Raw genomic sequence first — 72,089 nt, forward strand, 5'->3', positions numbered from 1 at the left:
CTTCTTAGGCACCGTCAGCTGGGACATATGAGAAGATGGCGGAATCCTCCGGTGTACCGACCACTGGTGGACCTGTTGACAATGGAAGAGAGACATTTAATCGTCACCTACAGGTTTGACCGTGCCACAATCCAGGAACTATGTAGCCAGTTGGAGCCAGACCTGATGTCACCAATCCGCCATCCGACTGGAATCCCCCCTCAAGTGCAGGTGCTGTCAGTGCTCCATTTCCTTGCAAGTGGGTCATTCCAGACAACAGTGGCCATGGCATCCGGGATGTCCCAGCCTATGTTTTCCAACGTGTTGTCCAGAGTGTTGGCTGCCCTGCTGAAACACGTAAGGAGATACATCATTTTCCCTGAGGTGGAGGATTTGCCTACAGTGAAAGGTGACTTTTATGCCCTTGGACATATCCCCAATGTCATAGATGCCATTGATGGGACCCATGTAGCTCTGGTCCCCCCCGCAGGAGTGAACAGGTGTACAGGAACCGGAAGAGTTATCATTCGATGGATGTCCAGATGGTCTGTTTGGCAGACCAGTACATCTCCCAGGTAAACGCTATGTTCCCTGGCTCAGTGCATGACGCCTACATCCTGCGGAATAGCAGCATCCCTGATATGATGGGTCAACTCCAGAGGCACCGTGTATGGCTATTGTGGGACTCTGGTTACCCCAACCTTTCCTGGCTATTGACCCCAGTGAGGAATCCCACGACCAGGGCAGAGGAACGCTACAATGATGCCCATGGGCGGACTAGGAGGGTTATCGAACGCACCTTCGGCCTTCTTAAGGCCAGGTTCAGGTGCCTCCATATGACAGGTGGGTCCCTAGTCTGCTGACCGAAGAAGGTGTGCAACATCATCATTGCCTGCTCCATGCTCAATAATTTAGCATTGCGACGCCAGGTGCCTTTTCTGCAGGAGGATGGTCCATATGACTGTGTTGTAGCAGCTGTGGAGTCTTTGGAGCCTGTGGACAGTGATGAGGATGAAGCTGAGGAAGACGAAAACGACAACAGGGAGTCAGTCATACAGCAATATTTCCAGTGAAACTCAGGTGAGTACATTTTCAGGTTTAACATTACATTAACTTTCACACGTCTACCTCTATCCTGTACCGACATTTCACTCACTATTTGTTAACTGAGTTGTCCCCTTCCATTTTAGTTTCACAAATGTGGTAACCTACGTGTGAACTGTTTGCATCCTTGAAGGGCTTGTGAAGCGTGACATTGGTATGTTAGCCTTCCAATGGGTAACCCATTATGACACTGTCATTGATAATACAAAATTACAAATCATAGACTGACTCCAGTTTTATTAGTGTTTCAAGGGTGTTTATTTAAGTGCTAAAAATGAAGGGGGGTTGTAAAATGGTGACGGGTGATGGTGGAGGGATGTCCATGGCAGAGTCCAGTCTATTAGTCTCACAGGTACATTGTACATCTGCCCATTGGAATTGGAGCTGGGGCATTTCCGATTTGGACAGGGTAACAAAGTGGGACAGTGGGGGGACAATCAGGGTGGTCTCATTTCTTGGCGGGGGTCTTGCCATCTTGCTCTGTCCTGTTCCTGGATCTCAGGGCCTGCTTGCGTGGTGGTTGTCCGTCTGCAGGGGATGGGATGCTGGTGTGGTGGTCCTGTGGCGGGGCATCCTGTCCACTAGCGCCGGCGGAGGTGGTAGGCGGTTCATCGTCGTGGCTAGTGTCAGGCGCCCCTTGGAGTGCCACGGTGTCCCTCAAGGTCTTTTGAATGTCCGTCAGCACCCCTACGATGGTGCCCAGGGAGGAGCTGATGGTCCTGAGCTCCTCCCTGAACCCCAAATACTGCTCCTCCTGCAGACGCAGGGTCTCCTGCAACTTGTCCAGGACCATGGCCTTCGTCTCCTGGGAGTGGTGGTATGCTCCCATGATGGAGGAGAGGGCCTTGTGGAGAGTTGGTTCCCTTGGCCTGTCCTCCCTCTGTCGCACAGCAGCCCTCCCAGTTCCCCTGTGTTCCTGTGCCTCCGTCCCCTGGACCGTGTGCCCACTACCACTGCCCCCAGGTCCCTGTTGTTGTTGGGGTGGTGGGTTACCCTGGGTGCCCTGTAGTGGTGGACACACCGCTGATTGACCTGTCCTGGATAGGGAGGTTGGGCCCGCTGGGTGGGTGCTGTGCTGGTGTTACCAGAGGGTGGAAGTTCGGTGTTGGGCTGTGGCTGGGCAAGGGGAACCGACTGTCCTGAGGCCCACGATGGTCCGGGCTGGTCATCAAGATCCAGTAGGGCAGAGCTGCTGTCGTCACTGTGGGCCTCTTCTGGGGGTGGAGTGGTGTTGTCTGGACCCTCTGGTGTGGTGACGTTCCTTCGGGTTCCTGCGGGGGTATAAGTACATGATTATTGCATGTGTGTGTGTAATGGTGTGCAATGGTTGGATGTGCGTGAACTCCAGTGCAGGCATTCCTGTGTGTGGGGTTGTGTGCTGATGGTTGGGGGTTGTTCTGGGTATGTGCAGTGGACATGCTTTAGTGATGGGTGTCCATGGTTAGTTGTGTCATGCAGGTCTTGGGGTTGGGATGTGTAGTTGGTGTTATTAGTACATTAGTGAGGAGTTTGGGTGATAGGGGAGGGTGTGAGGGTGGGGGTGTGTGATAGCATGCAGGTAGGGTGGGGAATGTGATAGTTAAGATTTGACTTACCAGTGTCCGTTCCTCCAACGACTCCTCCGAGGCCCTCAGGATGCAAGATGGTCAAGACTTGCTTCTCCCATGTTGTTAGTTGAGGGGGAGGAGGTGGGGGTCCGCCGCCAGTCCGCTGTACCGCGATGTGGTGCCTGGATACCGTTGAACGCACCTTCCCCCGTAGGTCGTTCCACCTCTTCCTGATGTCCTCCCTATTTCTTGGGTGCTGTCCCACTGCGTTGACCCTGTCCACTATTCTTTGCCATAGCTCCATCTTCCTGGCTATTGATGTGTGCTGTACCTGTGAGCCAAATAGCTGTGGCTCTACCAGTAGGATTTCCTCCACCATGACCCTGAGCTCCTCCTCGGAGAAGCGGGGGTGTCTTTGGCGTGCCATGGGGTGGTGTGTGTGATGTGTGGGGTGGTGTATGTGGTGATGAGTGTGGTGAGTGTAGTGGTATGTGGTGTTTTGTGCTTGGATGTTGTGTGGGTGATGGTGTTGTGTGCCTCTGTGTGATGGGGTTGTCTATTCTGTGCTCTCTCTCTCGCCTTCTCTCAGAATTTCTGGTTGTAGGGGTTTGTGGGTGTGTGTTTTATATTGTATTGGATGTGTGGGTGTGGTGTGTGTATGTGTATCAGGTGAGTGTATTTCGAACTGTCCAATGTGGCGGTGTTTTGGAGATGTGTGTTTTTTTTGAGCGCAGTGGTGTGTACCGCCAATGGAATCCCGCGGTTAAAAGACTGCCGAGTGGATTCGTGGGTCGTAATAGCATGGGCGTGTTTCTGTTGGCGTGGAGGTGGAGGATTTGTTTCCGCATGTTTAGCGCTGACCTTTGGTGTGGCGATATTGTGTGGGTGTCTGAATTTCGGTGGATTCCGTGATGTGTGTCATAATAGCTGTGGCGGTCTACCGCCGCCGCCGCGGTGTATTGGCGGTCTTCTGCACGGCGGTAAGCGCCTTATACCGCCAGGGTCATAATGACCCCCATAGTGTCTTAATTAATATTAAATGCCTTATGTTTTTATTCACTCCTAACCTACCTTTACCACTACCCACCTGTTAACCTTAAAGTTACTGTTACCTCCCTTTACCATTGCCCACCCCTAAACTGTAAAATTACTGTTGCCTCCATTTACCACTGCCCAACCCTAAACCTTAAAATTGCCCCTACTTCCTTTTACCATTGCCCATCCCTAAAACCTATAATTACCCTTATCTCCTTTTACCAATACCCACCCCTAAACCCTAAAGTTACCCTTATCATCATTGACCACTACCCACCGCCAAACCCTAAAATTGTACTTACTGCCCTTTACAACTATCTAGAGCTAAACCTGTTTTAAATTTTATAATAATTATTTTCCCTTAAAAAAATACATACCTTTATGGTAAAGGCATGCATATTAAAGGTATAAAGACTTACCTACGTGGTTAAGGTTGCGCAGTAAAGGTATTGTTTGGCAAGAACTTTGTTGTAAAAACAGTTTCCTGGCAGAGCGTGGAGCAATCAAAGTGGTACATGTCAATTGCCAACATTCTCTTCCACCCACTATCTTTCTTTCTTACCATGTTACAATATACTAATTTTGGCCTTAAAACCTGCATCCCTAACACATTTACATGTGGTGCACCTTAGGTTTAAGATACTCTTGCTGACATAAAATTGTTATTTGTAAAAGCGTAACATTATGGCTTTGTGTTAGGCTCATGGTCTATTAAATAACTAACAAAAATAACCTTGAGGTTAGACAAACACACATTTTCTCCCGCTCTCAAATATGTATATACACTTGTACAGGAGGTACATTTGTTCACCAAGCTATTTATCTGGCATTGGAATATGTGTTCTGTGTGTTACATATATATAATTGTAGTAGATTCTGACAATACTGACTATTTGGGACAGGCAGGGCTGGCTCTAGGGCGGTGCAAGCAGTGTGACCGCACAGGGTGTTGACCTCAGAGATTCTCTGTCTTTAGCCATAACTTAGAAACTTGCGATTTAAAAGCACCTCCTGAAAAGTTTCTTGTGTGTCTAGCCTTCATTAAGCAACTAAACCATCAAGATACCTCTTGTGATTAATGTTCCTGCTAGGGAGAAAGATCTGCGTTTTGTCAATTGGCAGCTTTGACTTGCCATAAAGTAGCATAGAGGGTTAATATGTAAAGGGTTAATATGTAGAGGGTTACTATGCCTGCTGCAAAGAACAGAACTATATTTTATGTGGATAGCCGATTGAATTAGTAAACCCAGCCTTTACAAGCACTTTAAAACAAATTAATGTATGTGAAAGGGGGATATGGAGAGATGAGGGGCACATTTTTCGGGTGGTAGTGAGGGAATCCAAGCAGGTGGTCATGGAGTGGTGGGGCAAAAAAGACTGTGCACAGGGAGCCACCAGCGCTAAAGCTGGCCGTGGGGACAGTCATTTATAACCAGCACATTACACATTTATTGGCATATGCACAGTTTACCATTCATTCGGTGTGCAGTTTTCATCCCGTTCTCTCTTGCTTGCACTCCCCTCATCCACCATCCCCACTTTCCCTGCTTGAGGCAACATGTCACTCTACCATCTTGAGGATTACACAAAGGGGCATATTTATACTTTAATTTAATGTGGGCTAACGCCATTTCTTTGCGCCACCCGTGCGTCAAATTCATACTTTGACACACTGTGGCACTAAGAACTGGTTAGAGTCATTTTTTTACGCTAACCATTGCGCCGTGTCGTAAAGCAAAATGAAGTTAATGCAGGAAAAATGTCTCTAATCCGGTTCGCGAGGCGGAAAACGTCGCAAACCGGATATGCGCCATTTTCCACCGCATTAGCGTCAAAAAGCAGTGCAAACGCAGCAAACAGTGATAAGGAGACCCGAAATGGATCCCAGAAGCCAGGAGAGACCCCAGGGAGACCTCAATCTACCTGGTACAAGCCAGGAGGACACAAAAAAGACCCAGGGGAGAGACAAGAAGAAAAGGAAGTGTTGTTTCAGTGCAGAGAAGAATGAAATACTGGTCAGAGAGGTGAGGGAGCACCAGCATCAACTTTTCATTACCTCTAAATTGCCAGTTGGGAGGAGAGAGGCAATTTGGCAACAAATTGTCGACAAGATAAACAGTGTGGCAGAGGTCGGGAGAACTGTCACTGAGTGCAAGAAAAGCTGGCATGACTGCAAGCGCAGGACAAAGGAGAAAATGGCAAGGAACAAGAAGGCAGCACTGCAGACTGGAGGTGGGAGTCCAGCACCGCAGGAGGCCCTAAATGAGATGGAGGAGATGGTTGCAGCCATCACCCCGGAGGAGATCGTCACAGGAATCCCAGGACAGCGCAGACTACCAGGAAACAACACATATGCAGGGTAAGTTGCATGGGGAACCAAAATGTTAAGTGAAAGCAGGGGGAGGTACATACCTGCTACACAATACATGTCAGCCATGGAAATCAGGCAGTGTAAAGGGCAAAGGGGCACATGATGAGTGCATGGGCTGTGCAGTGGTATCCAGGGGCACAACACAACACAAACAACATTTGCATGGGGGTACACCGCCATGCCAAGGGTGTTGGAAAGGCAAAGCCAGTCCAGGAGGGCAGGCTAGAATGCAAAACTGGGCTGCTGTCACAGGATAGCTGGTATTGTCAGAATGTGAACTAGGGGACAATGCCCAGTGTCAGGCCATTGCCTCAAGCGGCATTTACCATTGACAACATTTGCCACTACTACCTGTGCTGTGTGTGCTGGTCAATTAGGAAATGGCAGTTAGGTGCCCATGGCACATACACACTTAAAATGAAGCTTCAGGATGACTACTGATCAATCCCCTTCAATTTCTAACCAAGTGCAACTCCTGCCAAATGCTCATGTCTATAGGCACAATAAATATAAGGCATTCTCACTTACATTATGAAGTACACAGCAGTAATGTCATACCCATGCTGCCCATTCCAGGGTCTACCCCATGCCTGTGTTACAATAGCTGCAATGCCACCTTGCAACATCTCAACTGTCATACTGCTAAGACAACAGCATTGAGGGTGAGGACATACGTGTGTAGCTAGTGGAACACACCTGCACAGTCATAAGAGGAAATTGAACTCTGCTAGGCCCATCAGTGCAATCCAATGTAGCACACATTTGCAAACATAACACCCTGCCAATGTTGACAACTGTATAGTGTCATGCCAATGCAATACATGGCATGTGCTATATTTCAGCAACCTGTAGGTGTATGTGAAATATCATAGACTGGGCCAGGGCCATATTGTTATGTGTGGTGCAAGTGGCATCAGAACACCAACAGGCATTGCAAGGCCTCACCATGCTAATGGTAGTAGAGGGAGGGTTAAGTAGGGCAAGAGGTGGCAAGACACAATTTGGACTGAACCTACACCTAGGGGATGTGACGCAGACAATTCCCCAAACTGCCCACACTACATGTGACATGCAGGTGGGGCATAGACCTGTGAGAATGCAAATATTAATGACAGGAACAATTAACAGGAACCCAGATCACAATGTTCTACTAATAGGAATTCAGTGACATCACATTACAACTGCCACAACACAGACACACTAATTGTACAATATCTCATTGCAGAGGACGATGGCTCTCCTGTGGATATGCCTGTCCTGGACTACCCTGATGACATTGATGACGAGCTGACAACCATTAGCCAGGAAACCCACCAAGATGTCTTGCGAACCCTCCTGACCCCTACTTTAGTCGCAAGGAGGAGCACAGATGTAGCAGCCATCTCAGAGGAACCACCCACCACCCCAATAGTACCACCTGCGATCTCAAACATAGCTGAGGACTCTGGGACCACCTTTGAGAGGACAGTTGTTGGAGTACAGCGGGAGCTAGCCAAGGAGGTGCGGGTGGGGATGCAAAATTTGGCAGCCAGCCTTGAGGGGATGCGCATGTGCATGATGACATGTGCAGAACAGTCAGCAGCCATGCAAGTCCAACAATCACTACTGCAAGGGCTACAACAGTGTTTCAGGGACTTCACCACTGCAGTGAGGGAGTTGCCACAACACCTGGCCTCCCAAGCTTTTAACTGCATGCATGACAACAATCAGGACTCCCTCAGGGCCGACCTGGCTGCCTACCACAGGGATGTTGCTGCTATACTCTATTACCAGCAAATCCTCCTTGCTGCAGTAATGCCCTTAATAGTTCCACAGTTGGCAGCTACCGGGAATTCAGAGTCCACTTCTCCAAACACTAAAGTGTGTGTTGCCCCCTCAAACCCACCACCACCACCACTACCAAGGGCAGAGGAGATGACACACACTTCAGAAGATGAAGACGTGGAACAGATCATCTTCATCCTTAGGAGTACCGGGTAGCACCAGCCCACGCCACATGGGCACTGATTTTCCTCTGTCCTGTGCTTGACAACATGCCAGTCTTGCTACAGTTGGTAACATGCACTGTTCTCCAACACACTGTTTACCTTACCACTATGGACTACAATTGTCTCTCACTACCCAATTGGCAATTTATGTTCCTCTGCACTGAATGACACTCCATCGCAACATGTCCAATGACATGTCCCTCAACATTGCACTTGTGTTGCACCACAATAGAATGCGTCACACCAATGGACTTAAAAACGTGGACTATGGAAATATTGCACTACAGCACTTTCAAATAAACAGCACCTACACAACCACTTTGTCTCTGTGTAATGTGACACATCTACTGTGCAGGAGTTTTGTGATGCATCTAACATGTCAATGGCCACAGAAGGTCAATACAAGAGTGTAGAAACAATGTGGGCTGATATCTATGCACAGGGTCTGGATTTTACAATCATCTGTGCTGCTTGTGGCTCATTTCTGAAGTTAAAGCACCACAACAGTATAATGCTTTGTAAAAATTATATATGTCAGGCCCAAGGTATCTACAAGATGAAACTCAATGCTGACCACTTCCCCTACAAGACAATAATTGTGTATGTGACATATGACTCTAAACCTGAATCCCACAACCACAACATACATCAGGAATGGATATGTAAGAGTGTTTGGACAATAAAGTCACCTGGGAGTACAATGAGAAAACTCATAGGTGTGATTTTTGTATACTGAACCTCATAAGAATATGACACCACTCAGTTTATCAGGGTTCACATGAACATCAGGCTGCAGGCAGACGTCCCACAGTGCCCAAGATTCCAAAACGGGACCCAAATGATGACAGCTTTAAAATCACTCCTACCTCTCCAATAAGTGGGAACCATAGTCACCTTGAGTGGTTGATTCAATGGATGGCATATTAATAGACATTTAGCTTTGTTGTAGCTGCCAATGTGACAGCTCATTTGGAAGTGTGAATAAGCATGTCAAGAATGGGATGTGGCTGCAGGATGGAATATACAGGCAATCACAAATTTGCCACAGTACACTCATGCAAAGGCTCAGATCCACAAGCATGTGACACATACCAGAAAGGAGTACCTAAAACTTTATTACTTATGTATGAAAGAAAACTTAAACTATGTCACACATCTATTCTAACCTAACCTATCCTAACTAGACATTACCCACAACTGGCCCTAACTACCCTATGCTAACCTTACTTCCCACATATAACTAAACACTCTAAACATCAATCCCCACCCCCTTATATGACGGGACACATGTAGGACAACATATGCTAATCTAAACAGATACTAACTAATACTAATCAAATTGTTTTGTACTGTTTTTTGTATTTTTTTTTCTTTCTGGACTACGCATAAACCCCAACATCAACCTCAACCCACAAACTAACATGTAATAATATAACTCCCCGACCCCTCAACCTACTTATCCTCTCTAAACTAATAGCCTACTCTAACCTATCACTAAATCCCCTAATCCCACTAAAAAACAGTGTAAGGAAAGAGGAGGGAGGGGACGGAGTAAGGGGTGAGGCAAAACTGGACTCAGAGGTTTGCCCTCCTCAGAGTTTTTTTAATTGCCTTGAGTCTTCTGCTGTTGCGGGCCCCCTCTTGCTGGACACTGTCCATTCGCCTTATGAACCTACGCATGTCCTGCTGTAGCTGGCGCAATGCGGCCATGTCCATACGACCTGCTGTGGTGGTTTGTGTCGCAGTGGATGTAGCAACTGCAGGTGCTGATGCCCTGGTTGGGGGTAGTGGCATAGATGGTGCAGCAGTTGTGCCTTGTGCTGCAGATGTTGTGGGTGCAGCAGGTGTGGCAGAGATACGGGTGTCCACTGTGCTTGCAGTCTGGATGGTGGTGGCACCTGTTGTGGCCAATGCCGGGCCCCCTTGGCTAAAAGCCTGCATGCGCCTGTGGCTCTTACACGACGATAGCATCTTGCCATCATTCGATACCCAGCCTTCACATCGAGGATGTGCCTGTATCACACTGCCCGCCTCTGAAACTCTTGAATTTCTAGGGCATTCATGTTGGCAGCTGTAAAAAAGAGACAGGCAAACATTAGTGTCATCATTGTGTGATGCATGTACAGATGATAATCGAACACTTCCTCACAAAATGCACATGTAGTCCAAATCACAAGACAGATGATAGAATGTCCATGAGGAATGACATGCAGTCGCAGCCTACCCATCACACAATCTAACAGCACAGCAATGCACAACAAGGTGTGTACCAAATGAACTGATCTGAGCATATATGTAGTGCAATTGGTCACATTGCAAATGCAGCAAATACTCAACATGTGCCAGGGCAACTAATCCCTATCATTTGGATCAATTTCAAGGCACAGAAGACCTGTGATTTGTATATGGAACTGGCAGGATGGTATGCAGTTGCTAATCATAAGGGGTCAGTATAGTTTGGCACACACGCATGCTTGAATTATATGTCTGCCATCTACACTGTGACCATCACACCTAGCTACGTTTATTTTCTCCCCCTAACCCTGTGCCTCAGAGGCATGCAATACATATTTTCAACCGTCAAGGATAACCACTAAGCCTTGTTCATATGTACATGGATTTAGTGAGTGGAACACATGTAAGGAGGCCTGCCAACTACGAGTGAGTCAACCGTTGGTCATTCACATCTACATTCATGTTACCATTTGTGGACAACCATCAATATCAGATCACACTGACACAGTTCCTAAATCACCCACATTGATGCAAGCACACATCTAGCCTTGACCTGCATGCATGCTTATAACATAGCACTTTAGTTGTACGTAAATGGAGTACAACATGCAGGGCTAGATGATGGGGGACAATCACCCATACAGTCCTACATGTTCCTTACATTCCAGGGATGCGTAATTTTCTGTGTTAAAATGATGCATCACAGTTTTGTGTGAATTATGGTATGACTTGCTGACTAAATTACGACACTGGACCACCTCCAAATCAAATGTGGGCATGCATGTGGCTACAAATCACATTGTTCACCTGCCTGTGCCTATTGCGCAGCACTAGACTCCCAATATATGACTCTATGCCAGTGAATGTCTAACTCTTCCATGGAACATTATGCCAACCTCCAGTCAAGTCACATATCAGATCATGTGCCAGCTCATCATATCTTGCAATGAGTCCAACACACAAGAGTCAATCACACAACAGCTGCAATCACAACACAGGACAAACATTTTCACACTTACTGGATATGTCTGGGTCCTCGAATCGAGCAACTTCACCAATGGTGCATGGGGCTGGTCCACCTGTAAAACATGGAAGGGAGATATATGCTCAATTGGAACAACAAGTCACAGTGTGTGACGTTTTATATGACAGAGCTGCACATCAGCCATGTAGACACTCCACCAGACACACCACTGCAAACTTGCATTGACAGTGTCACTCCAGTGAGTGATAGACACACATATGCACACATGCACTGGGCCTAACAATCATGTGGTGCTAAACCTGACTACACACGTTTGTGGCTAATCCATTTTAGATGGTACTCCATTTCATCATTTGTTATTGGGTTATAATTGCAATGCCACTTTTCTGGGGCTCTGCAATACCAGTGACGCAGGTATTGTGGCTTATGCATCAAGGGACAATGAGTAACTGTGTGATGGACATGTGGGTTGATTTGCTTTCAGGAATTATCGTGCTTTCAGTGGTCCATAATAGGTGTGCCAGTGTTGTATGTAGGTGACATATGCCACATTGGCAGTGTCCCCTAAACCGTATATGCCCCCTATGACAACATGATGGCAGGGATCCTGTGTGTGAAATGATGACAACGTAGCGCTAAACATTGATTGGCCACTTTGCTGTTCCAAAACGTCAAAATAATGTATGCTGACAGTGTCTTAGTTGATCATCGTTGGCAGAATGTGTAGTCATTGCACCTGGAATGTGTCACTCAGGGCCATGTGTACCTATATCAGGTATTATGAATCACACATTGCAAGACTCAGCAACTAGCAATTAGCAAGTTGGATGATCAGAGGTAGAACTCCCGAAATGACACTTTTTGCAAATGAAAAATGAGGTAGCAAATGACCTACCTCTTCAATCATGATGAGGTAGGTCTCATTTTGAAAACCCCTTGGGAATGGGGACACTCATAGGAATGCTGGCCTACTGAGCTCAGGAGACGACCATGTCTGTGACTGCCTTCATATTGAGATGTTAACATTTGTTGAATTGCATCAATATTTCAGCAGGGGTGTACAGAAAGTATTTTAACAGCCTATTTCATCACTAAAATAGAATTTTGGAAGCAGTCAGTGGTCCCTTGCCCAACTTCATTTTCAGAAATAGTTTGTGGCCATGCATTCACAAAGACGAGGGATCCCAAGTTGACCCTTTCCCTTTTGAAAATGGGTTGGCACCAATTTGACACAGATGGTAACTGCAATAGCTCAGTCCCGACAAGTGTGTCCAAGAACTTTTTTTTGTAGGGGCCTGCAACTCAATGATAGGATTTCAACGCCTAATCCTAAATGCCACTAGAAGACCATGTTTTGTGACTGGGCAATCTGATAGCAGAATGGGCCATTTGGGTTTGTCCATGTGAATGAATATTTGTCCTAACGTAAACACAAGAATTCAGTGAACTTATATATTAGTGAAGGTTATGAAGAGCTTGGTACATATGGCCCTGAATACTGTTCGTACCTAGCTCAACGAAACTGTGGACTGCATTGTTACCATGTATTACCATGTGTAATACATCACATTCCTGGTACACTTACAGTTTGTTCAACTTGCATTCCACATGGCCACAAACATTGCATGCAGCATGTCCTGACATCTGCTACTGTCACTCAGGAGCATTCAACTCAGTGCTTGATTTGTAGATAAAAATGTGCCGGTGCTCAAAGCCCTCCTCTTAAACACTCGGCTGCTGCAATGAAATGTGCGAACATTTAATACTGAGACAGCGTAATCCCGAAGCCATTTCGGGCCCCTTTAACCCATTTACAGCCACTCCCTGCCCTTCAGCTCACTCATGCAGTTTTCTGCTTTCTCTCATTGTGACGCTTTTTCGTTTTTCCCTTGCTCCATCTTTCCCATATGTGTCTTTGCTCGCTGCAAATGCTTGAGGCAGAAGACTAAGCCCCGGCCCTCAAAAATAAGTGCTGGTGCTCAGCACCGGAAATAACAAGCACAAATTAAGCACTGATTCAACTGTACACATTTGTCAATGTGATATTCACCAACAGGGCAAACAATCACCAAACCCAGGTGGTCCAGCAGGTCCTGCTCTCAGGCCACCAGGTCAGCCCAGCAATGCTTGAGCTGGTGCTCATTCCGTGCGGTGTTAAATATCCTCCTCAGGTGGAACAGCACCTTTGACCACCGCAACCATCTTGCCTCCGTTTGATGTCCCTGTATCACATGGCCCCCAGCCTCCAACATCATTGGAATGAAGTGGCACACCAGCCACACAAATGCCCAAGCTCCTCCTCACCCATGCACCCCAGCCATGCCCTTCCCGACATAATACAAAACACAATTTCTGACAGTAAATAGGGAAAACACAGGGAAAGGAAGTAGAAAAAAGGAATCTTATAAAACTCAATCAAAGACCCAAACTACCCCAACTAATCATACCCACAAACAGACCCACAACAGTACAAATACAAATCTAACAACAATAAAAGACACAAAAACACTCACACAGATACAAAATACAGTTAGTGAACACCAAAAGTCAAAAGATAAACCACACAGGAAACAAAATTACAAAATCCACAGAAGAGCAAACCAACACACAGCCACACAGTTTAGAAAAATCACAGTCTGCAAAGTGAAAGTACACCCACTGTACCATTTCTGTAAACAGGATATCCTATTACATCACTTCCTGTCTCAGTTGTGGCCCGTTTTCTGTCTTGCAAGTAATTTTTTGACACTTACGTAGTTTGTATAAAAAATGCTGACGCATAGGCATCAAAATCCCACGCATTCATGGAACACTACATTTTTTATGGATATCAGCATGCCTGGGGTGCGCTGGTGGAATTAACGCTAGGGACCCATTGATGTAATTTGAGCGTTTGTATCATTTTTTGACGCATTTGCATAAAAATTTCTGACTCAAGCTGTGTTTGCATCATTTTTCATATTTTAACATGCATGCAGCCTATAACTAGACAAAGATAGGATGGTATGACCTGCAGTGTTTGTTCTAGTCTGTGGCCACATGTGGTAGACCATGCTACTGCGGCCCACATTACTAATATCGTTGTGCAGGATTAACTTTCTTAACTGACACAACAGCAGCACAAACTTAGGAAATTAAAATGGAATTTTTAAGTTTGCGCAGGTGTTGCGTCAATAGAGGACAGCAAGGCTACGCTACAAAAATATGAATCATGGCCTTTGTGTTTTGTGTATGAATTGACTGTTAAAACTATTTGTGTGCTGCTTTTGGAACGGCATGCAATACATTTGGCGTAATGTTCATATATGTATGTGTTACAAATGGGTATCAACATCAGATGCCAATCAATGAGGTACCACAGTCATTATATGTGTTTGCAATTTGTGTTGACTCTTTTGCTGTGTGTAGTTGCTTGACTCTGAGGACAATACATTTCCCAAGAGAAACAATACACAGGGAAGACCGAGGATGGTTGATGAGGGCTTTGTTGGATCTGTTATCCCTCACATGTCATGAATTGTTGGCTACCACTTCATGGTCACTTGTATATATACTGCCCATGAGTCAGGCATTTGAACATGTTTGGTAGGAACAGTGTTTGCGACACAGAGCCTCAATTCCAATCATAAAATTGTTATGTACACCACAGTTTGACTAATGTAAATTACCTATGTTCCTCCTGTGGCTGTGGTAGAACAGCAGCCCATGCAGCATGTGTTCACATATTTTCAGAGGTTTCAAGTTTAGCTTTATTTTGGTAAAAAAATATAATTAAAGCACAATTAAAAGACACATTAATAAATATAATACAAATAGTAATATAATATCCTCTAGTTAATAATGGCATACGCCCCTAAGTCAAGCATGGCACATAAAAATCTAAAATTTAGAAAAAAAAGCGATACAATATAATATGAATAAATATAAAATTGTGACCCAATGTAAAAACATAGTTTAGGAGGACAACACAACCCCTATACTTGTTGTTACTGATACTTGTGGATCAACTTTGAAACTACAATACTACACTCATAACGACTTCCAGAGAATGCATTATAAATTACACTCCAAGGCTTTGCATCTCCTATACCAGATTGTCTCCAGAAATGTTATCAATATGCATGCCACATTCCCATGAGAGCTTGTTTTGCAAATCCTAAGGGCTAATGGATGATTTCTAAAACCCATGGACATGCAAAATGGTATTATCCAACATGCCCCCTTCTTGGAATAGGCGGGACAATGAAATAGAACATGGGGAATGCATTCAGCAACTCCACATCCCATTGGGCACAAGTCAGAATGACTGTCAGAACTGGACCGTCTACTAGTAAAAGTGCGTAGTGGTAACAATCCTAATCTAAATTTAATGTGAAGTGCACATGCTAGAGGAGTTGAAATCAAGTCCATGTAATGCCCAAATTCATAGTGGCATAAATGATAAAAACTATTTGTCATACTAAACGAAGGAACCTCTGCTAACTTTCCTACTTGTACATTACTTGTACATTTAACCAGTACGCGTCCTTTACTACCTGTGTAGTATTTTTTTGGAGGTGAGAAGGGTCTGTCCAGTATTTTCCCAACCCAAGTTTTATAAAAGTGTTGTCAACATAATTACACCAGCTAATTTTTTTAGTAGCTTGCTTATTCATCAAAGTACTCAACCAAACTCTATATGGGCTGAAGATATCTGAAGACCAGATCCTAATCCAGTACATTAACGGTCTTAAGGCAACTATATGTGAGATGGAATGGAGATTTAAGTCCATCCTGATGGACAATGTGGGGGAACTTCCAGGTACTTTTAATAAAGCTTTTATAGAATATTTTCAGCCCTTTCTAGTTCCTTCCAATTACAATGTCCCTATAACTCTGCACCATGTAACCTCCCCTCTCGATTGGGCTTTGTATATTTCCATCGCAGGAGTGATGGCAAACTTGGGGTATCAGGCAGCAGATCTCAAAATGCTCCCAGACCTTTGTTTTAGGCTCATCAAGGACTTCAATAAATGAGCCTGCCAATTATGTGAGTCCTCCAATCTCATTCCCAAATAATCAAAGTCAGTCACTCTTTCTAGAGCTTCCTCATCCAAAAATATCTGCTTCCTCACTTCATGTTTTGTGTCACCAAATACCATATACTTGATTTTGGAAGTATTGATTTCCAATCCATGATCTTTACAAAAACCTGTGAACTTCTCAAGTAGATTAGCAAGGCCAAAGGCAGTTTTGGATAATAGTAAAGTATTGTCTGCAAACAACAGACACAGGGTCCTTGCCCCACCCATTTTAGGTGCATCACTAACACAGTCCAATAAGTAAGGAATGCATGCATTAATGAACAATAAGAAGAGTGTGGGGACAAGCATACACCCCTCTGCATGTAGGGATCTCACTTGTTAATTCCACTTTGTCCCCCATCAAATTCTGGCATAACTCTTGGAGTACAAGTTTTTAATCAAATTCAGCAGGGGGTCTGGCACTCCAACTCTGCGCAAAACCTGCCACAGTTTGAAACGTGGGACCAAATCAAAAGTAGACTTAAAATCTACAAAAGCGACAAAGAGTTTCTCTGCATCCAGGTCCACCGTCTTCCATTTGATCATAAGGAAGCAAAAGACCTGGTCAACTCTACTTATTCTCTGCCTAAAACCTGCTTGTAAATGGCTAAGTGCTTGCTTTTCTTAAAGCCATTCCTTAAGCCTGCTCAGTACCTAGTAGCAGAAAAGTTTTTGTAGGTTGTCCAAAAGACTAATTGGTCTATAGTTGCCCGGGTTACCCCTCTCCCCTTTTTTATAAATGGGTACAATAATAGCTCCCTTACAGGTCCGATGGTAAATGCCACTTACCAAAGCTGCATTTGATACTCTATTGACATAGGGCCCCTAATAATCGAGATCAGATTTTAACAAATCCGAGGGTATACCATCCAACCTCTGCACCTTGCCTGATTTTTGGGCCCTGATGGCAATCTCAGTTTACTACAAAGTAAAGGGAATGAGATTAACTGCAGGGGGCGGCACATTTACTAATTTATTGTAATTGACAATAGGAAAAACAGGCTCCTGGCTATGCAGCTCAGTAAAGTGGGTTATCCAATTTTCAGATGGGATATGGCAGTCAGGTCTAAAACTCTAATTTCATCCATTTCTGGCCACCAAGGAACAAAAACGTTTAGAGTTTCTGTCCTTCACAACCAGGAGTAGATTCTACCATAATATCTCCTCCCACTGGTTTTTGCTAGTTTTAAGTGCAGTTGCGTACTCATGCCTTGCATTAGCTATCCTTGCTCTATCTACCAAACCACCTATGGTGCGGTCCTCATCCCGGATGTTTGTTCTCCCTGATAGTTCTAAGAAATAACTCTTTCAGGGCGGAGAAAAGGCCTGCATGCAGGGCCATAACCTCATTCAGGGTATATGGACAGGAGCCATCAGATAATTGATGGGTTGATACTAAACAGACATTTTTTCCCCTAATTTATGGGAATTTCTGAAGTAATCCCTTTTCAGGGCACGCTTATTAGAAGACACCTTTAAAGGAGGGGAGACTTCATGTTTGTGTAGAGCACCTATTTTTATAAACTGCCTATCATATGTTACAGAGAGAGGAGCATGGTCACTAGTATATCGGTTGCCCACCTTAATATCTTTAAAAATATACCATATTCTCACATCAATAAGTACAATTTCAAGGATACTACTATAGGACCCTTAAAATTTGTTGGGTTAGGCAGGGTTGTCTGAAGAAAAACGCCAATTTCCTGGATGAAGACCATGAGTCATCATAAGATCTATAACCTGGAGAGCCCTGGGAGTAGATTTAGGCTCTTTTTCCTGAGATGCATAAGGAGGAATATTCCACGTTAAGTCTTCTAACTGAGTAATCTCAGAAAAGGCAGAATTAGGCTCCAAAGACACATTAAAATCATCAGCAATAATAATAAAATGTGACGATAGACAATCCAGCACGAGGGTATTCAACAACTGAATCATTTTAGACATTTGATTATGATGATCTGGTCTATTATAAACATTAACACACACCAACGATAAACCTTGCTTTAACTGTGTAGATAGAGCCAATATGTTGGCCGAGTCCACGTAGACCTTTCTTAATTTTGCCCACCTCAGAAATTCTTATCCAGGTAATAAGGACCCTTGCTGCTCTACCAGCAGGTGACGGCCTCGCTTCCTTGCAAAACGAACTCTATCCCTGTCTGTAAACATTTGCAGTGGCCCAAGTTTCCTGAAACAAACTAATATTATGTTGGTCTATGTAGTTCCCCCAATCACCGTCATCTAATTTGTTATGGATTCCGGCCACATTCCATGTTATAAACTCCGATGTTAAGGTCTTGCATTTACTGAGGCCCTTTTGGGGGAGCTCAAGGGTACACATTCATACGTGAATCTCCCTAGATTTTGATTTGACCAAGTTAATGTTGAACCCTGGGGCCAGACTCCTTGAAGGAAGGGGTTCTAAGCCTAAATGGCCAATTGGCTTCAAATGGATCTTAGAAAGGGAAACACTATTCACCCTAGGGGCTAAATAGGGAACCAGTCAATCAATGTCCGAAGTAGCATCTATTTGTTCTATTTCGCATAAATTTGGCTTCTCGATCAGACTAGCATGTTCCTTGTTGTGGGCCAATGACATGCATCTCATCAAGAGAGACTGAACCCTCATTAAGGGTCCTAATATTCACGATGGATGGGGTTTTCTTCAATACGAGGGCTTCCATGGTTAACCCGCCCTTTACCAAACTTGGCATCAATAACATTTGTTTTATAAAGTCCTAGTGGCCTCCCTTCTCGGAAAAACGCTCATCCGATATTATATCTGGGTGAATAATAGAACCACATTGTCTGATATGCTGTATCCAGTAAATGGCCTTGTCAATTATGGTTTATTTTCATGTGTATTGGTGGGTAAAGGATGGACCTTGCACATATAAATTGGAAAGACATTACCAGAATGATTGCAAGAGTTAGACACAATAGACAAGTCCCACACCAATTTTGGACACAGTCAAGGCCCACATGGAACACCAAAAAAACTCTTAGGGCCCGATGGACCAGAGGACTTAACCGGGGGTTCTCTTTCATCATACGCTGGTCTAGTGGAAGAGCTGGAGCAAGTTATGTTTGTTGCATTTCCTTGTTGCACGGAAGTACAGATATTAATACTAATAGGCTTTTCCTTTTGAGTAACAACTATATCCTTTGTCAGACTGTTGGAGCAGAGAGTATTTAGCACTTCTATCAATCAATCAATCAATCAATCACAACATTTGTAGAGCGCACTACGTACCCGTTAGGGTTTCAAGGCGCTGAAAAAAGGGGGGGAGAGGGGGGGCGCTGCTGCTACTGGTGGAAGAGCCAGGTCTTAAGGAGTCTCCTGAAGGTGAGAAGGTCCTGGGTCTGTCGCAGGGAGGTCGGGAGGGTGTTCCAGGTCTTGACGGCAAGGTAGGAGAAGGATCTGCCACCAGAGGTCTTGCGCCATGCGGGGAACGATGGCGAGGGCAAGGTTGGCAGAGCGGAGTTGGCGGGTGGGGGCATAGAAGTTGAGTCTGTTGTTCAGGTAGGCTGGTCCGGCGTTGTGGAGTGCCTTGTGAGCGTGGGTGAGGAGCTTGAAGGTGATCCTCTTGTCCACGGGGAGCCAGTGGAGGTCTCTCAGGTGGTGGGAGATGTGGCAGCGGCGGGGTACGTCGAGGACCAGCCGGGCAGAGGCGTTTTGGATGCGTTGGAGGCGTCGGATGTTTTTTGCTGGGATACCTGTGTAGAGTGCGTTGCCGTAGTCTAGTCTGCTGCTGACGAGGGCCTGGGTCACCGTTCTTCTGGTTTCCGTTGGGATCCATTTGTAGATTGCGTTGACCTGCTTGGACATGGTGAGGGCGGAGTCGAGCACGAAACCCAGGTTGCGTGCGTGGTTGGCTGGCGTTGGCGGGGCTCCCAGCGAGGTGGGCCACCAGGAGTCGTCCCAGGCGGAGGGGGTGCGTTCGAGGATGAGGACCTCCGTCTTGTCAGAGCTTAACTTCAGGCGGCTGTGTCTCATCCACTCAGCGATGGACTTCATTCCCTCGTGGAGGCAGGCTTTGGCGGTGTGTGGGTCTTTGGTGAGGGAGAGGATGAGCTGGGTGTCATCAGCGTAAGAGAGAATGTTGAGGTTGTGCTGACGGGCCAGTTGTGCGAGGGGGGCCATGTAGATGTTGAACAGTGTCGGGCTCAGTGAGGAGCCTTGGGGTACGCCGCAGATGATGTTGGTGGCTTCGGAGCGGAAGGGAGGGAGGCGGACTCTCTAGGTTCTGCCGGAGAGGAAAGAGGAGATCCAGTTGAGGGCTTTTTCTTGTATTCCGCCATCGTGGAGGCGTGTTAGCAGGGTGCGATGGCAGACCGTGTTGAAGGCTGCGAATAGGTCCAGGGGGATGAGGGCTCAATAACGACTTCAGCAACCTCACTTCTTTTAAGCCAATAATAAGAGAAACCACTTCCCCCTGAATAGAAGCTGTCTGAAAATGTTGAATAAGGGATCGTGCACTTGTGGGGGAGCTTCCCTGGTCACAGATTTGGTCCTGTAAATCCAATGGCAAAAAGCAATTTGTACAAGGAATGTCGTGGACAATCATGTTGCCTATCTTCTGTGCTTGAGTGTACCAAACTAGATCCCAAAGGCTTTACATTTGTGCCTTCGGCCTGGGATACCATGCTAACGAGTGATCTCTATTTATGGGAGTGTTTCCTTTACTTAGAAGTCTAGCCGTCAAAAAGGGAACAAGAGTACCACTTTTCCTCCATTTTTGTGGGTTATTCTCTTTCTTATTCAGCATAGATTCCACCTCTTCAATCAAAGTGTCTATTTCATTAGATACACAGTTAGAGAGGGTGTGTGATGTAGGGCTTCCTTTTGCCTTGCTCTTTCCCATTACATATACAAAGGAAATTATAACACAAACTTAAAAAGCCAGACAGCAACAAGTATTCCTTCGACTGTTCCTACTTCGGATCCAAGAGGGGTGGCCTAACCTGGCCTCAGGTGGTCTCAGATGGGCATGGATGTGCCCACCCTTGGCCCCGCCTTTGCCGGGGCGCGGCCCGCACACGTCCTGCGATGCAGGGCAGCGCAATGTGCTAAAAGTGCTTTCGTTCCTGGCTCCTCCCCTCCTCCTGGTAGCAAGGTGTTCCTGGGACTGGGAATCCCCACTGGCAGCAAGACGCAATGCGGGGCAGCACAACGTGCTAAAAGCACTTGTGTTCCTGGCTCCACCCCTCCTCCTGGTAGCAAGGTGTTCCTGGGACTGGGAGTCCCCACTGGCAGCAAGACTTTATTTTGATATTTTCAGTGGTTCTTTGCACAAAAGTGTCCAGTACAAGTGTGTGGCCATGTGTACCCTGTGTCAGTATTGGCCTCCATGGTGTAACGGTTACGTGCAGGTCTAGCCAAGAGTCTGTGGAGGCAACCCTTGAGTTCACAGAGTATCGTTCAAAGCATTTGAGCTAAAGCTGAAAATCAGCTAAAGGAATACAGGGGATAGGGCAGCTATGGTACAGCAGAAAATACAGAAGAGTGAAGACAGAGCAACCATGGTGTGGAGAAATATGTTATGGATCAGTAATGGACAAACATGCAGGTCTCATCACTACATTTGTACACAGGGTAGGGCTCAGAACTTCCCACAGCAACAGGGAACATCAGTGCCTCTGTGAAGATTAATCTCACAGCTAGTCACCATGGAAGCTCTATCGAAAAGTGGCAGCAGAAGTGAATCTGTGTCTGGACCATCAGGGCACAAACATGGATTGTCCTTACATACACATTACCAGCCCTTGTTTGTTGGGCTGGAGGCACAGTACCAAATCTAGGAATACAGCCATAGCACACTGTCACTGTTTGGCATTAATGAATACATGCAAAAGCAGACAAAGGATGGGGGCTGGATTCGCCCCAGGAAAACATGTGCCAGTAAAAAACTATATAAAAAAATTATACTATTCTATACAGTTTAGGACTGATCGTAGACTTACCAGACACAACACCCCAAGAGGAAACGGAGGGCATGGAAACCAACTATGAGGCAAGTGTTGGCACAGGGAACGGCTCTGGTTGACGCAAAAACTGGAACCAGTCTGGCTAACAGGAAGAAGGCTCTGTCAGGAACAAACATGAACAAGGCAGAAAAACAGGGAGCAGAGTCTGACTGGAACAAGCAGGAAGAACACTGTGGAAACAAAGAACAGTGTTGGCACAGGGAACGTCTCTGGTTGACGCAAAAACTGGAACCAGTCTGGCTAACAGGATGCAGGCTCTGTCAGGAACAAACATGAACAAGGCAGAAAAACAGGGAGCAGAGTCTGACTAGAATAAGCAAGAACAACACTGTGGAAACAAAGAGCAGTTTCAGGGGGACTCAGCACTGTAACACAATCCAACAAGGGCTCTGGTACACAAATGAACTGTACTCCAATGCACAACAAAGAGCTTCAGGTAATTGCAGCTTCTAAGCAGTTCCAGGCAGCAGCAAGGCCTGGGCAGAGTCAAATGGCTGGGCTGCATGAGAGAGCTCACATGTGTGTGCAGCTTCAGTCTCCCACAAGTCCTGGAGGACAGAATCCAGTATAAGGGGCCAACCAGACTTTTCCCATGGGAAGCAATGGACAGAAGATTACAGGTCTTACCGACTACCAGGCAGTGCATTTTGAGACAAGAAGTCTCTGCAGGCTGATGTAGTTGAACTATGGCATGCCATATTGAAAAGGGAATCACACAAGAGTCAGAATGGGAGTCTGGGTGAGTGTAGATGTTGATTCCCAGTGTACAGATAGACCATTTACAGCGCCCCCTTTATAATGGAGGGCAGAGACTTAAAATATGGCAGTGGCAGGAATTCCCTGGGATGGACTGAGCAGGGCATGTCTTGTGAGCATTGCTTGTCATACCTGGGACACTCGTGCTATCCATTTTCAGGATTGATGCACTTCTAGTCACACATGCTCCTTGCAGAGATAGCTGATGTCACACTTACTGATGTCAAGGGTCTGGTCATACATTCCTGTTACCAATAATATTCCACATCCACTGCCTCATGTACGATGTGCTTATTTACCTTATGATTGATGATGTCATACATGGGTGTGATATGCTGCAATAGACCATGTTGGCAAAATGGATGTCTCTCATAGCTGTGGTCCTATGAATTTGCTCTTCAAATGTGAAATAGAAAATATGTTTTTCATACAAACTGTGTGTGATGTTTGCAGTACAATCATACCCATCAAATGTGTTTTGGCATTAGAAGTAGTCAAATTTGTCTTTGTGAAATCCTCCCTGAGGTTATACTCTGATTCTTAGAGAACAGATGCATAAATAATTACCCAGAGCAGGATTCAGTGATAAAGTGAGGTGTTTAATTCCATATCGTAAAAATGAGTTGATAGTGACTATTGTTGAAAAATGTTTTTAACTATCTGTTGTCAGCGAAGCATTTCTGCAGCTGTGTTAGGATGTCCCCCCTCATTTTCCCGGCCAGCATTCACCGTCTCCTCCTCTTCAGCCAGTTCTTGTTCAGGTTCATATAGGGGGATGTTCCTCCTAACACAAATGTTGTGCAGGATGGCACAGGTAAAAATGATCTTGCAGACCATTTCTGGGAAATATAGGAGGCTGCCTCCGGTGATGTCCAGACACCTGAATCTGAACATCCGTTCAACAATGGTGCGTGTCCTCCAATGTGCCTCATTATAGGCACGCTCTGCTGCTGTGCTTGGGTTGGCAAATGGGATCATGATCCATGGCTGGATCCCGTAACCCCGATCAGCTGAAACAGAAAATAGGGGTAAGTATGTTGTTGTTGCTTGCACCAGGAATGTCAATTTGCATGGCAGTTGATATCTTGTATCGTCTGTGACTCATATCTGTTTGTGGTATTATGTGGGATTCTGGGCTTCTATGAGGTTCTTTCTGCAATGGATTGTTTGACTTGGAAAATTTGTGTTTGGCTAATTGACCTAATATCTCTGGTATATTTTCAAACTTGCAGTTCAGTGTATCTCCCATGTGTAATGTAGTGAGCAAGATGTTTTAGTGTACTGGGGAAGCTGATGTGGCGGGGTGTGAGGGAGATGATGGCATCAAGAACCTTGGGAAGGAAGGCTGAGAATGAGGTCTGTGATATACCAGCAACCAGGGCACCCGTAGTTTGGAATGAGCCACTTGCCAACATGTGCAGGACAGCTAGCAGCTTGGTCTCTGGTGGAATAATGTGGGGTGTCTGCAGGCTGGCTGTTAACTGTGGCTCAATTTGGCACAGCAGCTGCTGTATGGCTTGCAGTTGAGTCTGTACCGCTGGATGATATCCTGTTCCCTGAGGCCCAAGAGGGTGGTCCTGGTCCTTAATAGCCTCTCCTGCCTTCTGTGTTGCCTTTGGGGTCCACGTTGGTGTGCTGGTAGCTGCTGCTGTTGGTCCTGTGCTCTGCGTCGTCTGGCTTGCTGCATGAGTAGCACCTCCATGTCGTCCTTCTTGAGCAATGATGTTGCTTGTGTGAGTTTTCTGTAAGTAGTGGTGTGTTTGCCCCATTTTAATGCCTGCTCTGACCCAGGCGTTAGAATTTGACACAAATCGGGCTTTGCGTCATTTTTCAGGTCTGCTTCCCAGCCGTGCGTCATTTTTGCGCGGTTGGATAAATATGGCGCACGGGTGTTTGAGTCATTTTTTGGACGGGAATGTCTACCTTGCGTCTCATTGATGCAAGGCGGTTTCACCCATCCAGAAAATGACACAAACTCTGAACTGTTGACGATAGACGGGTCTAGCATCAAAATATAAATATGGTGTTAAGTTTGCACCAGATTAGCGTAAAAAAAATAGGCGCTAATCCGGCGCAAAGGGAGTATAAATATGGGCCAAAATGTCCTCCTTAGACGTACTGGAGAAAAACAATAGCAGACAAAATGGGGGCATTTCAATAGGAATATATTTGTTAAGCACAATTCTTCGACTTAAAACAAAGCAAAACATTAGTACTTCCGAGATTAAGGGAACAAAAGAAATTGTAAACTTAGATTGATGTGAGGAAAAGATTATATTAACTATACATTATGCATTACACTTTAACAAAGATGATGACGGACTTCGTTATTCCACTCCATGCCGCTTTTTAAAACTAAGATGTGCAGTTCTTGAGCTTATTACTTAATAGGTTTTCCCCACTGCTTTTCTTGCCATAGGTGTGCAAACCAGTTCTATAACTAAAGGAATCGTAACAATGCATCTCTACCTAAACCCTTCACTTAAAAAGATTTGTAGTGTTATCTAATTGCCGTTAGGGTCAAGAGGGTAGGACTAAGACTTTATCTGACCTCTCACTACTGACCTTTCTGCTCCTTGAATTGGGTAGATGAGTGTTATTACAGAAGGGAACTGGCGTAATGCTATTGTTTACCATAATGACGCTCAATAACCTATGTCTGTTACTGAATTTGTTGGTTTCTGGGCGACATTCCACTAGCTAAACTCGAATTCCAGATGTAACAAGGCGATGTAAAATTTGAACAAAAGAATAGAGAGCTGACTGAGCCAGGTTGGTTTTATGTAATCCTACTGAAATCTATTTTGTCTAAAACGAGTTTGATTGCGTGGAGTAAGAATAAGCCTACATTAATGCTTGCAGAAGAACTCTCAAATGTTACTAACGCTTTTCTTAACACTATAATGTACGAGTTATGCTGTTCTCCTCTCATCCTATTTAGTTCTCTTCGGTGAAAAAATGACATATTTCTTATATAGCATTAACGAGTGCGACATAGCGCTGCAGCATAATTGTACTAAGGCCTGGACAAATCAACACTTTTGATTATCTTCTCATCACGTGTTTTTCCCAAGCTAAATGTATCAAATTTCATTTTATTCCTAACGCTTCACACATTAATGAGATATTGAATGGATTTCTTTCAATTGATTACTAATAATATATGTGAGGACATTAATTATGTTCGTTTTTTTTTAAATAATTAATACCGGGCAGATGATTGTTTTTTTCTCAAAAGTTAATATTATGGAGGAGGAATGAAAAATGCAAATAAAGTGCTATGCGTTATTTCTCAGGTTATAATGCACAGCTAAATGATAAATACAACTATTTACTAATGTATCTGAAAATAAATACGGATGGATTCTGAAAAATGCAATTGGATTCCAGAAAATACAAGTGCAAGGGTTTACAAAAATGCTTGATTTTTTTACTGCATTTTTAATCTAGTAAGGGCTTGCTTCCTTCCAGAAAAAGAAGGGCCATATTTATACTTTTTGACGCACAACTGCGCCAACGCAGTTGTGTGTCAAAAAATCTAACGCCGGCTAACGCCATTCTGAAGCGCTATGCGGGCGCCGTATTTATTCAATGACGTTAGCCGGCATTAGCCGGCGGAGCTGCCTGGTGTGCGTCAAAAAAAATGACGTACACCAGGCAGCGCCGGCGTAGGGGAATATGGAGCTTGGGTGCCAAAAAATGGGGCAAGTCAGGCTGAGGCAAAATGTTCGCCTCAACCCGATTTGCGCCATTTTTTTTTACTCCCAACCCCCATTGAAATGACTCCTGTCTTAGCAAAGACAGGAGTCATGCCCCCTTGCCCAATGGCCATGCCCAGGGGACATCTGTCCCCTGGGCATGGTCATTGGGCATAGTGGCATGTAGGGGGGCACAAATCAGGCCCCCCCTATGCCACAAAAAAAACAAAAAATAATACTTACCTGAACTTACCTTATGTTCCCTGGGATGGGTCCCTCCATCCTTAGGCGTCCTCCTGGGGTGGGCAAGGGTGACAGGGGGGGTCCCTGGGGGCATGGGAGGGCACCTCTGGGCTCCTTCCGAGCCCACAGGTCCCTTAACGCCTGCCCTGACCAGGCGCTAAAAAACGACGCAAAAGCGACAGGACGTCATTTTTTTTGACCCGCCCACTCCCGGGCGTCATTTTTGCCCTGGAGTGTACATACGGCGCACATGCCTCGGAGTCAATTTTTTAGACGGGAACGCCTACCTTGCATATCATTAACGCAAAGTAGGTGTCCACGCTAAAAAATGACGCAAACTCCATGGACTTTGGCGCTAGACGCGTCTAACGCCAGAGTATAAATATGGAGTTCGTTTTGCATCGAATTTGCGTAAAAAAAAACGACGCAAATCCGGCGCAAACGGAGTATAAATATGGCCCGAAGTCTGCAATGTTACATTGCGTTTTTCTGGGAATATCTTCAATCTGTTCGTTCCTCTATAGCTAATTCACATGGTGGCAGCCAAATGAGTTAAATTTGTGTCCGTTTATATGGGTCTTGTTTGTATCGGTCCCCTCCCCCAATTCTAAATCCTACATGGGATGCATATTTTTGGCACCACTACCAGATCAAAACAGTGTTCCAAGTTAGTCATCTTGTAATAATGAGACACTCGAGCGTGATTGAGTGCAAAGGGTCATGTGTAGAGGTCGAATTTGCTGATGATGGTTATGACTCTCTTTGGTCCACGAATGGCAGATGCATCTGAAAGTTCCCGAGGTGATTTGACTGGGATTGGTTAGTCAGTTTGTCAGTCTTTCATTTGTTTGTACTGTATACCTAATAATGAAAGCCCAGGGGCCTTATTTTCATAGGCTTTTCTAGCACAGCCAAGAGACGATTACCTTATTTATGCACCTACAGGATGTAAAGTGAATCAATCTAATCGCATATGTCTCCAGTTTAGGGCTTCGTTTTCAGATAGTGCAGCTCGGAAACATTGATCAAGGTTTGCCTCTTTTTTTCTGAGCTATGTTGTCTGCAATATACCACTAACTGAAATACCACATTAAAAGAATTCACTTTATGTCTGCAGGCGCATAAAACAAAGATTCTCGTCTCTATCATGAGCCTTAAAAACACATTATGGTGCTAGATTAGTTTCTTTTGAGCAATTGAAGCACACATGGCTGGACGTGCTACAGAAAGTACTTCACATAAAGTCGCCTTGCGTGTTTAAATCTGCAATAATATCCTACAAATGTGTAATAGTATGCGGGAGTATCCCATGCAAGCAGTAGGAAGGGTAAAGTTTAAGGTGCAACTAGATGTAAAAGCTAGTGAGCCCAGTTCCACAAAACGCGACTTACTGGTATTCACAAATTATTCCCTGCTACATTCCCACTGTGGAAATGATTTGGGATACTAAAGGAAAGGGTTTCTCCAACTGGCGAAATATTCTGATGGAGGAAAAAAAGGAACAGCGTGCCACCACACTGATGCAGTGACTTTGGAGAATGAGGAATTGTAGAATGAGTACATTTACTCTCTAGGAAAATAACAACATCAAAAGAGAACACAATCATTTATAAATCAAACAAGTCTGGCTCGAATGTGCCAACGCATGAAAGCATAGACATTCAAAATTGCTGCCAACATGCACCGCATGAACCAATGCTTTGTATACACACTAAAGCGAGCTAGTACAAAGTAGCAAAACACGATTACTTACTCTTAAGAATGCGTGTAGCAGGTAAATAATTGAATGGGAACACGAGATGTTTGAGTGTATTTTTCACACCTAAAGCAGTCCCTCTTGCAGTCCAATGGAAGCTCTTACTAGACAGCTGCACTGTTGCCACAGCTAAAAGGAAGTCACAAGGTTACACAAAGCAATCAGTGATTTAGCAGAAGTCGAAACCACTGTAAAATCCACCTCATGGTGATATTCTGCTTTTCCAGACTGCTCTGCAGAGCCACCTTATGGCTCTTGCAAGTGGTCTCTCACAGAAATGAGCCAGGCAGAGCCTCAAATTTAGGAAAGTCGTGGATTATTCCTTATGCTGCCAAGGATGCATGGCTGTTGTGGAGCTTCTCTGTGATTACCCAGCCCCCAAGGGCATTAGAAATCTATAAGAAAATGAATCCACTGGAAATGACTCCAGCAACTACAGGAATTCCTTTATCGCACACCTGAAAAAACCCAGAAAGATCTCATCCTTCCCTCCCCTTTTAAATTGTATGGCGGGTGAGAGTTTGGTTGAAGAGGCCTTTTGTCACCTCATATCAGACCCTCAACAAGATTCTTAGGAAGCTCAGGAAGACCATCAACAAGTTGAAATTGTAATCGTAAATATACTCATACACAGTACTATGCCACGGTACATTGTGGAGCATCAATGCCAAGGAACTCACAAGCAATACATTTGAGTGTCCATGTCTGTTAAAAAAGATGTAGGCCTGGCCATGTTTTGCAATCATAAATCAGGATTGAATGACCTTTCATCATTCAGTACCCACGTACAAGAGTGCACATTTGTGAACCCTCAGGCGCTATTAGTAATACGGCCTGTGTTCATAAAACAAAAGTGCGCCCTTTTGATGCATCGTATGATTACTATCACAATGGTAAAAAAAAATGATCATCTTAGAGAAATAGCATATCCTCTGACAATAATGCAACAATGAAGCATGACGTTAAAATATTACGACTGAGGAAATGTAATTTCCTCCTACAATTTACATAATCCAAGCAGTTTTCGATTGGATTTTGGTGCCTTTAGCATATGTATTTTTCATTTCTTTATGTACTCTACTAGTATATACATAACCAACATCGTCGACAACCAGCAAGCCTATCAGAGCAATGGCTCCCACAGCATCAAGTAGACAGGCAAGCCAACAGTTAAATTCCAAAAACATGTAGAAGACAAATACCAAGTCTTAAGAGTATAATGTGCTTTTCTGAAATGCAAAATGTAGCAGTAGTGCAATGCTGTATATTGTTCAGTACTTATATCCTCTTTTGAAGGTATATTTTATCCACAATCAGTGCACATCGTTATTAGAGATCAGGCGGATCGTAAAGGACCACATATATCCTTTGGGCTGGTCTGAACAGGTTGAAGAATTGCAAATTTCTCTATCCACTTGATAAACAGCCATGCCTGTTAGCCAGGCCTGTCAAGTGATCCCTACGGCCTCTTGTCCATGTCATAGCCACACGCTGTATCGCCAGTAACAGCATCAGTGCCGATAACTTTATGACCATGTCTGGTATTTGCGAAACATAACACACTTTTGTCAGCACTTTTGTCATAGTCAATCATCCTAGAAAGACAACTAACTGACAACCATATTCTTGTATTTTAGAGAACTACGTGTAAAATTAATATAGTCATTGTGTATAGAATGATATCTCCAGCGCTCAGTGCGACAAAATGGGTCAATTTATGTAGGCACCTAGTAAATTTGTTAAAGTGTAATAATCTGGGTATTTAGTACATAAAATAGATTAGAAATACCGTAATTCGTCTTTAAGATCTTCACTAAAATCCACCTCATACACTCCTCATTTTCGAATTACCTGTAGAACTTTGACACCCAGTGGCCAGTAACTTTTGCGATTATAAATTGAGTCAGAGTAACAAGTTCATCAGGTCCACCTGGATATGCAGGTAATTTTGACAGTTATGGTATGTATTAGTCAAAAACGTGTAAACAGGTCTGGACCTGTAGCTGAGCACCTCTCTTTGTATTGCTCTACATTTAAGAATTTCTCACCACAAGGGAGCATGAACAATCTAGAAACACATCACGGATTGTGAATTAATTCTGTTTACATGGGAGTGATTTTAATTCGAAGATAGGTTGCTCGGTCCTCAAACCAGTTGTGAAAAAATGGGGTTCAGTCAGTGGTATACGGATATTTCCGAAGCCAACAGATCAGTAGCTCTATTTCAATCACGAAGGGCAAGGAGGAAAGTGGACACTGCTTCCTCTTCCCCCTTTTTACCATAAAAGGCCAAGACAGAAATCCTTTGATTCTAACTCTAACAGTTAATATAATATATATGTATAATAGCTGTGGGAAGGTAGTCTCTTTCTAGCCTTGTTACCCCCACTTTTGGCCTGTTTGTGAGTACATGTCAGGGTGTTTTCACTGTCTCACTGGGATCCTGCTAGCCAGGACACCAGTGCTCATAGTGACAACCCTATGTTGTCAGTGTGTTTGTTATGTGTCACTGGGATCCTGCTAGCCAGGACCCCAGTGCTCATAAGTTTGTGGCCTATATGTGTTCCCTGTGTGGTGCCTAACCGTATCACTGAGGCTCTGCTAATCAGAACCTCAGTGTTTATGCTCTCTCTGCTTTCTAAATTTGTCACTGCAGGATAGTGACTAAATTTACCAATTCTTATTGGCACACTGGTACACCCATATAATTCCCTTGTATATGGTATTTAGGTACCCAGGGCATTGGGGTTCCAGGAGATCCCTCTGGGCTGCAGCATTCCTTTTGCCACCCATAGGAAGCTCTGACAATTCTTACACAGGCCTGTCACTGCAGCCTGAATGAAATAATGTCCACGTTATTTCACAGCCATTTTCACTGCACATAAGTAACTTATAAGTCACCTATATGTCTAACCTTCACGTGGTGAAGGTTGGGTGCCAAGTTACTTAGTGTGTGGGCACCCTGTCACTAGCCAAGGTGCGCCCACATCATTCAGGGCAAATTCCCCGGACTTTGTGAGTGCGGGGACACCATTACACACATGCACTATATATAGGTCACTACCTATGTATAGCGTCACAATGGTAACTCCTAACATGGCCATGTAACATGTCTAAGATCATGGAATTGTCACCCCAATACCATTCTGGTATTGGGGGTACAATTCCATGATCCCCCGGGTCTCTAGCACAAAACCTGGGTACTGCCAAACTGCCTTTCCGGGGTTTCCACTGAAGCTGCTGTTGCTGCCAACACCTCAGACAGGATTCTGCCCTCCTGGGGTCCAGGCAGCCCTGGTCCAGGAAGGCAGAACACAGGATTTCCTCTGAGAGAGGGTGTTACACCCTCTCCCTTTGGAAATAGGTGTGAAGGGCTGGGGAGGAGTAGCCTCCCCCAGCCTCTGGAAATGCTTTGATGGGCACTGATGGTGCCCATCTCTGCATAAGCCAGTCTACACCTGTTCAGGGATCCCCCAGCCCTGCTCTGGTGCAAAACTGGACAAAGGAAAGGGGAGTGACCACTCCCCTGACCAGTACCTCCCAGGGGAGGTGCCCAGAGCTCCTCCAGTATGTCCCAGACCTCTGCCATCTTGGAAACAGAGGTGTTGGGGGCACACTGGACTGCTCTGAGTGGCCAGTGCCAGCAGGTGATGTCAGAGACCCCCTCTGATAGGCTCTTACTTCTCTTGGTAGCCAATGCTCCTTTCTTGGTAGCCAAACCTCCTTTTCTGGCTATTTAGGGTCTCTCCTCTGAGGTATTCTTCAGATAACGAAAGCAAGAGCTCACCAGAGTTCCTCTGCATCTCCCTCTTTGACTTCTACCAAGGATTGACCGTTGACTGCTCCAGGATGCCTGCAAAACCGCAACAAAGTAGCAAGACGGCTACCAGCAACATTGTAGCGCCTCATCCTGCCATCTTTCTCGACTGTTTCCTGGTGGTGCATGCTCTGGGGGGTCACCTACCTTCACCGTGCACTAGAAGCCAAGAAGAAATCTCCTGTGGGTCGACGAAATCTTCCCCCTGCTAACGCAGGCACAAAAAGACTGCATCACCGGTCCTCTGGGTCCCCTCTCATCCTGACGAGCGTGGTCCCTGGAACACAGGAACTCTATCCAAGTGACTCCCACAGTCCAGTGATCCTTCAGTCCAAGTTTGGTGTAGGTAAGTCCTTGCCTCCTCACGCTAGACTGCAAACCTGTGTACTGCATGATTTGCAGCTGCTCCGGCTCCTGTGCACTCTTCCAGGATTTCCTTTTTGCACAGCCTAGCCTGGGTCCCCAGCACTCTGTCCTGCAGTGCTCAACCCTCTGAGTTGGCCTCCGGCATAGTGGGACCCTCCTTTGTGACTCTGAGCCTGCTCCGGTTCACAAATCTTCCAAGTGCCTGTTTGGGTACTTCTGCAGGTGCTGCCTGCTTTTGTGGGGGCTCTCTGAGTTGCTAAGCACCCCCTCTGTCTCCTCCTCCTAGGAGCAACATCCTGGTCCTTTCTGGTCCCCAGCAGCACCCAAAAACCTCTACCATGACCCTTGCAGCTAGCAAGGCTTGTTTGTGATATTTCTGCGTGGGAACACTTCTGAAACCTTCATCATGACGTGGTACATCTTCCGTCCAAAGGAGAAGTTTTTAGTCCTCTTCGTTGTTGCAGAACTCTAAGCTTCTTCCACCAAGAGGCAGCTTCCTTGCACCTTCATCTGGGGTTTTCCGGGCTCCTGCCCCCCCTGGACACTATCGGGACCCTTGGACTTGGTCCCCTTGACTTGCAGGTCCTCAGGTCCAGGAATCCACCTTCAGTGCCTTGCTGGTGTTTGTTGTTCTTGCAGAATCTCCCTATCACAACTATTGTGCTCTTTTGGGGTAGTAGGTGTACTTTACTCCTACTTTTCAGGGTCTTGGGGTGGGGTATCTTGGACACCCTGACTGTTTTATTACAGTCCCAGCGACCCTCTACAAGCTCCCATAGGTCTGGGGTCCATTCGTGATTCGCATTCCACTTTTGGCGTATATGGTTTGTGTTGCCCCTAGACCTATGTTCACCCATTGCAACCTATTGTAATTCTACACTGTTTGCATTACTTTTCTGACTCTTACTTACCTGTTTTGGGTTTGTGTCCATATAACTTGTGTATATTACTTACCTTCTTACTGAGGGTACTCACTGAGATACTTGTGGCATATTGTCATAAAAATAAAGTACCTTAATTTTTAGTAACTCTGAGTATTGTGTTTTCTTATGATATAGTGCATCTGATATAAGTGGTATAGTAGGAGCTTTGCATGTCTCCTAGTTCAGCCTAAGCTGCTTTGCCATAGCTACCTTCTATCAGCCTAAGCTGCTAGAAACACCTCTATTCTACTAATAAGGGATAACTGGACCTGGAACAGGTTGTAAGTACCACAAGGTACCCACTATAAGCCAGGCCAGCCTCCTACAATAGCATAATAGGTTTGATCTTGTATACCCCCAACCCATCTAAGTAGCTTAGTAAGCAAGTATGGCTACTTTTGCAGTGTGAAGTAGCAAGAAAGAATGCCTCTCACATAGGTCCTAAATGAAGAAGAAGTGCAAATAAACTGCACAGGTTCGTTGATGTTGTACTTTTTGAAGTAAATCTCACCAGGGTTACGTCTATTTTCTATTACCTTAGAATTTTCTTATTCTTGCCTATAAAAGATTAGGGTCTACATGAGAAGTCAAGCAAACTTTGGGGTATAATTAAAAGCCCATGGTGCCATTCTTATGCCACATAAGCGTAAAAAAATGATGCTATTGTGGCGTTAAAAGACCAAAAACACTGTGCCATATTTACAAAGTAATCCTTTGTGCTACATTATACCTGCACCAGGCATAATGTATGCAAAGGCGGCGTTCTCCCATTAGAGGGGCTGAAAAAATGGCACAAGGAAATCTAACAGGTTTCCTTGGGTAATTTTTTTGGCACATTTAACACCTGCTCAGAGCAAGCATTAAAAGGGGGCATGCCATTGAATACAATGGGCCCCTATGTACTCTGCAGGAACAGCTCCAAACTTTTGGCGCTACTCCTGCAGAGTACGTCAATAGCGCAAAAAAATGATGCTATTGCCCCCTACCCTGTGCCATGGTGCGCCGTATTATAAATACGGTACACACATGGTGGTGGTAGGCGTCGCCAAAGGGTGCAAGAAAAGTAGCACTACACTGTGTGCAGTGTCACTTTTCTTAAATCTGCCCCTTTATTTGTCAGGCTTCAACAGAGCAGTATTCTCTCACTGTAAGACTCATGGTTCCACTGCTGGAATGTCTAGACTTAAATGCTTTTTCTGTAGAAGCCACTTTGGACTCTAAGGAGGCTGAATAGTCACTCCTGAGAACATAGGGGGAGAAGGAAATATGAGATGAGAAACAACGTCAGTGCGAATCACTCTCCCTAGCTCCTGGTATGGATTTGTCTCAAGCATTCAAGTCCTGACAAAAAATAAACAAACATTTACTACATAGTCTTCTTAACTTATGAACTATCTCACACTACCTGAACATTTGGAGTTTAGTAACATTCCTCAGCCATAAAATATTATGTATTTTTAATATATAAATGGCTTGTTTGCAATATATAATATGAAATGTTAGTCTAAATCTACTTCTTCTTCAGTAATCTATGCATGCAAAATCTAATTACTAAACTTTCAGGAATAATATTTGTTAGAAATTGTGTCTTTGGTTGGCAGTCAGGTTACACTCTGTCCAAGCAAGGACCCTCACTTTAGTCAGGGTAAATGAGACTCACCCTCAGTTAATCCCTGCTCACCCCCTTGGTAGCTTGGCATGAGCAGACAGGCTTAACTTCAGAAGCAATGTGTAAAGTATTTCTACTGACACACATAGTAACTCAGTGAAAACACTACAAAATGACACAACACAGGTTTAGAAAAATAGATAATATTTATCTAAACAGAACAAGACCAAAACTATAAAAATCTGATATACACAAGTCAGGTTATGAATTTTAAAAGAAAAAGAGTCTTAAATCCTTATAAAAGAGTGAGAACGTTGTTAGCGCACAAAAGTACCTGGGTAGCGTAAAAACAAACCACACGGGTGAGTGTGTATAGAAAAAGGCCAGCAATGAGTCAATTTCTCACTCAAAAGCGAGAACGTGCGTCGTTCCTCCTCCAGTCGGGTCCTCATGCACCGTTTCTTCTCTCCTGCAAGAGAGCGATGCGTCGATCCCGGATAGACACCTCAGGTCTGGGCAGGCTTTGTGTTGATTTTCCGTGCCCATCGATGTTGCATTGAAATCCGGTCACACGGTGTGAAGAAATGATGCTGTGTGGGGGCTTGCGTAATTTACAGCAGCTGCTGCAGATGTTGCGCATCGTTCCTCCAGCAACATTGCATCGATCTCCCAGCCGCAATACAGGTAGAGCGTCGATTTTAGTCAAGAGGCCTGTGGCGCGCTGTTTAGCAGCCATGAAGCGGGTGGTGCATCGAAAGTTTCCCCTCACGGCGGTCTTTGTGTGGATTTATGTCCTTTACCACAAGCTGCACCTTTCAAGGTCCCAGAGACAGGTTAGGGTACCACTTGGCAGGCAGGACTCTCAGCAGAAAGCCCAAGTGCTGGCAGAGAGAAGTCTTTGTTGTCCCTGAGACTTCAACAACAGGAGGCAAGCTCAGTTCAAGCCCTTGGAGATTCTTCACCAGTGGGAAGTCACACAAGTCAGTCTTTGTCCTCTCTCAGGTAGAAGCAGCTACTGCAGGCCAACCCAGCAAAGCAGTCACAGGCAATAGGGCAGTACTCCTCCTCCAGCTTCCAGCTCTTCTCCTTGGCAGAGGTTCCTCTTGGTTCCAGAAGTAACCTGATTTTAAGGTGTTTTGGGTGCTTTTCCTATACCCGTCTCTGCCTATGAAGTAGCCCTACTTCAAAGAGAAGCCTCTTTTGTTTCAAGATCTACCTTGCCCAGGCCAGGCTCCAGACACACAACAGGGGTTTGAAGACTGCATTGTGTGCGGGCAGGCACAGCCCTTTCAGGTGTAAGTGACCACTCCTCCCCTCAGCCCAGATGGCCCATCAGGATCTGCAGGCTATACCACAGCTCCCTTTGTGTCACTGTCTAGAGGAGAGATGTAAACAGCCCAACTGTCAAACTGACCCAGAAAGGGAATCCACAAACAAGCAGAATCACAGAATGGTTTAAGCAAGAAAATGCCTACTTTCTTAAAGTGGCATTTTCAAACACACAATCTAAAAACCAACCTGACTAAAAGATGTATTTTTAAATTGTGAGTTTGAAGACCCCAAACCCCCCTTGTCTATCTGCTCCCAAAGGGAATCGGCGCTTTAATAATATTTAAAGGCAGCCCCCATGTTAACCTGTGAGAAAGATAGGCCTTGCAGTAGTGAAAAACAAATATGGCAATATTTCACTGTTAGGACATGTAAACCACATAAGTACATGTCCCACCTTTAACACACAGTGCACCCTGCCCATGAGGCTACCTAGGGCCTACCTTACATAAAAAGGGAAGGTTTAGGCCTGGCAAGTGGGTACACTTTTGATTTAGCATTTGATTCAAAGGCCCTGGGCACCTCTAATGCACTTTATTAGGGACATACTAGTAAATCAAATATGCCAATCATGGATAAGCTAATGTACACATGTAACTTATACAGGAAACGCTTACACTTTAGCACTGGTCAGCAGTGGTAAAGTGTCCAGAGCAAACAAACTCAGCAAAAATAGAGTCCAGCACACAGATACAACCTGGTTAATAGAGGCAAAAAGTTAGGGGAGACCATGCCAATGATGCCAATCTAACATGTGTTCTTCCCAGCTGAAAGTGGGGAGCAACTACCCAACCTCATGGGAGTTTTCATCAGTAAGGTGGAAGAACCTGGACAGACCATCAGCATTGGTGTGGTCGATGCCAGGGCGGTGTTCCATTGTAAAGTCCATTCCCTGTAGGGAGATGGACCACTCCAACAATTTGGGATTCTCACCCCTCATCTGCATTAACTATCTGAGGGACCTGTGGTCTGTCTGAACGAGGAAGTGAGTCCCAAACAAGTAGGGTCTTAGCTTCTTCAGTTCGCAGACCACAGCAAAAGCTTCATGCTCAATTGCACTCCACCTACGTTCCCTGGGAAGTAGCCTTCTACTAATGAAGGCTACAGGTTGATCTAGGCCCTTTTCATTAGGCTGTGAGAGTACTGCTCTTATACCATGCTCTGAGGCAAAACACATTCCTTGGAATAATGGGATACCTTCAGCACAGGTGCTGGGCACACAGCAGCCATCAGGGCAACAAAAGCTCTCTAGCAAGACTCAGTCCAGATCACATTTCTAGGCTTCTTTTTGGAATTTAACTCAGTCAAGAGAGCAACAATTGTGCCATACCCCTTGACAAACCTCCTATAGTATCCAGTGAGGCCTAAAAAGGCTCTCATCTCAGTCTGGGTCTTGGGGGGGCTCCCAAGCCAGAATGGTTTCAATCTTTGGCTGCAGGGATGCCAGCTGGCCACTCCGTACCTGGTGTCCCAAGAAAACCACAGAACCCTGCCCTATTTGGCACTTGCTTGCCTTCTGCAGAGCTTCCAACACTTTACAGAGATGTTGCAAGTGTTCCTCTCATGTGGAACTAAAGAAAGCAATGTCATCCAGGTAGGCAGCACTGAAATCATCCAGTCCAGCTAACACCTGGTTGACCAAACTCTGAAAGGTAGCAGGGAGGGGGAGAGGTTCACTCCCTCCACAGACCCATCCTTCTCTCCAGCAGAGAGGAGGTCAGGAAGAGGCTCACTATCTTCTTCCACCTCATCATCTGTTGCTAGGAGCATGGAAAATTCAGTCCGCTTAAAGTGTGGCTTGAGCCGGTTCACGTGTAGGACCCGTTAAGAGTTCCTGGGAATCCGCAAGTCCACCAGGTAGGTGACTTCACTCTTGTGCTCCACCACCTCAAATGGCCCAGTCCACTTGTCATGCAGCGCCCTATGCTCCACTGGTGCCATCACCCACACTTTCTGACTAGGTTGAAACATGACCAGAGTGGCATTCTGGTCATGCCAGTGTTTCATGTCTTCCTGGCTTGCTTCCAGGTTCTCCTGTGGAAGACTTCTGAAGCGGGAAGTCTGGAATCTCAGAGCCAGCATTTAACTGAATACATCCTGGGGGGCTTTACTAGGGGCTTTCTCCAAAGCCTCCTTGACCAGACTCAAAGGTCCTCTCACAGGGTGGCTATGCAATAGCTCAAAAGGACTAAAGCCAAGCCCTTTTTGAGGCACCTCCCTGTAAGAGAACAGAAGCCATGGTAAGATGATGTCTCATTTCTGCCTCAAGTGCTCTGACAGGCCCATTATCATACCATTCAAGGTACAGTTGAATCTCTCAACCAGACCATTGCTTTGGGGGTGGTAAAGTGTGGTGAACTTGTACATTACCCAACACACCATCCACAGAGACTTCATAAATGTTGATATGAAGTTGGTACCCTTATCGAACACCACTTCCTTGGGGAACCCCATGCAGGTAAAACCCCCCATCAATGCACGGCCCACCACAGGGGCAGTGATCGATCCCAAAGGAATTGCTTCTGGGTACTGGGTGGCTCCCACCCACCTGAACCAACTCCTCCCCAAGCGCTACACTGGCCAAACCCTGTGACTGAGCACCAGTGGGTGCCGGTGTCCTCTTGGGACATTTGGACTCCTCCCTCATGTGACCCTCCTGATCCCATGCAAAGCATTTGTGGGACCCCTTCTCTGCAGGTTTCCCTGTAGAGACCTATGGTTTCTTTTCTATTGGTGGCTGGGATTCTTTACCATGTGAACTAGGTTGGGGCCCTTTAGAGAACTCCCACTGTTTACCCTTTCCCCCCACTTCTTCTGATGGGGACCCTGCCCACCCTTGGCATGATCTCCCCGTACCTCTTTTGGAGCCTGGTGCTCTTCCAACGCTCCGCTTCCTGCGCAAGCTTCCTGGGGTCAGTCAGCTTTTAGGTGCTGGCGCAGCTCTGGAAAACATAAACTGTACAAGTGCTCCCAAGCAATCAAATTGTAAAGCCCCTCATACGTTGTCACCTTACTGCCCTTCACCCAACCATCCAGTGACCTGCAAAAAGAATCAACACACTCCAGCCATGTTTGGGATTCCTTCTCCTTATAGGACCTAAACTTGTCCGTATACTGATCAGGGGTGAGATCATACCTTGTGATCAGGGCGTCCTTCATGATAGGGTAGGTGAGTCCCTGGGGATCCCCTAAGGATGTCAGGGTGTCCCTACCCTCTACCTCGAAGTGCTGCCACAGACCCACCCCCCAATGAGCTTCAGGGACCAGATTCATATGGAGAGCAGACTCATACCCCTTGAACCAAAAGAATATGTTATCCTCCCATTTGTAATCCTTCACAAGGTCTTTAGGAATCTGCACCCTCCTCTCAGGCTGCACTGTGTTATCCCTACTAGACTGGCTCCTCTGATCCAGCTTCCTCAAGCTGAGCTCATGAGCCAACAATAACTTATTTTCTAGGGCCAGCCTCATTTTCTCCAACTCCAACTGGTGAGTCCTCTCTGCCTGTCTGTCCTGCAACTCTTCAGGAGTCAGGCCCTTGGATGACACACTGCTTCCTGCTCTGGAGACCCTCTCCCTGGACATAACAGGCCTACCTACTACACCATTGTGGACTGATTTCTCTTCCTCCTCCTCCTCCTCCTCTGTGTACCCCTCAGCTTCCTTGGCTGTTACCCAGGCACTCAGTGCCTTTTGCAGCTCCTCCTTCCTGGTGGAGACCTTAATGGGACAAGCAATGTTTTTGAAGAACTGCCTCAACTGGGCAACTGTATAGCTCTCCAGTTTCCCTAACTCAAAAGCAGCTGCAGCTGATACATCTTCAGATGGGACATGTTGAAGAGCTAAAAGTGCAAAGTTCCAAAGGCAGAAAAACAAGTTCCCAAATGGAGTTCAAAAAGTCAATGAAGGATTACCACAAAATGGAAGTAGGGAAAAATCCAAAAAAGAGAAAAAAGCAAAAATCACAAAGACAAGTAGCATGTGGTCACATAATGGTCTGCACTGAAAAAAGTAGTGTACACTTAATCACTGTGGCCCTCATTACAACCCTGGCGGTAAAAGCCGCTTACCGCCATGCAGAAGACCACCGACACACCGCCGCGGAATTCCACCACAGCTATTATGACCCACATCTCAGAATCCGCCAAAATTCAGACACCCACACAAGTCCGCCACACCCAAAGGTCATTGATAAACTGGTGATAACAAAACCTCCAACGTCACGCCAACAGAAATACGCCCACACTATCACGACACACGAATCCACGCGGCGGTCTTTCAACCGCGGTATTTCATTGGCGGTACATACCGTGGCACTCAAAATACACGCACTTCTACAAAACATCCCCACATTGGACAATTCAAAATACACACACCTGAGACACATACAAACACCACTCCCACACACCCATTACAATATAAAACACACACCCACATCACCCACAAACCCCCGCAACAAAAATTTTAGAAAGAAGGCCAGAGAGAGACACCACCAGCAAGTACAACAGCATCCACAGGCACATAACACCATCACCCACACAACTTCCACGCACCTCAAACAACACACCACTACATATCACCACACTCATCACCACACACTCTACCCCACACATCACCTACACCACCCCATGGCACGACAAAGACACCCCAGGTTCTCGGAGGAGGAGCTCAGGGTCATGGTGGAGGAAATCGTCCGGGTAGAGCCACAGCTATTCGGATCACAGGTGCAGCACACCTCAATTGCAAGGAAGATGGAGCTATGGTGAAGAATAGTGGACAGGGTCAACGCAGTGGGACAACACCCAAGAAATTGGGAGGACATCAGGAAAAGGTGGAACGACCTACGGGGGAAGGTGCGTTCCATGGTCTCAAGACACCACCTGGCGGTTCAGCGGACTGGCGGCGGACCTCCACCTCCTCCCCCACAACTAACAACATGGGAGGAGCAGGTCTTGGCGATTCTGCATCCTGAGGGCCTCGCAGGAGTAGCTTGAGGAATGGACTCTGGTAAGTCAAAGCTTTACTATTACATCCCCCACCCTACCTGCATGCTATCACATACCCCCACCCTCACCCTCACCCCCATCACTCCAACTCCTCACAAATGACCCAATTTCACAAACCACACATCCCAACACCAAGCCCTGCATGCAACACCAAAGCAATAACACCCATCACCAAAGCATGCCCACTGCACATAGCCATACACCCCCCTAAACCACCATCACACAAGCTCTCACACAGGAATGCTAGCATTGGGGTACACGGTCACCCACCCATTGCACACCATTACACACACAGATTTAACAAACATCTGTTTATACCCCTGCAGGACCCCTACCTAATGTCACCGGACAGGAGGGTCCACACCTGTCAACACCACCAACAGAAGAGGCCCACAGTGATGACAGCACCTCTGTCCAACTGGATCTAGATGACCAGCCCGGACCATCGGGGACCTCAGGACAGTCGGTTCCCCTCACACAGGCACAGGCCACCACAGACCTTCCCCCTCTGGAAACACCAGCACAGCACCCACCCAGCGGGCCAATACCTCGAGTCCCCAGGACACGTCAATCACACAACCTGGGGGCAGTGGCAGTGGGCACACGGTCCAAGGGGACGGAGGCCCAGGAACACAGGGGAACTGGGAGGGCTGCCATGCGACGGGGGAGGACAGGCCAAGGGAACCCACTCTCCACGAGGCCCTCTCCTCCATCATGGGAGCATACCACCACTCCCAGGAGACGATGGCAATGGTAGTGGCCAAGTTTCAGGAGACCCAGCGCATGCAGGAGGAACAGTATATGGCCTTCAGGGAGGAACTCAGAACCATCAGCTCCACCCTGGGCACCATCGTAGGGGTGCTGAAGGAAGTACTCAACACCAGGAGGGACACTGTGGCACTACAAGGGGCCCCTGACACTAGCATGGATGATGAACTGCCCACCAGCTCTGCCGGCGCTATTGGACAGGACGCCCCGCCACAGGACCACCACACCAGCACCCCACCCCCTGCAGACCGAGAACCACCCCGCAAACGGTCCCTGAGATCCAGGAACAAGACAGAGAACGATGCCAAGACCCCCGCCAAGAAATGAGACCACTGTGATTGTCATCCTACTGTCCCACTTTGTCACCCTGTCCATAATTAAATTGCCCCAGCTCCACTTCCTATGCCCATATGGGCAATGCACCTGTGAGACTAATAGACTGGACTCTGCCATGGACACTCCTCCGCCATCACCCCTCACCATTTAACTTCCCCCTCCAATATTTTGCATTTAAATAAACACACCTAAAGCACAAAATGATCTGGAGTCTGTCTGTGATTTCGAAATAGTGTATTTGCAATTACAGTGACAAAATGTTTTTGAAATAGTAATATCAACATACCTATGTCACACAGCTCTAGTCCATGAGGAATTTAAGCAGATGTCACACAGTGGGACCCACATCTGTGAAACCGTAAGGGAAAGTGACAACTCAGTGACCATACACTGGGTGAAAACGACAGACAGGAGAGAGGTAGTAGTGTAAAAGTACATGTAGTAGGCAGGATTGTATTCTTACCTGTGTTTCACTGGAAATATTACTTGATCACTGAGTCCCTGTTCTGCATGTCTTCTTCCTCTGCTTCCTCCTCATCACTGTCCACAGGCTCCACAGCTGCCACAACACCGCTATCTGGACCATCCTCCTGCAGAAAAGGCACCTGTTGTCGCAAAGCCAAGTTGTGAAGCATACAGCAGGCCACAATGATCTGGCACACCTTCTTTGGTGAGTAGAATAGGGATCCACCTGTCATGTGGAGGCACCTGAACCTGGCCTTCAGGAGGCTGAAGGTCCGCTCGATCACCCTCCTAGTTCGCCCATGGGCCTCATTGTAGCGTTCCTCTGCCCTGGTCCTGGGAATCCTCACTGGGGTCAGTAGCCATGACAGGTTGGGGTAACCATAGTCACCTGCAAATGGCGAGGGACAACTGTTAGACACACACTAACCTGTAGGGATATACCCAGACAACCATTCCCACTGTCTTGCTTCCAGGTGCTCACCTAATAGCCAAACATGGTGCCTCTGGAGTTGACCCATCACATAAGGGATGCTGCTATTCCGCAGGATGTAGGCGTCATGCACTGAGCCAGGGAACATGGCATTCACATGGGAGATGTACTGGTCTGCCAAACATACCATATGTACATTCATAGAATGATAACTCTTCCGGTTTCTGTACACCTGTTCACTCCTGTTGGGGGGGGGGACCAAAACCACATGGGTCCCATCAATGGCACCTATGATGTTGGGGATATGTCCCAGGGCATAGAAATCACCTTTCACTGTAGGCAAATCCTCCACCTGAGGGAAAACGATGTAGCTCCGCATGTGTTTCAGAAGGGCAGACAACACTCTGGACAATACGTTGGAAAACGTAGGCTGGGACATCCCTGATGCCATGGCCACAGTTGTTTGAAAAGACTCACTTGCAAGGAAATGCAGCACTGACAGCACCTGCACTTGAGGGGGGATTCCTGTGGGATGGCGGATTGCTGAAATCAGGTCTGGCTCCAACTGGGTACACAGTTCCTGGATTGTGGCACGGTCAAACCTGTAGGTGAATATCAAATGTCGCTCCTCCATTGTCGACAGGTCCACCAGCGGTCGGTACACCGGAGGATGCCGTCATCTCCTCACATGTCCCAGCGGACGGTGCCTATGAAGGACAACAGCGAGCACAGAGTCAAACAACTCAGAGGTACGTACCCACAGTTTACACAGAACACCAATCATACACAAAAGGTGGCCTGTATGTGTGTTGAGACTAGGCCTAGGTATGTGTAACGCAGTTGAAAATGAGGCCATGTGGGCCCCTGAAATGGCGGCTGCCTGACCTGTAAAGTGGGACAATGGGATGTGAGGTAACTGCGCTGGCGTTGTACACCGTCGCGGTAGGCGGTCGGAGACCGCGGCGCAATGCTGCATTGGTTAACATTGGACCCTATGGGTCCCAGGAGCCAATGACGATGTACGCCGGTGGTGATGGTACGCACCGCCGCGGACGTGACCGCCGCGGATGTGACCGCCATTTTCTATCTGTTCAATCACTCGATACCTGATCTTCAACAGGAGAGGACCTACACTGCAAGTGCTGCTGTGACCTCAGTCTGGAAGATACAATGGCTCATGCGTCTGGGGAAAGGGCCCCTGCCTTCACAGTGGAGGAGCTGGAGAAGCTCGTGTATGGGGTCCTCCCCCCAGTACACGCTACTCTACGGTCCTCCAGACAAACAGGTAAGTACACAGGAGCATGTTGTATGGGCTATGCTTGTGTGGAGAGGGCTGGATGTAAGAAGGAAGGGGGCAGAGTGCTGCGTGCATGAAAGACGGTGAATGCATGTGCCATATGGCAAGGGTAGGGATGGGGCCAATCACTTTGACGGTGCAGTTGGTAATGACTTCTCTTCTTCCCCTGTACATTTCATGTAGGTCAGCGCCCACCAGAAGAAAGATATCTGGCGTGCCATCGCCAAGGACGTCCGGACCCTGGGGGGTCTACCACAGACGGAGCACCCACTGCCGGAAAAGATGGGAGGACATTCGCCGCTGGAGCAAGAAGACGGCGGAGGCTCAGCTGGGGATGGCCTCCCAATGTGGGAGGGGTGCCCGTCGCACCATGACCCCCCTGATGTTCAGGATCCTGGCGGTGGCATACCCGGAGTTGGATGGGCGCTTGAGGGCATCACAGCAGGCACAAGGGGGTGAGTACACTCTCATGCTGCTGACTTTGTGCTCAGTGGAGGTGTCTGGGTGGGGGAGGTCTGTGGGTTTCCCTAGGCCAGGGCGAGTTCCGTAGGCAAGGCCCCTCCGTAAGGCAGGCCATGTGGCACCCCAGCCCACCTCTGTAGACTGCCAAGTACAGCTATTCATGCCCCTGAGTCATCTATGTGTGCAGATGTCGTCCATAGGCTTGTAGGCCATTTCCCAGTAATTGAACAGTGGAGCCCAAGAGCGCGGCGTAGTGCAGGGGGCTTCTGTGTCTGTCTTGTCCGCCAACGGTAGAGGTAATCCATGCACTCAACATGTCTTTCTTCTGTCGCCCCCCGCTTTTTGTGTTCTCCCTGTTCTTGTGTGCATTAGCATCATCAGGCGGAGGAGCAGTGGCACCGGAGCACGAGGGAGCTGCATCCTACATGGCCCTGGAGAGCGAGACTACGGACTCGGAATTCACCAGTGGGACGGAGGACGAGGGGAGCTTCACGGCGGGGACAGGAGCTGACACCAGCGACACGGACACGTCCTCTGATGGGAGCTCCCTTGTGGTGGTGGCAACATCTGTGCCCCCCGCATCTACAGGTACAGCCGCCACCCCCCCTACCAGCACCGCCCTCCCAGCAGCCCCTCTGCCATCGACCCGTGCCCGCTCACCCAGGAGGGTGGGCATCACCTTCGCCCCAGGCACCTCAGCCCCTGCCCCAGTCACCCCTGCTGCCCTCAGTGAGGAGGCCATTGACCTCCTCAGGTCCCTCACTGTTGGGCAGTCTACCATTTGGAATGCCATCCAGGGTGTAGAAAGGCAGTTGCAACAAACTAATGCATACCTGGAGGGCATTCATTCTGGTCAGGTGGCCCTTCACCAAGCTTTTCAAACTCTGGCCTCAGCACTGATGGCAGCCATTGTCCCCGTCTCCAGCCTCCCCCTCCAACTTCCTCCACCCAGACCCAATCCCCTGTACCTCTTCCTATCCCAGGCACACCATCAGACCAGCCTGCACACACCTCACCACACAAGGAAAGCTTAGGCAAACATAAGCACCACACATCCCACAGGTACTCACGCAAGCAACATACACATGCAGACACACCAACATCCATTGCCTCCACTGTGTCCCCCTCCTCCTCGTCTCCCTCCTCCCTCCCAGTCTCGTCTACACTCACACCTGCATGCACTACCTCTACAGCCACTACGTCCCTCACCAGCACACCCACCAGCACACCCTGCTCACGTGCAGTCACCACCCCACTACCATTCACACATCCCCTGTGTCCTCTCCCAGTGTGTCTGTGACGCCCCCTCCCAAGGTACACAAACGCAGCCACACATCCACCCAACAGCCATCCACCTCACGACAGCCTCCAGCGCATGCACCTGCATCTAAAGTCACCAAACGTACACCTCCTACTACCACCACCTCTTCCTCCACTCCCAAACCCCCTCCAGCTACCCGTCCCAGTGTGTCCAAGAAACTTTTCCTGTCCACCTTAGACCTCTTTCCCACACCTCCCCCACCCCGTCCATCTCATAGGTCCCGAAGTAGCACCTCAGCCACAACATCTCTGGGACCAGTGGTGCCTGTAGTCACCGGTATGTGGAGTGCACCGGCCACCAGGACAGCCAGTGTGGCACGGAGCCACAGCACAGCCAGTCCCCCACCTGTGAAGCATCAGAAGTTGGCCAGTGCCCGGCGGGAGAGGGGGAAGACTCCAGCCACCAAAGCCACTCCCAGGGGTCCCTGTGGGAGTGTGGAGTCAGCTGTGACACCTCCCAAGGTGGGGAAGGGCCACAAGAAACCCTGCAAGTCTGGGAAGAGCTGCACGGATGAAGACCGCCATCATCCCCGCTGTCCAGGAGGCCACCGCCAGCCCCAGCCCAGCTGCCCAGGAGGCCACTGCCAGCCCCAGCCCAGCTGCCCAGGAGGCCACTGCCAGCCCCAGCCCAGCTGCCCAGCTGCCCAGCTGCCCAGGAGGCCACTGCCAGCCCCAGCCCAGCTGTCCAGGAGGCCACCACCAGCCGCAGCCCAGCTGATCCGTGAAGGACCGCCATCACAAGCCCTGCTGGGCCATGAAGGACCGCCAACTCAAGCACCGCTGGGCCATGAAGGACCACCAACTAAAGCACCGCTGGGCTGTGAAGGACCCCCAGCACAAGCACCGCTGAACAGGGCACCGCCAGCACAAGCCCGCTGGGCCATGAAGGACCGCCAACTCAAGCACCGCTGGGCCATGAAGGACCGCCAGCACAAGCACTGCTGAACAGGGCACCACCAGCACAAGCCCCACTGGGCCATGAAGGACCACCAACTCAAGCACCGCTGGGCCATGAAGGACTGCCAACTCAAGCACCGCTGGGCCATGAAGGACCGCCAGCACATGCATCGCTGGGCCATGAAGGACCGCCAACTCAAGCACCGCTGGGCCATGAAGGACCGTCAGCACATGCACCGCTGGGCCATGAAGGACTGCCAACTGAAGCACCGCTAGCCCATGAGCGGCAGGGCCACTGACGCAACTGGGTCCGTCACGGGGTGAGTGATGCACTCTGGCCACCAGTCCCTCTCCAGAACCAGTGGAGAGATCCATCCACTACCTCTGTCCTTCACAGGATGAAGCACTCTGGGCACCAATCCCCCTCCAGAACCAGTGGAGACTGTCATCCACTACCTCTGTCCTTCACAGGATGAAGCACTCTGGGCACCAGTCTCCCTCCAGAACCAGTGGAGAGATCCATCCACTACCTCTGTCCTTCCCAGGATGAAGCACTCTGGGCACCAGTCCCCCTCCAGAACCAGTGGAGATTGTTATCCACTTGAGAGACTGTGGCTTTGCACTCCCCAGGATTGAACAGTGGGCAACCCACCCACTGTAGAGACTTGAGAGACTGTGGCTTTGCACTCCCCAGGATTGAACAGTGGGCAAACCACCCACTTGTGAGACTTGAGAGACTGTGGCTTTGCACTCCCCAGGATTGAACAGTGGGCAACCCACCCACTGTAGAGACTTGAGAGACTGTGGCTTTGCACTTCCCAGGATTGAACAGTGGGCAACCCACCCACTGTAGAGACTTGAGAGACTGTGGCTTTGCACTCCCCAGGATTGAACAGTGGGCAAACCACCCACTTGTGAGACTTGAGAGACTGTGGCTTTGCACTCCCCAGAATTGAACAGTGGGCAACCCACCAGCTGTAGAGACTTGAGAGACTGTGGCTTTGCACTCTCCAGGATTGAACAGTGGGCAACCCACACACTGTAGAGACTTGAGAGACTGTGGCTTTGCACTCCCCAGGATTGAACAGTTGGCATTGAGCGCCCTCGTGGATCTGGCGTTGTACACTCATCCGGCTGAGGTGCCCCCCCTTCCCTTCCCCCTGAGGTGCCTGTTGTATTTCTATCTGATGCCCCTGCAGTGTTCTCTCTGTTTTGATCGGGTTTCGAGTGTGGGCCTCGCCCATGCATTTTGGGCCCAGTGCTCCATGGACTATAAATGGTGCAATACCTGGACTTGTATTATTGGTGTATATATTTGTTTATGGTGTATATATATTTTGGAGTACTGGATTTTAATAGATTACAATTGTTACAATAATTTCCTTTTGTCTTTGCATTCTTCCGGGGTGTTTGGGGGGGGTGTAACTGTGATGTATTGATATGCATTTGTGTGTGTTGTAGTGGGTGAAGGTTGCGGTGTTGCGTGTGTGTGTCCCTGTTTTTTCCCTCCCCCCTCCCCTGTGTCGTAGGTGCAGTACTCACCGTGGCCTTCGCCGCCGGCGTTCGTGCTTCTGTTAGAGGAACAGGAAGACTATCGCAGGTAGAATTTGGAGTTCCGGTTCCATGGTGTCCTCGTTCCTCGTGGGGTATGTAGAGGTGAGCGTTTTTCCTTCGGGATTCCTGTTTCCGCCGTGTTTTTATCCGCGGTGAATCCGCCCCAGAAAAGGTGGCTGATTGGCCTGTCATATTAGTATGGGCGGTACATTGTCTCCCACCTGTCTGTTGGCGGTGACCGCTGTGCTGTTTGTTTGTAAAAGTGGCTGTCTTTGTTGGTGGTTTCCGCCACGGTGGTAATTGCAATTTTTTTACCGCCGGCCTGTTGGCGGTCTTACCGCCGCTTTAACACCGCCCGCCAGGGTTGTAATGACCACCTATATGTCAAGTACAAATACAAGTCCAATCCCGACCTCTGATCACCAATAATAGAAATGGGGTCTTTGGTTGGCAGCCAGGTTACCTTCTGTCCAAGCAAGGACCCTCACTGTAGGCAAGGTAAAGGAGACTCACCCTCAGTTAATCCCCGCTCACCACTTGGTAGCTTAGCACTAGCAGGCTTAAGTTCAGAAGCAATGTGTAAAGTATTTGTACCAACACACACAGTAAGTTGTTGAAAACACTACATAAATGACACAACACAGGTTTAGAAAAATAGTTAATATTTATCTAAACTAAATAAGACCAAAATGATAAACATCTGACATACACAAGTCAGTTTATGAATTATAGAAGAAAAAGAGTCTTAAATCCTTAGAAAACACTGAGAATGCTGTTAGCATAGATAAGTACCTGGGTAGCATCAATCTCACTCGCAAGCGAGAACATGCGTCGTTCCTCCTCCAGTTGGGTCAGCATGCGTCATTTCTTCTGTCCCACAAGAGAGCGATGCGTCGATCCCGGACCGGCACCTAGGGACCGGGCAAGCTTTGTGTTGATTTTCCGCACCCAGCAATGTTGCATTGAAATTCGGTTGCACGGTGTCAAGAAACCACGCTGTGTGGGGGCTTCCGTCATTAATAGCAGCCGCTACTGGTGTTGCATGTTGTTTCTCCAGCTTCGTTGCATCATTCTCCCAGCCACGATGCACGTAGAGCATCGATTTTAGCCACGAGGCCGGTGGCGTGTCATTTAGCAAAAACAAAGGCCCTCATTACAATCCTGGTGGACAGTGTTGAAGCAGCAGTAATACCGCCAACAGGCCTGCGGAAAAAAAAACGGAATCACGACCATGGCAGAAACCGCCAACATTGACAGCCACTTTAACACTCCGACCGCCACGGTGGTAGAAACAAACACTGCGGCGGTAACCACCAACAGAAAGACAGAGGACAAAGAACCGCCCACTGTATTTCAACACGCCTATCCACCACCTATTCCGGGGCGGAACCAGCTCTATCAAAAGCACGGCAGAAACAGTACACAGAAGGGAAACCACTCACCTCTCGACACCCAACGAGGAACTAGGAAGCCATGGAGCCCGAGTTACACGTACTGCCCATGCTGGTCGTCCTCCTGCTGTATCAGGAGCAGGACAGACGCCGTCGACGACCATGGTGAGTACTGCACCTACAACACGGGGGGAGGGAAATGAGAGTGACACACACACGAAACACGCAATACTCCCACCCCCACCATCACCCACAACACCATACACACAAATAGATGCAGCAACATTACATATACACCCCCTCACCTCCTGGAAAAACGCAAGGACAAAATTAAATGATTGTAACGATTGTAATCATGAAAAATCTGATAGTGAGAGTCCAAAAATCAGTATATACAAATATGTACACCAACTACACAAGTCCGGATAGTGTACCAATCATTGTCCGTGGGCCAGTGGTCCCAAAATGCATGGGCGAGGCCCACACAAGATACGTGACTCGAAACGGAGAGAACACTGCAGGGGCATCAGATCGAAAATAAACAGGCCCCTCAGGGGAAAGGGGGGCACCTAAGTCGAATGAACGCACAACGCCACTGCTCCTCGAGGGGGCTCCATGCCCATTTCTGTATCCTGTGGAGTGCAAAGCCACAGTCTCTCAAGTCTTTCCAGTGGGTGGTTTGCCCATTGCTTTATCCTGGGGAGTGCAAAGCCACAGTCTCTCAAGTCTTTCCAGTGGGTGGTTTGCCCACTGCTTTATCCTGGGGAGTGCAAAGCCATAGTCTCTCAAGTGGATGTGATTTCACACTGGTTCTGGAGGGAGCCTTGTGCCCAGAGTGCTTCTTCCTGCCAAGGACTGAGGTAGTGGATGTGATTCTCCACTGGTTCTGGAGGGGGCTTGGTTCCCAGAGTGCTCCACATGCAGTGTGGCTGGTCCCATTACCTCACATGGGTGTGTGTGTCACGAGATTGCCTAGGAACAGGTAGAATGATACGCCATGGAGGCAGAGACATACCCCACCCTGCTGCGGTTTCGCCTTCCACCTGCAGGTGCAAACAGTGATGAGAGTCATGCCTCATGGAAGCTGGGCAGGGTCGAGGAAGTCTCCTCCAGCCTCGGACGTCTGTCCACTGGGGATGGTAGCCATGGCAGCTGTGGTGCCACTGTCTGAGCAAGTCGCTGGGCTGGTGGCGGTGCTTGCGGCAGTGTCTGTGGCGGCGGTGCTGGCGGTGGTGCATTTGTCAGCACCTGTTGAGGGACACAGCAAGGCGTCTCCTGCAGCCTCAGATGGCTGCCCACTGGGGAAGATGCTGGGGACTGTTGCTGAGGCTGCAGATGTGCAGGTGGCGGTGTAGGTGGCTGTGCAGGTGGTGGTGCAGGTGGCGGTGCTGGTGGCGGTGCTGGTGGCGTTGTTTGCCGCCGTACAGGTTGGTGTAGTCGTTGACAGAAGGGGTGACACTAGTCCCTCAGTCGGTAACCTGCTCTTCGGCTTTTGCCCTGTCCTGACATGCTCCTCGGCTTTTGTCCCTTCCCCACCTTTGATGGGACCGCAGGTGTCTTGCCACTGTCCACTTTTGTTCTGGAGGAGCCCTTGGTGGCTGATAGGTGCAGCTTCTCCCTCCGGGATGTGGGCACCTTCTTCACCTTGGCAGGTGGCGGAATATCCTTGGCCTCGCAAGCTGGCAGACTGGCAGCCCTGATGGGTGGCATACTGGATGACCCCGCAGGTGCTGGCACCACTGTGCCTGGGGATTTGGTGGCTGAGGTGCTGGCCTGGGACCTGTAAAAGCCTGGCCCTAGGGGAAGGACGGGGGGAGGTGTAGGGAAGAGGTTAATGTCAGCCAGGAAAAGCTTCTTAGACACACTGGGACGTGAAGATGGAGGGATTTGTGAGTGGAGGAAGAGGTAGTGGTTGTAGGAGGTAAACGTTTGCTGAATTTGGGTGAAGGTGCATGGGCCGGAGGCTGTTGTGAGGTGGATGGCTATTGGGTGGGTGTGTGCCTGCGTTTGTGTACTTTGGGAGGAGGGCTCACAGACACACTGGGAGAGGACACTGGGGATGTGTGCATGGTAGTGGGGGTGGTGATTGCACATGAGCAGTGTGTGCTGATGGGCATGCTGGTGATGGAGGAAGTGGCTGAGGATGTAGTGCATGCAGGTGTGAGTGGAGACGAGCCTGGGAGGGAGGAGGAGGACGTGGAGGCGGGGAACACAGTGGAGGCAGTGGATCTTGGTGTGTCTGCATGGGGTTGGTGCTTGTGTGAGTGCTTGTGGGATGTGTGGTGCTTATGTTTGCCATGTCCACTCTTGTGTGTTGGTGAGTGTGCATGCTGGTCTGATGGTGTGCTTGGGATAGGCTGAGGTACAGGGGATTGGGTCGGAGTGGAGGAAGTTGGAGGGGGGAGGCTGGACACAGGGACAATGGCTGCCATCAGTGCTGAGGCCAGAGACCGAAATGCTCTCTGTTGGGCCACCTGCCCAGAATGAATGCCCTCCAGGTATGCATTTGTTTGTTGCAAATGACTCTCAGCACCCTGGATGGCATTCAAAATGGTAGATTGCCCAACAGTGAGGGATCTCAGAAGGTCAATACCCTCCTCACTGAGGGCTAACTGGGGCAGGGCCTGAGGTGCCTGGGGTAAAGGAGATGCCCACCCTCCTGGATGAGCGGGCACAGGACACACGCTGAGGGGCTGCTGGGAGGGTGGTGCTGGTAGGGGGGTGGCGGCTGTACCTGTTGATGCGGTGGGCACAGAGGTGCCCGGCACTGCAAGGGAGCTCCCATCAGAGGAGGAGTCGCTGTCGCTGGTGTATGCTCCTGTCCCCGTTGTGGAGCTCCCCTCACCCTATGCCCCACTGGTGGCTTCAGACTCCATTATTTCACCCTCCAGGGCCATGTGGGTTGCAGCTCCCTCCTGCTCCGGTGCCACTGCTTCTCCGCCAGATTATGCTATTGCACGCAAGAACAGGGAGACAAAACAAAAAGGGGAGGAAAGACAGAAGAAACACATGTTCAGTGCATGCAACACCACTACCGTTGGCAGACACAACACACGGGGAGCAGCCCTATGCACTAAGCCATGCACTAACAGTTCCTAGGAAATTCACATGCCCATGGGGGACGAGGCCTAAGCCCAATTGCTGCACAGCTGGAAGTCACAGGAGCCTGACTATTAGATGGCTATTACCAGTAGTGGGATTGGTGTGCCACAGAGCCTGCCTAACAAGGGACCTAGCCTACCAAGTTCGCCCTGGCCTAGGGGAACTCACAGCCCTCTTCGACCAACAGACACCTCGTAAAACGTGCAGAGTCAGCTGAATTAGAGTGTACTCACCCCCTTGTGGCTGCTGTGATGCCCTCAAGCGCCCATCCAACTCTGGATAGGCCACCGCCACGATCCGGTACATCAGGGGGGTCATGGTGCGACGGGCACCCCTTCCATGTTGGGAGGCCATCCCCAGCTGGGCTTCCGCCGTCTTCTTGCTCCAGCGGTGCAGGTCCTCCCATCTTTTCCGGCAGTGGGTGCTCCGTCTATGGTAGACCCCCAGGGTCTGGACGTCCTTGTCGATGGCACGCCAAATACCCTTCTTCTGGTGGGCGCTGACCTAGAGGAAAGGTGAAGTAAAAATGGATGTTTCTAGCCCGTACATTTTATCTCATGCATTGCCAAACACCTCCCACCCTGGCCCAGCCATACATACACACACATTCCTGACATGCTGGCCTGTCCCACTCCCCACCCTCTTCCACTCCATACACTCATGTGCCATCCACCATGCTCCCAGTGTGCTCACCTGTTTGTTTGGAGGACCGTACAGTTGCATGTACTGGGGGAGTACCCCATTCACCAGTTTCTCCAACTCCTCCGAAGTGAAGGCAGGGGCCCTTTCCCCAGACACTGTAGCCATCGTCACTTCCAGACACAGGTCACAGCAGCACTTGCAGTGCAGGTCCTCTCCTGTTGAAGGTCAGGTATCAAATGAGGGAACAGTAAGAAAATGGCGGCCACGTCCGTGGCGGTGCGTACCGTCACCGCCGGCACACATGGTCATTGGATCCTGGGACCCATAGGGCCCAAAGTTAACCAATGCTGAATTGCGCCGCAGTCTTCGACCGCCTACCGCAACAGTGTACAACGCCATCGCAGTTACCTCATTTCCCCTTGTCCCACCTTACAGGTCAGGCAGCCGCCATTTCAGGGATGGAATGGAAAAAAACTGCGTCACACCTATTTAGGCCTGTAATACAGACAGATACCAGCACATTGCGATTTTCCAACGTTTTACCAAATAACACATTGTTATACCTAAGTGTTGGATGACCCTCTGCTCGCTGTTCTCCTCCATAGGGCACGTCTGCTGGGGCAGGTGATGAGATGGCGGCATCCTCCAGTGTACAGACCCCTGGTGGACCTGTTGACAATGGAAGAGAGACACATCATTATCACATGCAGACTTGATCGTGCAACAATCCTGGAACTGTGTGCCCAGTTGGAGCCAGACCTGATTTCAGGTATCAGCCATCCCACAGGAATCCCCCCTCTAGTGCAGGTTCTGTCTGTACTCCATTTCCTGGCCAGTGGGTCTTTTCAAACAGTGGCCATGGCATCAGGGATGTCCCAGCCAATGTCCTCTAACGTGTTGTCCAGAGTGTTATCTGCCCTGCTGAAACACATGCACAGCTACATCGTGTTCCCCCAGGTGGAGGATTTGCCTACATTGAAAGGTGACTTTTATGCCCTGGGACATATCCCCAACATCATTGGTGCCATTGATGGTACACATGTGGCTTTTGTCCCTCCCCGTGGGAATGAACAGATGTACAGGATACAACTTTTGTTAAAGAGCTTTGATAAAAACGCAATATGGATGAAGCTCTATGTTGTAACAACCCCGCACTCTTCATGGTCTGATCTTCCCATGATAATTTACTGGTTAGCCAAACACCCAGATAATCTACGGAGCTAACTTTCTTTAAGGGGACTCCATCAATATTGATGGTGCATCTTTTACTAGGACCTATACAAAGCACCATCAATTTAGTTTTATTGATGTTAACCTCCAACCCATGTTCTCTACAAAATAAATCTATCGACAAGGGTTTGCAACCCCATTGGTGTCTTTGAAATGAGGAGTAAGTCATCTGCAAAAAAGAAGAATGGGAATTTTTTGTGCATTCAGAGAGGGGGCATCATTCTGGCAAGAAATCATAGCCTTCACCACCACATTAATAAATAGGGTAAATAATAAGGGGGCTAATACGCAACCTTGGTGAACTCCCCTTTTAATTGGAATCTTTTCAGTCAGCTCGCCTTGATTGCCCCACCTCACTTGCGCATAAGTGTTTTCGTGTAGTCGTTTTAACAGAAGTAATATGTCCCCTGGGACTCCTAGTCTGCCCAGCACTTCCCACAATTTGGCTTTTGGGACTAGGTCAAAGGCAGATCGCAGATCTATAAATACAACATATAGGCGCTGCTTGGCAATAGCTACATATTTCCAGTACAGAATAGCCGACCTGAAAACCTGGTCTACCGTGCTAGTTTTCGCGCGGAATCCTGCCTGAAGTGAAGAGAGAATTTGATGGTCCTCAACCCAGCTGGTTAGCCTCTGTAAAATTTGTTTAGCGAAGATCTTTTGTAAATTATCTAGAAGGCTAATTGGCCTATAATTAGCTGGAAGATTTGCATTGCCTTTTTTATAAATTGGTATAATTTCGGCCCCCTTCCATGTGTCTGGGATTTGTCCCCTTGCAGCAATGCTATTCGAAATAGCACTGATGTACTAGGACCAAATATTTGGTTGAGATCTGTAAAGATCTCCAGGAAGCTTATCCGTCCCGGTTGATTTGCCAGGTTTTAAACTATTGATGGCCTCAAGAGTTTCTTCTGTGGAAAATATAGTACAACCCTCGGAGGCATAACGGTCCCCCTCTGGAGGGGGCAAACTAGGACTCAAATCTGGTAGCATTGAGAGAGAATAGACTGCATTGTTAACCGTTAGGTCCACTGGTAAGGCGTAAAGACTGGAAAAATGCTCTACCCAACTTTTGGTTGTATATGATTGTTAGGGGAATTCCTGCCTCCATTTTCTCTTTTAGACAAAAGTTCCTATAAATGCTTGTTGTTCTTCATTCTTGAGGCATCTATTAGTTCCTGCCGCAGGAGGTCCTCCCACCGCCTTTAAGCATGGGTTAGAGTTTCTTTGTATATGCACCTAGCTTGTTTAATCTCCCCCTGGGAACCTGACATTACTGCTGCTTTTAGCCCAGACTTTGCCCTGGAACAGGTCTCATTGAACCATCCCTTACTGACCCTTTTCCCTTCACTAGGCCTTGGCCGACCCACTTTATAGAAAAAGCTCTGTAACTGTATGGCCAGGCTGTCATGTATTTTGAGAATCTGAATATTCCCAGCAGCCTGGTCTTCGTACACAGCCAGGTTATCTAAAAAGGTTTGGGAAATCTTTCTAATCAGATGGGGGTTGGACGTCACTTTTGGCCAAGTAACCTTAGTGAAGTTATTGTTCCAGCATGGTGATGGAACCACTGTGACAAGATTATTTAGTGTTCTCCTAAACATTTTCCCAGACAGAGTAAGAAACAGAGGGAAGTGATCACTGTGACATTTCACTTCTACTCTCATATCCTTCAAGTGTGGCCACAGCCTGACATCCACCAGGAAGTAATCAATAGTACTTATGGACATACCCCTTTTGAATGTCGGTTCAACGTTCAGATCAGATGCTGTTCTACCATTGCAAGCCCTAAGGCCATGTTTAAGACATAATGTGGCTAGTTGTGTGGCCACACTAGAGCGTATACAAGGCCGAGTGGTGGTTAACTGTGGGATCCCCCACAGCTCATCTTCTTCGTCGGTTAGGCCACTAAGCAGGGTAGAGGGTTCAAATGTGCAATTTAAATCACTAGCAATGATCAAAATGATCAAGGGTTGCAGGCTTTCTACAAATTTGGACAGTATAACCAGAGTGTGAGACTCTGAACTACGTGGAACTGATCGTATATAAACATTAACAATAACGATTGTAAAAACCCTGTTTAAATGTGATACGCATAGCCTTTAAATCAGCAGAATCAATTTCCAAATGCTTAAAATCACATTGCAATTTCTTATTTAAGAGCAATAATAGCCCACCTCTAGCGCGGCCCAGCCCCTTCTCTGGAGGTAGGGCAGGAACACTAAATGAAAGGAATCCGTCTATATTAATGGCATCCTCTGCCCAGTTTACTGAAACAGGCAGATATCTATATCTTTGATGTAAGTAACCCATTCTATATCGTCCAATTTCCTGGCCAAACCTGCAATATTCCAAGATATAACTTTCAACATGCATTTGTCTAGGTCGATTACCGAGGTTGAACAACCTATGTCCCTCAAGACCAAGTCATTACTACAGGTATCCAATAGCGGCGCCCTATCAGTCCCCTTGGGATGTGGGACCTTGGATCAGATCTCCATATAAGCCGCCGGTTCAGTAGACAGTCATACAGGGTCAGGCAGCAAACAGAAGTTGGTGACTGCCATGGGTATGGCACTTCCCCGAGGACAGATTGGGCCATCTGGACCTACATCTTGTCTGGAATTAAATGGATCCAGTGTAAGTCTTATCCCCCCCTGTTCGTTACTTTGTTCGAATGAGTACGAGTGTCAAAATCCATTAGTTGAGTCACCAGAGTCTTATCTTCAAAATGAATGGTAATTATATCAGAATTGGTGCCTGGAATGCAGCTTCTCTCAGCTGCTAGTATGTCTGAACGAATAACAGAAAGGCAATTCCATCGGGAGCGTATCCAATGTATTACTTTATTAGTCAGGGAGTCCTGGTTCTTGACCAACCCTAATGGCAATTTTGGAACATCAGTCAAATAGATTTTATTTGTGCCACTTCGCATACCCAAATCCTGTACCTTAATTACTGTACCTCCAGTGTTGTTACGGGGGGGGGATTTTGCATTTATGTGAGATTTTAAATGGCCTAATGGGGGGCTGTAGAGGACTGCCCTCGTGGTCGGCTTTTACTGGATCAAATTTGCTTGCCCTTCCTCTAACTTTGTCATCATTGGAATGATCAGAATTACTTGTCCAATTTCCTTGGTGGTCTCTGCATCTAGGTGCACTTTCGGACGTCCTTTTATGTCTCAGATTGTCTTTTATATAGTTGGAATGATGACCCTCTCTTTCTGATGTAGTTAATTCCCCACTGTTGGGGAGAACCAAAGTTCCCCTTGTCTCAGCCCCCATAGTTGAATCAATGGAAGTAAGAACTTCGCTTCCCCTTGCCTCCCCACTAGCCCCTTGACTTATGCAATTACATCCACATTGGTACACAGATTTTCCCTTCATAAGACCTGTTAATGCTAGGACCAAACCCTTAACTTCGTCCACTCTCTGAAGGACTGTAGCCAAGTTGACTCTGCTGGTTGATGACTCAATACCTTCCAAGTCAAGCTGAGGATTTGGTGGGATGGCATTAGGGATAACTATTCCAGATGAAGACTGGGGCGCACTCGAGGGAGTGGGCAGGTCCTCTTTTTCCGACAGCGGCTCAAAGCGATTAGTGCACAATAGGTTTGGGACCACCTTGATCACCGGGCTCAGTGGAAGAAGGGATGGCGTATGCGGCACAGGTGGGAGACCCTTCTGAGATGCTGGGAGACGTATTTCACTGCAGGTGGATCTTGCAGTAGGGTTCCTACAAGTGTGCAGGTCCTCATTTTCATCAACCTCTGTTATAGATTCCGGAGAGTGTTTCTTTCCCATCTTATTAAATATTTCCGGATTTTTTCTATCCTTGGGCTTTACCCCCGTTGGATGTGTGCTTAATATAGACTCGACTTCTTCGAGTAAAAGGTCAATTTCATCAAGTGGATTTGACCTGCTCAGGGGTCCAGAGTTCGAGGATCTACCTGATCGTTTTTTCGCAATTTTTGTTCCCTTAATTGCCGCCGGTATATCTACGGCCTTTCTTTTCCCCATAATGTACAAGTAGTCGCAGGGTCAATAAATACAAATTGGAAAAAAAAAGGTTCCCTTACTTGTGTGTTGGTTATTTCTGTAGCCAAGATGGTAGGCCCTGCCGGGCCTCTTCTGGGCGATGACAGGCGTCCCGCACAACGGCGAGGTGCGGCACGCTTTGTAGCGCCCGCAAGTCAATGGCCTCCAGATGAGAAGCAGCAGCGGTGAAGCCTGGGACTCGAAGTCCCACCAGGCTTAGGGGAACAACCAGTTATTCTAATGTTTTCCTTGAAAGTAAGCAGTGCTGACCAAATTGCAACAGTTATCCATATGTTGTACTTCAAGGAAAGATAGTCTAAAAAAAAGTCTGAGGCCTCATGTATGTCATTGATTGCGATAGAACAGGTCTCCTTAGCTGCAGACGTCAGAGGGGGGGCCCGGCCCGGTCTCCTCCGGTCACAGACAGGCACAGGACGGGTGCCGCCCGCGCAGCGGGAGGCAGCTATGCACTTTACGCGCTGGTTCAAGGGGCCCCGCCCCTCCTCTGCCGATCCTCCGGTGTCCCTCGAGGCCCACAAACAGGTGGGTGAAGCAGAAATGTCCCATGCAGCGGGAGGCAGCTATGCACTTTACGCGCTAGTTCACGGGGCCCCGCCCCTCCTCTGCCGATCCTCCCGCATCCCTCGAGGACCACAAACAGGTAGGCAAAGCAGAAATGTCCCGGGCAGCGGGAGGCAGCTATGTGATTTACACGCTGGTTCAAGGGGCCCCGCCCCTCCTCTGCCGATCCTCCGGCGTCCCTCAAGGCTCACAAACAGGTGGGCGAAGCAGAAATGTCCCAGGCAGCGGAAGACAGCTATGCGCTTTACACGCTAGTTCAAGGGGCCCTGCCCCTCCTCTGCCGATCCTCCAGCGTCCCTCGAGGCCCACAAACAGGTGGGCGAAGCAGAAATGTAGGAGGATTATAGAGCGCACATTCGGCCTCCTGAAGGCCAGATTCCAGTGCCTCCATATTACAGGTGGCTCCCTATACTACTCACCGAAGAAGGTGTGCCAGATAATCATCGCCTGCTGTATGTTGCACAACCTGGCTTTGTGACGGCAGGTGCCTTTACTGCAGGAGGATGGGCCAGATGGTGGTCTTGTGGCAGCTGTGGAGCCTGTGGACAGTGAAGAAGCGGAGGCAGAAGGTAAGAAGATGTAACTGCTTCCCACATCTCATACTATTGTTGGAGCTAGCAGAAGTCTGTCATTTTCACTCAATGAATGGACCCTGACTTGTTGCTTTGCCTTTCCATTTCACAGATCTGGGTCCCACTTTGTGCTCTCTGCTATGTTTACTGCTGGCCTACAGCTGTGTTACATTGGTATGTGAAAAGGTACATTGACATTGCTATATTCCAGAGGTTTTGCAATTACACATTAGTGATAGCACAGACAGACTCCAGATTGTTTTGTGATTCAAGTGTGTTTATTTTTGTGCTGAAAAGGGGAGGGGGTGTGAAATGGGCTGGGGTGATGGTGGAGAAATGTCCATGGCAGAGTCCAGTCTATTTGTTTCACAGGTGCATTGTCCAATGGGGCATAGGAAGTGGAGCAATGGGAGTTTAAGGTGGACAGGGCGACAAAGTGGGAGAGAAGGATGACATTCAGGGGGGTCTTATTTCCTGGCGGGGGTCTTGGCAATGTTCTCTGTCTTGTCCCTGGATCTCATGGACCATTTGCGGGGTCGTTCTCCTTCTGCAGGGGGTGGGGTGCTGGTGGCTTGTTGTTCCTGTGGCGGTGCCTCCTGTCTACTAGCGCCGGCGGAGATGGAGGGCTGTTCATCGTCCAGGTTAGTGTCAGGGGTCCGTTGGTGTGCCACTGTGTCCCTTCTGGTGTTGACAAGGTCTGCCAGCACCCCTACAATGGTGACCATGGTGGTGTTGATGGACTTCAAGTCCTCCCTGATCCCCAGGTAGTGTTTCTCCTGCAGGCTCTGGGTCTCCTGAAACTTGGCCAGTACCGTGCCCATGGTCTCCTGGGAATGGTGGTATGCTCCCATGATTTTGGAAAGTGCCTTGTGGAGAGTGGGTTCCCTGGGCCTGTCTTCCCCCTGTCACACAGCAGTCCTCCCAGCTTCCCTGTTATCCTGTGCCTCTGTCCCTGAACCGTGTGCCCACTGCCACTGCCCCCGGGTCACTGATCGTCCTCTGTTAGTGGGGTTCCCTGTAGTGGTGGACACACTGCTGATTGACGTGTCCTGGGGACAGAGGGAATGGCCCGCTGGGTGGCTGCTGTGGTGGTGTTTCCTGAGGGGGGGAGGTTCAGTAGTGGTTTGGGACTGTGTCAGGGGAACAACAGTTGTGAGGTCCCTGATGGGCCGGGCTGGTCATCTTGATCCAGGCATGCAGAGCTGCTGTCATCACTGTGGGCCTCTTCTGTGGGGGGACTGGATATGTCTGGCACCTCCTGTCCAGCGACGTTGGGTAGGGGTCCTGTTGGGGTGTGAATGCATAATGTTAGTATCTGTGTGTGCCATCTTGTGCAATGGGTGAGGTAACCTCTACTTCTGTGCTTGCATTATTGCTGTGGCCCTTGTGTGAGTGGTGATTTTGGGGCATGAGTGAGTCTCTCTACTGGACATGCTTTGGTGATGGGTGTCCATGCATTGGTGTTACATGCAGGGCTTGATTTTGGGATGTGTAGGTTGTGTTAGTGGGGTATCTGTGGGTTGTTCGGGTGATGGGTGTGAGGGTGAGGGTGGGAGTATGTGATGGCATGAAGGTGGGGTGGGTGGATAAAGTAGTAAAGATTTGCCTTACCAGAGTCGAGCCCTCCTGCTACTCCTGCGAGGCCCTCAGGATGCATTATCACCAAGACTTGCTCCTCCCATGTTGTTAGTTGTGGGGGAGGAGGTTGTTTGAGGTGCATGGATGTTGTATAAGTGATGGTGATGTGTGTCTGTGGATGCTGGTGTTGTGTTAGGTAATCTCTCTCTCTGGCCTTCTTTCAAAATGTTGGTTGTCAGTGTTTGTGGGTGATGTGGGTGTGTGCTTTATATTGGATTGGGTGTGTGGGTGTGGTGTGTGTGTATGTGTGTTAGGTGTGTGTATTTTGAATTGTCCAATGTGGGGGTGTTTTGTAAATGTGTGTTTATTTTGAGTGCAGCGGTGTGTACCGCCAATGGATTACCGCGATTGAAAGGCAGCTGCATTGAATCGTGGGTCGTGATACTGTGGGCATTTTCCTGTTGGTGTGACGGTGTAGGTTTTGGTATTGGCAGTTTATCACTGACCTTTGTGTGGCGGACGTGTGCGGGTGTCTGCATTGTGGCGGATTCCGAGCTGTGAGTTGTAATACCTGTAGCGGAATTCTGCAGCCGCAAAGGTATGTTGGCAGTCTTCTACACGCGGAAAGTGGGATTTACCGCCAGGGTTGTAATGAGGGCCAGAGTCCCGCACACAGTAACAACCTTGGAAGTAGAGGCAAATAGGTCTAACAATATTAAATTCAGTTTGTTATATGTCCAGAATACCAGATCCAGTATATCAAGTATGTGATTCAAAGTCTTCAGAAGAAGTGGATGACTGCCAGAAAAAAAATTACTTCAATAGAATTAATCATGAAGCAGTACCAACTTTGAACCAATATCAAAGCCATACAAATACAGATGGTGGCACTCTAACCACAATCAGTTCCACTGAAGGCATTTAGCTGAAACCACAAAGAAAATAATCCATAGAAGATCATAGTACAATTTAGTCTCAAAACTGAGCGGGCAAAGAACAAACAAACAACAACCATTGGGAAGCAAGGTTCTCCAGAGTATAGAGTGTAGTCTTGATATAGTGAAGTTCAAAGAAGCCCACTGCATTCCAGTTCATGTTTGTTTTAGTTTGGAATGTGGCATTGACTTTGTAGATACCTTCTTGATTTGGTAAAAATACACCAAACACTAACCATTTGAGCTTCCATTTTAGAAGGATAGAATGTTACTTCAATCTGCATTCAATATTAATTATGTGAAATCATTATTCATGATATAAGTGTTCTAATTACCAAATGTAAGAAATCAGAAATGCATATGCACATCCACCTTGACTGAATGATGCCTCTGCTACTCTGGCCACAAGCTATGCGTACTGTGTTGATGTTCCTGACACTGCCTCTTTTGTACTTTGACAAATTATTCATTAATTCATACTTCCTCATAGATGCTGAGCAAACACAGGACAGACGATTTTTAAATTCCTTTTGTAAGCTTCTGGGGCCCGCCACCTTGATTCCAAATATGCTACAAGCATGACGCTAGCCAAGCATAAATAGTATATCGTAAAGTCCTGTAGTATACTATCAGTCATCATCTGATCAATGGAGTCCATAACTGCTCACAACATTCTAAGTGCTATGGATGCTAACGAGTCACATTAAAGTTCTCCTCTCTGTATTGCTAGGCTTTCACTAACTTACTCACCAAAGCTACTTCTGAATCAGTCAGTTTCCTCAAAGGCATCAGCTTTGAATTGATCTCAGCCAACAGTGAAACATTTACAGGCAGAAAATATCAATAGTTGTGTGAAGTCGGCTTAGTCACCAGGTTTTCCAGATTTTTAATTATGGATTTGAAACTCACAGTTTTTTATAGCTATAAATGCCTTTTACCTACTCCTTAAACTTTTCTCAAACAGTGGCATACTTATGGTTGGATTTCAAAATCCCATTATCTTGTCAGTATAGGCAAAGATAGTCAGAAGGACCTTGTTGTAAAAGAGCAAACAAAGTCTTGCCTAGTGAACATTTTAGTTGGAACCATAGTTCAGGAAGTGCAGTAGAATGAGAGAGTATTATGGAGATACACAGTACTCAACGTCCATAGGACTACCTGTCTGGATAACAGCCAAAAATCTAATTCTAACCTAGAACTGTTTATGAAGTAGTAGGATAATGCTTTCTTTTCACCATGCCAGACTTGCCACATAGCTTCCAACTTCTGCACTTAAATGATCTGGACTACAGTTCCCTCAGCTGAATTTAACTATCTGAGAGATGGATTTAATATACCTAGGATTGGTTATAACTACCTTAAAGTTCCATTTTCAAACCTTTCATAGGGAGGCTGGTGATTATGCAAACCAAAAGAACAGTGTCATCAAAAAATGCAAGAGAGTTTCTGTGTTTGAATCTGTATTTGATGGTGCTGAACAGTGTCTCACAATTAAGTATCTAACATTTGGATCCATATGTAATTTTCACAACTTTTGTGAATCAATATGTCAATTCCTCCAGAGTAGGAGCTGTATGGGGCAAATAACCTAAATGCAAAGTGTATTTGATGTTGCAAGTCATGTTGTGTCTCTTGTAACATAGACATATCTGCCTTGTACTTATTCAAGTAAGCCAGTTCTTATTAGGACTTTAGGGTTATGTAGCCCCTGGTCAGTCTAAGATATTAGGTTATTACTTCTGAACTTAATATTATCTGCCACAACCTCATGATCAAACTACTTGTCTTAGAGAATGCCTTGATAACTTTGCAGCCTGCATGCCAGCATAATTTTTATAAATATGGTTAGCCATAAAGTATATCTTCAAAAACTAACTAACCTCTTACATCCTCCACATTGATCCCCAAAGCAATCAATGAAATAGTTACACCTATAAACTCTTATATGATTATCCAGTGCCATCTAAAAGTGCTACACACTTTGGGGTGGGGGTGCATTGGTGCCTACTACCCGCTGCCTCATTTACATGACGTTAACATACCTAGTGCACCTTTAAAGAGTAACAATAATTTGCATAACTGCTAAAACCTGTAAATACATATTAGTGTTGGAGTATGCAAAAAGTATGCAGGTACACCTCATTCTCTCCAGTGTCTTTTAGGGATATCTATTCCTTTAGCCATTATCATTTATATTTCTAACCAGTTATGGAGACTGGACACATTCTTTTTTATTTATCCCAAATTGATGCTTAAATTACTCCTCCTGTGTGAACAAAAGGGCCCTCACATAGAAAATACCCTTTATTTTACTATGGCAAACATTGGGTACTTAATATCATGAATTAACTTCCAGAAATCACAAATGAGTCTTCTGTACTACCACCATAAAATCTGGATATAATGTTTTTGTGCCCTGGTATTGCAACGTACTGTGCTATCTTGCTAATTAGATGTCCACACTTCTAACGTGATAGTTTTAATCTATTGCTATGATCAGTCATAGACTGCCCCAAGTAGTTTTTTTGGAGCCAGTGGTATGTGTTAAACTATGAACAGAGCGGAAATTTGGACAAGCCCAATCTGGCAAAAAGAGGGTTTCATCAATGTCTCCTCCCTCCATCACTGTAGCCTTAGCAGACCCACAATTCTAATATTGGTACAATAAGAGTGTATCACGAGGTCTTTGTTCTTGGCTTTAAAGAGGGTGAGAACTTTTTCCATTCATGGTAATCTTTATTTCTTTATTTAGGGTATTGACCACATCACAATGTTTCTTTCATATATGATGCTCAAGTCTGATGTGTTGTTTTGTGAACAGCTCATTTAGATGATGTAGCCTGATCATGAGGGTCACTACATTGCCAACCTTCGAACATAGGACTGCCTTTTATTTATAAAAAGATAGTTTTAATAGTTATCTCTATGTAACAGAGTCACCACCCTTATGAGTGACACTATGTGGGTTGGGCCGACAGGGTAGGGCCCCGGGGGCACCCTAGAGAGTAATACGTCAAGGAGGACACACACCGGCCAGGAAATGAAAAGTACAGAGAGTACGGAGGGGGTGGGTATAAAGACGCGGAAGAGATTTTAGGGAGTTGGACGGAGGAAGACGGGAGGATCGAGAAAAATCGAGGAGACGCCGAAAGTGACGAGGACGCCGGGACAGAAAGAGAATACGTCCAGGGCTCAGAAGATGCTGAATGACTCAGGGAAACCTTACATCCCCAAGGAGAGGAACATAAACCACCCGCCTCGTCCCAAGAGGGACGAGGCTAATGCAGGTAAGTGCCTGCATACTGGGTCCCACCAAATATTTTTCAAAGAGAGAAGGGGAAGGGGAGGAGGAGGAGTGAGGAGGGAGGGAGGTAAAAGTGAATACTTTCAATATCCATCGGTACTATCAAATCCATCTGACCTTTGTCTCAAAAAGCAGGTCATAAACACATTTTATTACATTTTATTTTATTCCTTTGTTTTTCTTCTTGTTGGCTGCACATTATCACCAGTGCACTATTTCACTACACCAAGATTAAAGAGTGGTTCACTGAGTGTTCACTATCAGGCATTATCCCTCACTTTTTCCCCTCCCCTGGCCAGGAAATAAAGAAAAATTCTCAAACATAAAATACTTACCTCTTGTCCTTCTGTTAATTGTTTTCACTCTCACCCATCCTCTGGGGGGACGTCGACCACTGGACCCGAGATATACCTAGGAAGAAGAGAGAGATCAAGACAATCACTAAAAGGAAAAGCTCAAAGAAGAAGACGACTGAAAAAGAGAGGGAGAGAGAGAGAGAGAGGAGTAAAGAGGAAGGACAAAGAAGAAAAAACTAAAAGACTTGTTATCATTGCAATTTAACAAGTTGTCTATAAGTTTAATTTCTTAACAATACCTCTGACCAGGCCAACAATTAAAATACCCACAAAACTCACCATTCTAGGCATCTTCTTTGCTTCCTTTGTCTTCTTGGTAAAGGGCACCACCATCATTCATTCTGAGAGGCTTCCTGGATGCAAAGAGCAGCATTTGTTAATTATGGTTGCCTCATTCCATGTTATGTTTCATAGATCACAGAGCCAATTCTCAGGGAAACCTAGAGCATCAAGGTGACCTCATATGTACTTTAAGACTGGGTGTTCCCACAGTGACTAAATAAAGCATAATCTAAATGTGGTCTTGTGAAATGGAGGCAATCTTACTGGTATTCTTCACACTGGACTTGCAGCACTAGTGTTCTCTCGCTGAAGCAGCCACAATACACTTAAGGACTGCTATACAGAAACCCCATAAAAGAATATGGCATTACCAGTTGTTTCCAGTTGATGAGTCAAGTTATATGTCATTGTTTTTTATTGGATCACAACAACCAATACCCAAGGCATTCCACTTGTTTGTAGGCCAAGAAAGCATAAGCAAATATCTAACATAATAGTTGAGAGCTCCATTATATTAAAGTTATGTCCTGGGAAAAGGGGTGCATTGCACTCCAAATCCATAAAATCATGGGAACAGCAATTGCTCTTCAGGCTCAGTCTTCATTCTCTCTCAAATCCTGACCATGACTTTCAGAAAGTGGGGATATGCGCATCTAGCTCACTCATCAGGCATATCCCAGGAAGGTATGAAAGCTCATCAGACAGGGCCACAAAATGACTTGAACATGCCACAACATCTTCTACTGAGCTGGCCTCTGCAGGCTGATCCAGGACTGGAAATGCTACAGGAAGATTTAAAGAAGTCCCAAGCTGTATTTCTACAAGTTGGGGGGATGTTGTCAGTTGACTTGTTTGTGGGGATCCAGCATGGGCATAGGTGCCGGATTAGCACTGGTCTAATTCACCACTCTGCATCTGAGGTAGAACCTTTCAATCCTGGAATCTCAAGGCACAAACTTTTGGGCTCAGTGCCCCCCAAACATGAAGAAGACTCTCCTCTGCCAGATAAGCAATCGATGTGCATGACATCAGACAGACGTTGCAACCACTGGTAAGGAGCTTTGGGGGTGATTCTAACCCTGGCGGTCGGTGATAAAGCGGCGGCCAACCCGCCAACAGGCCGGCGGTCCAAAAAATGGAATTCTGACCCTGGCGGGAACCGCCAACACAGCCCGCCACATTAACACTCCGACCGCACCGCGGTACAGACAAACAGCGCGGCGGGCACCGCCAACAGGCAGGCGGCAGACAATGTACCGCCCACAGTATCACAACTCACCAATCCGCCACCTTTTCCGGGGCGAGAGCACCGCCGATAAAAACACGGCGGAAACAGATGACGGACGGGAAAAAGCTCACCAAAACACACTCCACGAGTACGGAGGACAGCATGGAACCCGAATTAAACATCCTACCTGCACTCGTCTACCTGCTCATCTACCACGAGTACGAACTCCGGCGCAGACGACAACGGTGAGTACTGCACCTACGACACACGGGAGGGGGGAGGAGGAAAGGTTACGGGCACACACATATGCGACCCCCACCCCCCCAAACTATGTACACACCAATGCAGAGCAACAATGCACAGTGACACCACCCAAACCCCCCTGAAAAATGCAAAGACATAATTAAATTGTGAACCAAATTTTTATATAAAAAATAGACTCTGAGACGTATCGGCAACTATGCAAAATATCCATAACAAAATAATACTATACACACTGCCATGGCGAACCGAGGCAATTAGTCCGCTACATCCAAGTCAAATGGAACAGTCCGTGGGCTACAGTGTAGCGACACAAGGGCAAAGCCCACACAGGAGACCTGAGTCCTTTGGAGAGAACACTGCAGGGGCATCTGATGAAAATACTACAGGCACCTCAGGGGGAAGGGAAGGGGGGGCACCACAGCCACATGAGTCCACGACGCAAGATCCACGAAGGGGCCACCATGCCCACTGTGCCATCCTGGGGAGTGCAAAGCCACAGTCTCTCAAGTCTCTACAGTGGGTGGGTTGCCCACTGTACCATCCTGGGGAGTGCAAAGCCACAGTCTCTCAAGTCTCTACAGTGGGTGGCTTGCCCACTGTACCATCCTGGGGAGTGCAAAGCCACAGTCTCTCAAGTCTCTACAGTGGGTGGCTTGCCCACTGTACCATCCTGGGGAGTGCAAAGCCACAGTCTCTCAAGTCTCTACAGTGGGTGGGTTGCCCACTGTACCATCCTGGGGAGTGCAAAGCCACAGTCTCTCAAGTCTCTACAGTGGGTGGCTTGCCCACTGTACCATCCTGGGGAGTGCAAAGCCACAGTCTCTGAAGTCTCTACAGTGGGTGGCTTGCCCACTCTGCCATCCTGGGGAGTGCAAAGCCACAGTCTCTCAAGTGGATAACATTCTCCACTGGTCAAGGAGGAGGCATGGTGGGCACAGTGAACCATAAACAGTGCTTGAGATGAAGGGGCCCAGCGGAGCGGTGCTTGAGATGAAGGGGCCCAGCGGAGCGGTGCTTGAGACGGCGGGGCCCAGCGGAGCGGTGCTTGAGATGAAGGGGCCTGGCGGACCGGTGCTTGAGATGAAGGAGCCCAGCGGAGCGGTGCTTGAGATGAAGGGGCCCAGCGGAGCGGTGCTTGAGATGAAGGGGCCCAGCGGAGTGGTGCTTGAGACGGCGGGGCCCAGCGGAGCGGTGCTTGAGATGAAGGGGCCCAGCGGAGCGGTGCTTGAGACGGCGGGGCCCAGCGGAGCGGTGCTTGAGAAGAAGGGGCCCAGCGGAGCGGTGCTTGAGATGAAGGGGCCCAGCGGAGCGGTGCTTGAGACGGCGGGGCCCAGCGGAGCGGTGCTTGAGATGAAGGGGCCCAGCGGAGCGGTGCTTGAGACTGCGGGGCCCAGCGGAGCGGTGCTTGAGATGAAGGGGCCCAGCGGAGCGGTGCTTGAGACGGCGGGGCCCAGCGGAGCGGTGCTTGAGAAGAAGGGGCCCAGCGGAGCGGTGCTTGAGATGAAGGGGCCCAGCGGAGCAGTGCTTGAGACGGCGGGGCCCAGCGGAGCGGTCCTTGAGACGGCGGGGACCAGCGGAGCGGTGCTTGAGACGTGGGGCCCAGCGGAGCGGTGCTTGAGAAGAAGGGGCCCAGCGGAGCGGTGCTTGAGATGAAGGGGCCCAGCGGAGCGGTGCTTGAGATGAAGGGGCCCAGCGGAGCAGTGCTTGAGACGGCAGGGCCCAGCGGAGCGGTGCTTGAGACGGCGGGGCCCAGCGGAGCAGTGCTTGAGACGGCGGGGCCCAGCGGAGCGGTGCCTGAGATGAAGGGGCCCAGCGGAGCGGTGCTTGAGATGAAGGGGCCCAGCGGAGCGGTGCTTGAGACGGCGGGGCCCAGCGGAGCGGTGCTTGAGACGGCGGGGCCCAGCGGAGCGGTGCTTGAGATGAAGGGGCCCAGCGGAGCGGTGCTTGAGATGAAGGGGCCCAGCGGAGCGGTGCTTGAGACGGCGGGGCCCAGCGGAGCGGTGCTTGAGATGAAGGGGCCCAGCGGAGCGGTGCTTGAGACGGTGGGGCCCAGCAGAGCGGTGCTTGAGACGGCGGGGCCCAGCGGAGCGGTGCTTGAGATGAAGGGGCCCAGCGGAGCGGTGCTTGAGACGGTGGGGCCCAGCGGAGCGGTGCTTGAGAAGAAGGGGCCCAGCGGAGCGGTGCTTGAGATGAAGGGGCCCAGCGGAGCGGTGCTTGAGACGGCGGGGCCAGCGGAGCGGTGCTTGAGATGAAGGGGCCCAGCGGAGCGGTGCTTGAGACGGCGGGGCCCAGCGGAGCGGTGCTTGAGATGAAGGGGCCCAGCGGAGCGGTGCTTGAGACGGCGGGGCCCAGCGGAGCGGTGCTTGAGATGAAGGGGCCCAGCGGAGCGGTGCTTGAGACGGCGGGGCCCAGCGGAGCGGTGCTTGAGAAGAAGGGGCCCAGCGGAGCGGTGCTTGAGATGAAGGGGCCCAGCGGAGCGGTGCTTGAGATGGCGGGGCCCAGCGGAGCGGTGCTTGAGAAGAAGGGGCCCAGCGGAGCGGTGCTTGGGATGAAGGGGCCCAGCGGAGCGGTGCTTGAGACGGCGGGGCCCAGCAGAGCGGTGCTTGAGACGGCGGGGCCCAGCGGAGCGGTGCTTGAGATGAAGGGGCCCAGTGGAGCGGTGCTTGAGATGAAGGGGCCCAGCAGAGCGGTGCTTGAGATGAAGGGGCCCAGCGGAGCGGTGCTTGAGACGGCGGGGCCCAGCGGAGCGGTGCTCTTCTCCACGGCGGGCCCTGTTCAGCGGTGCTCTTCTCCACGGTGGGCCCTGTTCAGCGGTGCTCTTCTGCACGGCGGGCCCCTGTTCAGCGGTGCCTATCTTCACGGTGGGCCCTGTTCAGCGGTGCTCTTCTCCACGGCGGGCCCTGTTTAGCGGTGCCTATCTTCACGGCGGGCCCTGTTCAGCGGTGCTCTTCTCCACGGCGGGCCCCTGTTCAGCGGTGCCTATCTTCACGGCGGGCCCTGTTCAGCGGTGCTCTTCTGCACGGCGGGCCCTGTTCAGCGGTGCTCTTCTGCACGGCGGGCCCCTGTTCAGCGGTGCCTATCTTCACGGCGGGCCCTGTTCAGCGGTGCTCTTCTGCACAGCGGGCCCCTGTTCAGCGGTGCTCTTCTGCACGGCGGGCCCCTGTTCAGCAGTGCTCTTCTCCACGGCGGGCCCTGTTCAGCGGTGCTCTTCTCCACGGTGGGCCCTGTTCAGCGGTGCCTATCTTCACGGCGGGCC

The sequence above is a fragment of the Pleurodeles waltl genome, chromosome 5, assembly GCF_031143425.1.
Source record: "Pleurodeles waltl isolate 20211129_DDA chromosome 5, aPleWal1.hap1.20221129, whole genome shotgun sequence".
NCBI classification, from domain to species: domain Eukaryota; kingdom Metazoa; phylum Chordata; class Amphibia; order Caudata; family Salamandridae; genus Pleurodeles; species Pleurodeles waltl.